We start from the raw sequence: 68,851 nt of genomic DNA on the forward strand, positions 1-68,851 counted from the left end.
TTTTATAAATATCTTCATATCAAAAGAAATTTTTCAATGAAAGAAATATGATACCAGTTTAGTTTGAAATCACTATACAACATCTGATAGTTACAGTGTGGTAGTGGTTTACAAAATTTAAGTTTGGCTTGTTTGTATACCAAGAGAAATTAGCTAAGTATCATACCAAGTTTTGTTTAAACTTTGTTAGTTAAATATTCCATAAAAAATAGTTTCAAAATTAGCAGCTTTAGCAAGTAAGTTTTTATACAATTAGCTTATTTCTACGTTTATCAAGTTTACAGAATCATACTGTTTCAAACTGTTAAATTTAAAAATTAACTTATGACTATTCTACTACCTACAAAGTTTTTATTATTATTTTAAATAGTTGATAAAGGGCCGCGTTTTATTTTTAATAAAATATCTTGAGCTTTAAACTACCCTATTTAATCTGATTCTATCCTATTGAAAGTGTCATGTTAAAAATTCTGGAAACCTACTATTGTTTTGTGAGCAAAAAATCTGACTTTGTCAAACAATTAGCAAGATAGTGAACGCCATTCTAAAAATACTGTTTACATTTAAAACTAGTCACAAATAAGATTTAAAGTTAACCTTTATTTTATATAGAAAAGCAAGTATGAATTTAACAATAATTTAAAGATAAATCAAAAATTTAAACAAGCTCTACACTAAGTAAATTGAGCAATGTATTATAGTCAATATAGATAATTAAATATCTTTTTCTAATAAGTTTATAACAGTTTAATGTCATTGGATAGGGTTTTGTCAATGTAAACAGAAAAGGGTGTAGATAACTAGCTTAATGTCTATTTTCAACATTGATAACCAAGCTACCACTTACTCTAAACTCTTTTTAAAAGGTTCAAAGCAACTTTTGAAATATAAGTAATACAAGTTTAAGAGTTTTATAGGTCATTATAATTTTTTTTAAATTCTGTTGAAAACACCCCGTTCAGAATTTACAATGATTTGAAGAAACTTTAACCACAGTGGAATTCAATTTTCTGAAAACTACTCCACTCAAAACTGATTGTAACCAAAAAATTCAACCTTTATATGGTAGTAATCACAAAAATACATTCTGCACATTTAAGACGATTTCAAAAAGTCTTATGGTGGTACTAAAAATCAAAAACTAGAATTTCAAGAAAACTTACAAAAAGTGATAAAAATTACATAAAATCAAGAATTGCCTCTATAAAATTTCTTCAAATCGTCTTAAATTGTGTACAATGTGTTAGTGTGATTATTGCCAAATATGTAAAACAATTCTAGCGGTTTTTAGAAGATGTTTTGTATATCATGAAGTCAATGAAGATACATCTGTTCCTATTTTTATATTTTAGCTAGAGACTCTAATTTTTCTGAAATTCTTCATCAATATTATGAAGGCTAGGATTAGTTATATAGACTCTATATCTTAAATTAAGAAACTATATTCAGTAAAAAAAAATCTCTCAAAATTCGAATATTGCGTTTAACTGGAAAAACGGAATGAAGTTTCTTCAAAAATTAATATTTCTAAATCTTAACAAATATTTAATTAGTGTAAGGTGGTATAAATTGAATTTCTTAAATAAATAGAACACAAATTAGAAAATTTGTATTTATAGTAATATTTAAATTTCCAGGATATTGACAATAAAAATTTGCAGTCCATGCTTTTGTATCAGAAAATTATTTCAAAAATTAATATTTAATAAAATTATTTTATTTAATAAATATTGGCTTGTAGTTTATAGTTAAAGCTTTCATAGACGAACCATTGTAAAAAAGGTGTCGGATCCTCTATGGCTTTCATAAATTAAATTTTAATTGTAAAAGTTAAATATATTTATAAAAATAATTAAAATAAAATATTCTAAGAAAATTTTTAAAGGTTTATTAAGTAAATAGATTTTTTGAAATTAACAATTTGGAATAGATTTTGCTCCTTTTATAAGGTATGTGTTAAACTCTGCAACTTAAAATCTTAAAAAAAATTTCAGAAATTAAGTAAGCTAAAAACTGTTGAAAAAATGGGTATTTTATTAATAATACAAACAAAAATTATTATTTTATGTCGTGTTTAGTATAAATGTGTTTTAATAAAACTAAAACAATTTTTGTTATTCAATCTCAAACTACTTTTATCCATACAAAATTTGCCTTTTTCTTAATTTGCTTTTTTTTGGCTAAGGAAGTTTATTAATAGTTCAATAACAAATTATTGAGTAAATATAGGATTATAGAATAGTTCTTTAATTAATAAATTATATTATGTTTTGTAAAAAGTTGTTCAGCTTACACAGAATTGATTAAAAAACGCTAAATCAAGTTTAGAATAACTTCTTCAAAACATTTTTTTATGTGACTTTTACTTAAGATGATTTGACACTTTAATTTATTTAAGTTTCTGAAGTTTATTTATCTTTCAAAGTTAAAAAGCACACACAAGGTAGAAATAATTCAATAATGCATACTAGCCCATCTAAATATTTTTCAAAATTTATATTAGTTAATCAAAGAACTATATCCTTTTAGAGTTTCCTAGTAATTACAAGTTATTGTTGTAAAATTCAAGAAAAAATAATGTAAAACTACAAAATAGCTATTTCAAAAGTTAATGGTTTCAAAACTCTAGCTTTACTTTTTAGCTTATTCTTTTACAAAAATAATTGTTCTACACTGAAATAGTTTACAAATAAGTTGAAGCTAATTAAAAATTTCATAAAATTTACAAAAATGTTATGCAAAATAAATAATTTAGAAAAATAGTCTTTTTTTGTTTTGATTATGTTTAAAACATTCATTTAATTACATCCTTATACCATACTAAGCATAATAGAACGTCTGTTTTGAAATGAATTCAAACACGTTTGTTTTAATATTTTATTGTTACTTTGATAGCATCTGTTAAACAAGGTTTAAATAAACCAAAATTTTTCGATGATTAACTTGTTATAGATCATACTATCTAACTTACTTTTTGCCTTAAGCTTTAAAATGTTTTATGATTTGTTATGAACTATTTATAAATCGATTATGAAATTAAAAGACTTGATGCTTTACAAAACCTTTGTTTTGATCATAAACACCAAATTTAAATGTAAGAAGAAATATAGTTATTTAAAATAATTTTTTTAACACATTACTAAATACTGACTAACTTTATTGACCAAAAAAGCATATAAATAATTTGGCTTTAATAAATTACTTATGGAGTAAAACGATGTCTAGTATCAAGCTATTTGTGTCACTTTTGTAGCGTATTTATATCTGATTCAATGTGAAATACTTACATGAAATATTTGTTGTAAATATATAAAAAAATATAAGAAAGTTATAGACATAATAATTTTTTCGTTTGATATGTTGGTATACTCCTTATAGTATCTAAAAAGTAAATTTATAAATATTTATTGAGATCTGTTTGTGGTTTGAAGTTTAAATTAGTTTATACAGATAATTTTATTTTTTTACTAAAAAATATTTTTGTTTACATTAAGCACAAACAGTTACTCATAAAACTTATTTTGTTTCCGTAGTTTAAGATTGTATTTGCATTTTTTTATTGACAATAAGGTAGATCAAAATTTAGTTTTATTTCGTTGATAATCAACTTATTCAATTTTTCTATAGTTATGTAGAGAAAGTATTTAGAGAAAGTAACACAAAGTATATTTTTAGGTAGCCTTAATAAAATCTTCCAGTTTACTTACTAAAAAAGAAGTAAGGTTTAGAATATATTTTTTTATTAACTAGATATCTAAATTTATGAAATTAGTTTTATAAACATTGTAACTTATTTTTAGTGATGAGTGTCAATAAAAGTCAAGACACAACTTTTTAACAAATGATTTCATATCGTTTTTAGATTTCCCAAGAATGTTTAAATTAAGTAAGTCTAAATATTTCTATTCTTTTTTAAGCATACAAAACTAAACATGAAAAAGACCCACCCTCAACTAAAAAACCAATTTTCTAAGCTACAACAATCAATGAATATACGTATGGCAAGACTATCAAAAGAAAAAGGACCAAAAGAAAACGAAGTAAGTATTTTTCTATTGTAAAATTTACTTATCGAACTATTATTTTTTTAGTATTTTTAATACTCTAGCAAGCATTATATTGTTTTAATATTTTTTTAGGTCAGATAAATAGTGTGCTAAAAATTAATTTGAGTTTTAAAACATATTAATAAAGTTAAGTATAAAATGATTTAAAACATTATTTAATACTTTTAATTTTTTTCAAGATGTATTTTAACATTTATATTTGTTATACAAATAAAAACAACAATTTGCAATGAATATGCTGAAAATAAAAATTTTATTAATTTTTTTTCTGGTTTTTCAAGTTAAATAATTTCAATTGTCATGCACGTGAAACATTTCAATAAAACGCAATTAAGATAACGAAATATAAGCAACACAATTGGTATTACAGTGTTAGCACTATATTTTAGCAAAAAAAGCTAGGATTTTTGGGAGTTCCGGACGCCTTAGAATTAACAGCTCAAGAAACTGACGACCAAGTTTCAAAGTGTAACGAATACAACTGCTTGTATGCTGCTGGTAATCACTCACTTCAGTCTAAACTGCGGTTCGTTTAAATAGTGATTTTGATACTTCATAATACAATACTGTATCAAAAGTATTTAGTCTAAAACAGTTTAATGCTATTTTAGGTATATAAGTTAAATGAAAAAATAGAATTTTCTTAATTAAACCAACTTTTGACTTACTGTTCTTTAAAAAACTTGGTCACTATACAAATTTTTTCTTAAACTTTTATTCTAAACTTTAACTTTTTTTGACATCAAAATTCTAAAAGCACAGTACATGGTTGCCATCAATCAACCTGGTAGATCACTAAAATTTTCAATTGATTTTTTTATAAAAAATACTAGTACTCCCTCTTAGTGGATATCTATTACAATTTTTTATGGTTAAATAAACATGATTTTTTTTAGCTGAGATTTAAGCCGCAAACATAGTAAAAGTAGCTTTAGTAGCTTAGTTATTTAATTTGATACTTTTTATATTTATTGTGGTATAAACGGGAAACATTCAAAATCCATCCAGTCAAATTCGAGAACCGCTTACCAATCGAGGGTAAGGGTTAGGGGTAACAGTGATAGTGAAAAATAAATAAAAAATAAATTTTAAAATGCCAAAAATATATAAAATAAATAAATAATAAAAAAAAAAAATTGGGTTGATTTTGAATGTTGGTTGATTTTTATAGTATACCGGTATAAACAGGTAAAAAAAAAATTATGAATGTTATTTTTTTTAAATGTTTTGAAAACACTTATTTAATTTGAATTAAATTTAAATAAGTTTAAAGTAGTTTAAGTTAAGTTATATTTTATCAAAATTTTAATTTTAATAATGGTAGGGGTATAATAAGGGGTAGCTGTCAAAATTGCACGAGGGCACAAAATTGCACGAAGATACTTGTGCACGAAGACACTTTTGTACAAGCAGACAATTTTGCCAAGTTGAGTTTTTTTAATAATTTGTTTATTATTTTTTTTTTATTTAAATTTAGTTTTTTTTTTTTTACTATCACTGTTACCCTTAACCCTTACTCTCGTTCGGTAACTTTTTTATTAATTTATCTTTTAGATTTTTTTCCTTTTTTTTTATACATATTTTTTCTGTTTTCTTTACTTTTGTGCAAAAATCACTCTCGGTGCAAAATTGACCTTTGATGCAAAATTGTTTTCGTGCAATTTTGACCCGTTCCCACAATAAAATACCTAAGACCCACAATTTCAATAAAACTAGATTTACTTCGAACAATTCTCATTAGTAGAGTACAAAGTTAACAACAGATAATATTTTACAAACTTATATAGTAACCAAGTATTCATAAAGTAATCAAAATATTAATAAAAGACAAATGCAATTAGTAACAATTAAAATCATTTAAGTTTACTAATGTTATAATTAATCTCCAATAAAACTATACATCAATATAATGAAAACAAAATTAATAAAGTAAAATGTGTCATCGTGCACATAAAATTTATTCCCCAGAGTTGCTACTAAGTGAAATCAAACAGATCAAGTTACTATTAAACAAAAATGGGTACCCACAAGAGTTACTTAACAAAACAATTCATTTACATTTGAAAAATTTGGATAAAATAAAGGCAGTAGGACCTGAAAAATGAGTAGTTACTTTTAAACTTCCATTCATTAATAAAAGCTCAGAAATGTTAAAAAGGAAAGTTAGACAATTTATAAGAAATACATATTATGCAGCAAACCCTAGAATCGTCTTCACCTCTAAACCACTATTAACACCAGGTGGTAAAGATCCAATATCAAACTTAAATAAAAGTATGTTAATTTACCAATACAGCTGCTGTCGTAAAGCAAGCTATATTGGCTTAACAACAAGAATGCTAAGGAAAAGGATAAAAGAGCATGTCCCAACGAGTGTAGAGAATTTTTATTTTTCAGATAAGAAAGATGATATACCGGCCAAGGATTTAAATCTAAACGTTCATCTATTGCAGAACATTTGGTTAATAATTCCACATGTGTGATTTAAAATTTTTAAAACTTGTAGTAATGTTTTCGATTTGATTAAATTAGAAGCTATTTTTATTTGCTAAGGAAACCTGTTTTATGTAAGCAAAAAGATTTTGGCTATGCTGTTTATTTATTTTCGTAATACTTTATAATTGTAATCTTCATTATATTGATGTATATTCTTACTGTAGATTGATTATAACGTAAGTAAACTTAAATGATTTTAATTGTTACTAATTGCATTTGTCTTTTATTAATCTCTCGATTACTTGATGATTACTTGGTAACTATATAAGTTTGTAAAATCTTATCTCTTGTTAGCTTTGTACTCCACTGATGAGAATTGCTCGAAATATATCTAGTTTTATTGAAATTTTGTGTTTTGTGTATCTTATTGTAAAATATATGGTCACTTATGTTCCAATATTTGAAAAAGAAGTATGGCAAAAATGTTATCAAGCTTTTTAAAAAGCTGATGTGCTTACAATGTAAAGGTATTAAGAAAAAAATTGCTCTCAGAGTTCTTAAAACAGTGTATGATTAAAATGGTGGATTTTGTTTAGAATAAATAACTTAAAATTAAAGTTATCTACTAAAGTAGAAAAAATATTTTTGAAATCTGAAGTTCTGAAAATTGGAATAAACTGTAAACATCTTGAATTAGCAATTTTAAATTACTCAAAGTAAATTAAGACAGTTATGTCTCCAGAAGGTTTTGATAAATTTGATATTTATATGAAAGAAGTTGTAATTAAACAAAATAGTAAAATAAAGAAGGACAATAGTAAGAAATTGACCAATTTGATATTGCTAAAATATAATGTTTTTAATTATTCTGAACGACAGTTGACGGAACAAGATAGCTTTGAATTAAATCTTGGCATTAATTTTTCGCTCCCTCCAAAACTTGTAGATAAGGAATTGTTTTTTTTAGAATCTTAGTGTTTTTACAAACAACTGTGTATGTTGAAACTTAGATATGTTGATGAGGAAACTGCTGCGAAAGTGAGTTTATCATCCTCGGCATATAATTATAGTAAATCAAAACCTGAAATAAATAGTTTGTTTGATTTCTCTGAAATAATAAAAGTAGTTAAAGTGTTGAAAAATAAAAATAGTTTGATAATTTCTAAACTGGACAAGGGAAACGGGTGTGTATTAATGAACAAATCTGACTATTTGGAAAAATTTAATTTTATTATTGGTAATTCAACAAAATTTAAACTTTTAGGCTCAGCAAAAGAGTTGGACAATATTGATAAAGTTAAAAGTGAAATTATTAAGTTTCTAAAACAATTCAAATTTTTAAATTTTATTAACAAAACAATGTTTCACTCGTTTGAACTAAATCATCAGTTAAATAAAATCTTAATCAAAAAGTAATTTGTATTTGAATAAGATTTTATTCAGCTGATAATCTTGGATGATTTAGTTTTAACGAGTAAAACTTTTTTTTGATTTAAAAATTTTGTATTGATAATTCTCCTTATCATCAAATCGTTAACTTTTATTGTGATCTGTAAAGTAAAATGTACACAAGTTTCTGAAGCACTTATTATTCAAGAATGAAATTAGTGAATCTGTAATTAATTTAACTAAACCGGTTGGATCAGTTACCCCACGTTTGTGTGGTTTACCAAAAATTCATAAAGAAAACATTCTTTTAATGCCCAGTTTATCCATGGTAAATTCAGCACAGCATAAATTGGCGAAGTATATAAACCTGAGTCTTGAAACACTTTTCAGCATATTTTTTAAGGGACTCCTCTACCTTCGTTGACAAAATTAGAGATATGGAAGCAAATAATACGTTTATTGCAATGTTTGACGTTTAAAGTATTTTTACTAATGTATCTCCGGAAGGGGTCATTGAAATTTGCATTGATACATTGTATAAGGTAAGTAAACCTACAATAAACAGAATGAATTTTAAAAACTTTTGAAACTTGTAATTTCTGGCGTTTTTATTACTCAATTTATTCACAACAAAACGGGATAGCCATGGAATCTTCCTTGGGACTAACATTGGCTAACATATTTATGGGTTATATTGAGTTAAAAGTTATTCCTGTTTTAAAAATAAGTTATTGTACCTCAGGTATGTTGATGATTGTTTTGTGTTGGTCAGATGCGAGAAAATTATGGATTATTTTTTTAATAATTTAAATAATGCTCATAATTCTATCAGTTTCACGATGGAAAAAGAAAATAATAATGAACTTGCTTATTTAGATGTACAAAAGCGAGAAGAAAATATATTTTTGACATCGGTGTATAGAAAGAAAACCTTTACAGGTTGTTATTTGAATTTTCAATTCAACTGTAGTTTTAAGAGAAAAATGAATCTAATCAGAACTCTGTGTCATCGTGCACATAAAATTTATTTTCTACTTGAAATTGTGTGTCTTGTATATCTTATTGTATAATTACTGATAACTTATGTTCTAATATTTAAATACTATGTTTTTTTTTGTATACTTGATGTTAATTATTGGTACTACAGAAAAAGCTATAACAAATTGTTAGCTTTATAATTTTTACCAGTTTTGAGATTTAAAGAATTTTTTAAAAGTAGCTTTTTATAGAAAAATAGAAAAATAACTTTAATTTGAATTTAATCAAATTAAAAGAAACGAGTATAAGTACATCTTCAAAGTTCTCAAAATTACAGGAAATGTTTCTTGCATGGTTATTGAAAACATATCGCAGCAGAAGTAAAATAAATAAAATTAAGTATTTTATGACATTTTTTTCGGTACCATTCTAAGGTTTTTTTAAATAAGATAAATAAATCCCAATGATAAAACTTTATTCCGACTAACGGCGTTTCACTGCTCTCAAATAAATTTAAGAACAGATCTACGGAGTCTATAAAATGTTAACACACATTAGAAAAAAAGCAGAAAAAAGCATGTATAATTATGTATAGTGTTTATCTAGGTAGTAACTATAAATGGACTTTATGGTTTAAAAACAAAGTTTGGGATAAAAGCGTAAAATTATAAAATTGTCTACAAAAAAAACAAATTTAATAAAAGTAGGCACCAACCTCAAAAAGCTCTAAGAATAGGCAAATTTTAAAAATGAAAATTAAATTGAGTTGTGCAGAAATGTTACGTCATAATAATTTTAACAAATTATTCAATAATTTATACAGCTTGAAAACATGAAGTATTAAACTTGCAAGAATATATAAGTTTTGTGAAATAAATTAGTACATAAATAGACAGAGTTATTTAAAGTAGAATCGTCGGTTATGGGGACAGATGTTCGATAAATCTTGCCGCTTATTCAGAAGTAGGTCTTTATCTTCTGCTGCAATTACTGCTCTTTCTGTATTGCAAGTTGGGCAAATTCTACTTACTCCGTTGGATGTATGTTTTATCTTTGAAACAATACTCCACTCCATGTTTGGCCTTTTACCGTACCTGTGAAAAAAGCTCCAGACATAATCCGATAAACGCGTGCTTTGTTTTTTATTTATATTTTTAAAAGTATGTTTATGATTAGCATATCTATCCTTGAAACTACCTGCTGTACTTCCGATATAAATTTTATCTGGGCCCTTACTTTCAACTTTAACTTTATAAATTACATTTTTAATTAAGCAATTACCTTTTAATGGGCAGTTATCTTTGTTTAATTTACGGCAATTACATGTTTTAGGCATATTACTTAACTTATTACTATTAGGGTTAGCTGGTTTTGAATATTTATTTATAGTTTTATTGTTATGCATTTTGCTTATACTTTTAGCGCTATTATCACTTACTTGTTCTAAGTTTTCTTTTATCATTTTAGAAATACTTCTAGTTATACGTTGATTATTATAATCTACATTATTGTTAGTATTATTGATATCGATATTATCATTATCATTAATATTAAAGTTATCATTATAGCTTATATCTTTAATGTTTAAAGTTTTAATATGTTTTACATTATTCTTACCATAATTAAAATTTTTACTATTAGGATTATTATTATTATTACTGTTATTAAAATTATTATTATTATTATTATTACTGTTAATAATCAACGTATAACTAGAAGTATTTCTAAAATGATAAAAGAAAACTTAGAACAAGTAAGTGATAATAGCGCTAAAAGTATAAGCAAAATGCATAACAATAAAACTATAAATAAATATTCAAAACCAGCTAACCCTAATAGTAATAAGTTAAGTAATATGCCTAAAACATGTAATTGCCGTAAATTAAACAAAGATAACTGCCCATTAAAAGGTAATTGCTTAATTAAAAATGTAATTTATAAAGTTAAAGTTGAAAGTAAGGGCCCAGATAAAATTTATATCGGAAGTACAGCAGGTAGTTTCAAGGATAGATATGCTAATCATAAACATACTTTTAAAAATATAAATAAAAAACAAAGCACGCGTTTATCGGATTATGTCTGGAGCTTTTTTCACAGGTACGGTAAAAGGCCAAACATGGAGTGGAGTATTGTTTCAAAGATAAAACATACATCCAACGGAGTAAGTAGAATTTGCCCAACTTGCAATACAGAAAGAGCAGTAATTGCAGCAGAAGATAAAGACCTACTTCTGAATAAGCGGCAAGATTTATCGAACATCTGTCCCCATAACCGACGATTCTACTTTAAATAACTCTGTCTATTTATGTACTAATTTATTTCACAAAACTTATATATTCTTGCAAGTTTAATACTTCATGTTTTCAAGCTGTATAAATTATTGAATAATTTGTTAAAATTATTATGACGTAACATTTCTGCACAACTCAATTTAATTTTCATTTTTAAAATTTGCCTATTCTTAGAGCTTTTTGAGGTTGGTGCCTACTTTTATTAAATTTGTTTTTTTTGTAGACAATTTTATAATTTTACGCTTTTATCCCAAACTTTGTTTTTAAACCATAAAGTCCATTTATAGTTACTACCTAGATAAACACTATACATAATTATACATGCTTTTTTCTGCTTTTTTTCTAATGTGTGTTAACATTTTATAGACTCCGTAGATCTGTTCTTAAATTTATTTGAGAGCAGTGAAACGCCGTTAGTCGGAATAAAGTTTTAGCACAAGAACATCTGTGATATACATTCCGATAAGCTTAGCTTATCAGGATCTCCAGGATTTAACGCCTTATAACGTTACATCTTATAAATCCCAATGATGTATTTTATTTATTAAATATACATTAGACTGGGAAACTTTAAAGTTAGTTTTACTAAAATTGTAAAAGAAAAAAATAGTTAATGAAATAGTATTTTTTGTTTGCTCCTTCCATAAGAAATTCATTAAACTCTCTAGCTTTGATCTAGTAATACAAAACTCATGAAAAGTGTTATCAATAAGATCGATTTGAAACAATTAAGTTGACTTATTAATACTCTTCTTAGCTATAAGATTAAAAGCTGAGTTACGGCAAAGCAAACTCCTGTAATTTTGACTATATTAGATGATGTAAATAATGACATTTTTTGTTTTCATACTTTTTTTAGTCAAATAAATACAAAGTTTTGAAAAGTATCTTGCATTATTGCAGTGAATTAAAAGATGAAACCGGCCGTCTCAGAAAATACGTTGCTGAAAAAGAGTATGAAGTTCAAAAACTGACGAATAGAACAAAAAGGTTGCAAGATGAAAGAGTTCTTCTTGCAGGTTCATTATTTAAGTTATTATTTTAAGATTGATGAAAATGAAGTTGTATGTAAACTTATTCGATATATAGTACAGGTTTTTAAAAGATGGCTGGGTTTTTATTCTTTATATTTATATTTTGTTTTAGACAAAAAATAGTACGAAATACATCTAAGAAAAATTTTGTTACAGTTTTTTATGGATTGTAATATCTTTTAAACTCTTTTCAAATAAAGTTTTTTTTAAGTATATTGATCTACTTAGTTGTATTTATAAAAAGCAATATATAAGTTTCCAAAAGTTTTATTTATTAAACCATGTTTTTTACAAGTGGATCTGATTTTATAGAGTTTTTTCTAAGCTTCAAGATGCTTTTTATCGTTTTAAAAAATTCGAATTATTTTTTTGAGATATGACCAGTCAAAGTCGGGCCGCATAATAGGTTCCCAATGGGAAGGGAAAACTAAAACAGCGAAAAAGACTATTTCATTTAGAATCTATCTCCTCCTACATTTTTCAAGCAATCTTCTTCAAAATTTTACAGTCTAATCTTTATACAATAACAAAAAAACGTTACTTTGGAATTAAAAAAAAATTGTAAAAGTTTTTTTTTTGAAAAAAAAAACATTTTTTCTTTTAATTTTTGTGGTAAAATTTTCATTTTTTTAAATTACTAAAATTCCAAAGTAACATTTTTCCTTTTATTATAAGAAACGTTTCCTAAAAATTTGAAGAAGATTGCTTGAATAATGAAAGAGGAGATAGATTTTTAGTGAATTTTAAAATTTCCGAGAAAATTGACCATGAAAAATTTGCGGTCCATACGTTTATATTGGAAATTTTTTACAAAAAATTAAATATCTCAAAAGTTAAATGATTTTGAATTCTATAAAAACTGGCTTGTAGTTTGTACTTAAAGCTTTAATATAAAAGCCAAAGTTAATTTTTAAATGTCGGGCCCCTCCTATGGCCTTAATTAAACAATTGCTAAATTTATTTATTCTAACTAATTTGTTGAAACTACTTTGATTTTCAAAATTTTTCATTGTAAATCTATTATTTCTACTTTAGAAAATATTAAATATTAGTTGAAAAAAATTTAAAATTTAAACAAATGGAAAAATTTTTGTTACTAAGCTGTTTTAAATTAGCGTTAAAAACATACTTAAACTTTTAAAAGTTTTAGTTTTTAACTAAAATTATAAAAACTTTAAGTTTTACTAATTTTTTTATTGTACAAGTTTTATATTACATGAAAACTCAAAAGTTTTTTTACAGACTTTTATTTTCAAAGTATATCAAACTTTCTGGAGTTGTGTGTCTAAATTATGAACTCTATTACATGAATTGTAAAAAAAAATCATTTCATTTCTTATCAAAAAATTTAGGACCAGATTCAGCAGCAACAGCTCCGACAAAAATTGTTGAACTTTCCAAGAAAAACAGAGAAATTGTGGCTCAGGTCGAAATTGAAAAGTCAAAATGCATGAGATTGCAGCAAAAAATAATCGAGTTAGAAAATATGGTTTGATTAAATGCATTTACTGTTATTAATGTGAATTTTCAACAGTAAAAACTGATAACTTTTTAAAGGTACATCGACTGAAAAATCCACCAACAAAACTCTCTCCCTCAAAAGGTTTATTGTTGTTTGTTTTCTAGGATAAATGTATAAATTTAGATGGTAGTGTAAGCTTTAGTACTCATACGCCGCAATATTTAACATAAATCCTTAATTCTCTTCAGGGTTGCCACTTTACCTGGAATCCTGGAAAAACCTGGAATTTGATAATTTAGGCAAAAATAACCTGGAAAAACCTGGAACTTAAGAATTTTTGAAAAAAACCTGTAATTTTGAACAAAAAACCTGGAATTTTAAAGAATTTTTACATGTTCAGTAGTAAAATTTTGGTTTGACTCAAAAAATTTATTATATAAATAAAAAAATTAAGTCATTACCAAAAAAATTTTTATTAAAAAACACATTTTAAGTAGCTTTACAGTATCTTTTTAATTTTTTTATATTGTTTAACACTATTTCTTACCTTAAATTTAACTTTAAACTAAAAATAAACCCAAAAATGTGTACTTTTAAAAACCTGGAAGAAATTTGAAAAGTCTGGAAAAAAAATTGAAAAAACGAGTGGCAACCCTGTCTCTTTTATAAGTATTTTTTAGCTCAATGATCTCATTTAGTCATTTCAAATAAGTGTGAAAATTATTTATATATTAATTACTGTGTGTTTTATGCTAATTTAAAATGCACAGTAATTGCTAAGAATCGCTACTAGAAAATCAAGTAATAAAAAAGACTTGTTTGTCTTCTTATATCAAATTTAAGAGTAACTTTTTGTTTAATACTTTTATTATGAATATCTGTTATAACAAAGTTAGAAATTTAATAGGGTTATTTTGAGCCCATTTTACGACTCAACTGTTTTATAGGTTTTAGAAATAGCTGTCAGATAAGTATGACGTGAAAAAAGCTATAATCATTATCATAGGGGTTTTATACTCAGTTTCAGACTTTATTTTGAGGTACATTTATCATTAACACGTCTTAAAACAAAAATTTTTTTTTTTACAAGACGATCAGTAGTTTTATTTACACACAAAATCAAATTACAGATATGAAATCATTAATTGTTTCGGTCTGTTAGGTTTTTATAAATAAAAAAATATTTGTTACTTTATTCGTTATGTGTAAATATCTATGAAAAGTTATTTGAAAAGTATTGTTAAAACTTTAGCTATACCACAAAAATTAAAATTTATTAGATACAATAGTTTTTTTTCATATTTCACTGTGCCATACTTAGTTAATTAAATGTGCGTTGTTTTAAGATGAAACAAATTATTGCCTCAAAGATTTAATACTTTTAAAGCAATCGATATGGAGTCAAAATTTGAACTTTAATTTAACAAATACAATACTCCTTTTTTAGAATTACTCTAATTTAATAAACCAGACGTAAGAAAAGCAATTTTTATCTACAACCATCAATTTAAATTAACCGATTTATGATGTTGCTTTTACCATTTTATTTCAGAAAAAGAAGAATCGGCCTCAGAACAACTGCAAGTAGTAAACATGAAGTTGATAGATTGCAGAAACCAAATGCAGTCATTGAAGCAGGAACTTAAAATTGCCCACAAGGTTTACTAGCAAGTTTACAGTGAGAAAACAGCTTTCAATATACGTATGATTAACTTTATTGATTAAATGCAGGTTATTTGCCAAGAAATAGGGGAAGAAAATGTTAATCTTGCCAATTTGTTAAAAGATTCTCAAGGTTTTAGAGGAAGATCATTTCAAATAAAAGCTTTGCAGACCAAAATAAGGTAAAGTTTTAAGGGAAAATATAGTACAGTACTTCCTCACTTATCCGGCTATGTTCGGCAAGCATTTTTTGTAAATAAGGCCAGATAAGCCTTTGACCGGATAAATACAAAATATTGTTTATTTAATAATCTACCTCATTAATATTATGCAATAATATAATGCATTTTATAAAACGTACACACAATTATCTGTTAATTTAATTTATTTCAACTTTCTTCAACAAACCGAAGAGTTTAAATAAACAGAAACTAATCGAAATAAAACTTTTTATAGTTCAAAATTAGTTTAATGGAGACAAATTACACCGTGAACAATATAAATAATATCGGAACTCTTTCTAAATCAGGGTGGAGGTTTGTTTGACAAATTTTCTTGTTTCTTAGCATAAAAATCACGAAATCGACTAAATCGTGAAAAACTTTCTGGTGTATTTTCTTTTTTTTTTGTTTCATCCGGCAGGTTGTGTACCAATGCTAAGGTACGCCCTGGCAACATTCGTATATATATCCCAGTTTCATCGCTGTTAAAGATTGGATGTTCCGAGTAGCCCTCAGTTCGATATCCTTATATTTGTGTAGCGCGGAAATTATAAATTATAACATCAAGTATAATTTTTTGCTTGCTTACTTATTGAAATCAAATTAGACATGTATTGTAGTGAAGAACTGGTTTTAGCTAAACTAAGTGAATAAGTACTGTATAAGTAAAATTAATTTGAGCCGTTTGATGTTTTAAAAAACTTGAAAGCTAAATAACGTAATAACAGAGATTTAGAACGCAAATTGAAAGGAAATGCAGAAAATGAATTAAAAGATAAAAATATTAATCGGATAAAGCAACAAGAAAAGAATAGAAAGCAAAGTATAGATGTATGTTTAAATGCTTTAATTTCACAAAAATAATTCACGTCTTTTTATCAAAAAAAAGTTATAGCTTCAGTATATTTTTTTTTATTAAAAGTTTTTATTTGTATACACTTTTAGTATACTTGAATGCACAACTTATAAATTTAAAGTTTTTTACAACCCTATTTAGTTATCATAGCTATGTACAAAATTTACTAACCGTGATTGAATGAAGATATATTTAATTTACATTTACAAAATATTTTTACTTATTTATGTCTACATAATTTTAATTATAAATAACATTAATTTCTTGAAAAAATATTTAAATGTTGACTACTACTTCCAATATTTAAAGTAATTACATAAACTGGTTTAAGTACTGTTTTGTTTATACTTTTCCTTACAACTTTTTTTATAGCCAGTTTTTTATAATGCTACAAACAGAAAGGTTAGATTAATGTAACAAAGTATAATTACGTAGTAAAAAATCGACTTAATGTCAAAAACATTTTTTCTGTTATTTAGATTTTCTGTTTTTAATGATAATACTTATGACATGAAGTTTTAGTACAAACGACTGAAAATTTAAAAATGTAAAGCTCTCTCAGGGTTGCCAAAAACCTGAAATCCTGGAATTTCAATCAAAAAACCAATAAAAAGCCTGGTAATTTAAACTAATTTTACATGGAAAGTAACGAAAAATCTATCATAAAGATTAAAAAAAACTATCACAGATTTTTTTATTAAATTACAATTTTAAAGAAGCTTTACAGTATATTTTCAATGTTGTTATACTGTTTAAAACGGTGTTTTTTTTACCTTAAGTATAATTTTATATTAAAAATAGACTGAAAAACTTGCTTTTTAAAAGCCTGGAAGAAATTTACAAAAACCTTTGGCAACTCTGTTGTCTAATAAATTTTATGTGCTGTTAAATTTAAAAATATTAAAGGTCATCAAGCAGGAGTTAAATAAAACTCAGGAAAGTCTAAGTGATACAAATAAGAAGTTAGAAGGTACCAAGAGTAGAAACAAGGTTCTATCACAAGAAATCAAATCTCTCAAGTCACAGGTTAGTAAAAGTGTATTTTCAAATTTATCAATTTATAAATTAATTAATTTATTTTACAGTTATTTACTTCACTACCGAAAAAAAGGCTATATCCGATAAGTGTGCTTTTGTAGAACAATAGTTTATGTATTTAGTTTTCAATCACTGACTTGACTAAACTTAAGTTAGTAGTTTTTTTTTTTTTGCAGGAATGTACAATATAAAACGTATTGTTAGTTTATACGTTTTATTAACGATGCAAGTTATTATAAATTTATTATTTGAATTTAACTAAGTTGTTAAGTGTTTTTATTTTTAGAAAACAATATATACAGAGATCTTTACTTCTAAAGGACAATTAATATAGTTTTTTAATTATTTATATAATAACTATTTTAATTTTGTCGTTTAATATCGAACTATCTTTATTTTGTACAGGTTTTTATTTTGTATATCAACACTTAACTATGATATTTGATAAGATAGCCATTTTTATATTTTATGGGATTCATTTGGTGTTTTGTAATTTTTTAAAATCAAGTTTTTATGAAATTTTAACACAGACATAAAAGTTTTAAACTTTGTTGTTGATAACAGATACAAATGCTACAAGACAAGGATCGCCATGACAACGAACTGATAGACACTTTGATGACCCAGCAAGAAAAGTTGCAAGTTATAATGCAAAATGTCGCTCAACAAAATAGCAAGTCTTCTATGAACGAACAAGAAGTTTATAATTTTATTTTTGAGCTATTTTGATAGGTTTGGGTCTTAGCTACTGTTTTTCGATTATTTTCTTGAAGCCTTAAATAAAAAATACTAATTATAAAAGAAGCTAATTATAAAAAATACGACACTTCTGTTGGCCGTACGTTGCCTACCTCAAGTGTAGATTAAACTAAATTGATGTTTTTTAATGTTTATTAATATTTAAGTTCAAAATACTTTTATTCTTCTACGATGCATAGACGAGCAAGAAAATGCATATGCAAGACCAGAAAGCCTTTAACGAAATTCAGCAGCTTAAAACACTGCTCGAAGAAAAAGAAGATAAAATTCGTGAATATGAAGAGTCGCAAAACAAAAGTATGACGTCATCAGTCAACATACGAGACAGCATTGAAGTGGCCAGCGATCGTCTTACATCGGCTAGGAAAGAGAAGGTATAAAGTTTTAAGTGACCACAGTTAATCATGGCTTATTTTAAACACAATCACTAGTGTCCGTGTAAAAAATCACTATTATGTATCATGTTTTCAAATGTACGTATTTACAAATTGTTATCTTTAAATTTTGTTCAAACAATAACTAATTTGGAATTCGAATTTAATAAGAAATCTATGTTTTTTTTCTTATCAGTTTTACACATCAAGAGCGTTTGAGTATTCTATTTTCACAAAGAACCATTTAGGATTAAGTTAAATTAAAAATACCTTGTTGTTTTACTTCGTCTGCTTAAAGATCACCCTTTTTTCTACAAAATGTAAACGATGTCATGGTCAACAATATCAGTTTAAACAACTTTTGTTATATGTATTTTAAAATAAACAAAAATATTCTTTATCAAATATAGAACTCTAATCAATCATTAACTGATTTACAATATAGGAGTCATAAAAATAGTGTTCTGTGCAGTTTGATTTTAAAGACACTTTTTTGCTTACTGAAGTGTAACTTACCCTTTTTGTACACTTAAGAAGATAATTAGTTTTTTGTAAGCCCTTGTTTTGCGTCTTAACAGTTTTTTTTGTTTTAGCCCAAAGAATATCGTAGCATTGGCACGAGTACAACTCGAAAACTCGAAAGGCCTAATTGTGAAATGATTGAACCAAAAAGTGAAGAGCTAGAGTACAGGTGTGAACAATTATCAGCAATGCTTAAAAGTGTACAAAGTGAAAGGGACAGCTTATTGAAAGTTAATAGCAACCTTTCACAAAGGTGTGTCTTTATGTCATTTACTATATTATATTTTAAAAAAGGTTCTGTTGTTAAAATAAAATTCATTTTTAGTAAAAAAGAATATTTTTATGCAGTTTTTATTTTTTTAATTTTTAAAAGGTAAGACTATGTATAGTTTCATTAAAGTTATGAGAAATTGTTATACTATTAAGATGTATCTTAAAAAACTACTCATTATTTAATTAAAGGGAGCAAAGTTTGAGTGAACAACTGTGCAGACTGACTACCTATCGTCAACAGCATCACCAGAAAGGTTTATTAAATAAACCAAAATTTACTTACATTATTAATTTTTTTCATCATCTATTACAACCGATCTGTTTTTAAACAATTTTTTCAAGATAGCTCAAGCCTGTAGTAAATTAAAATGTCAGAGCAGCAAAAGTTAAATTAAACTACTAGTACTGATATAAATAGAGCATTTATCTTTTTCGTTAGATTTAGCTTTTTCTCTCAGATTTTTAAACTCACGTTATGATAATTTTAAATACTAAGTATTTAAATTTCATTAAATATAGGTGATTCGTCAAACAAAAACGCAAAACTTGCTGAAATCGAAAATCAATTAGTTTTACAAGTGAGTATTATATTTCTACTCTACAATACATAAATAATTTAAAATAACGTAAAACTCGTATAGTTATCAAAAAGGTATGTTAAGTATTAGTCAACATTCTAGTTGACAATATAAATTTAGTTATTTATATTTATACTATGAATACACTTAGTTATTTATCCTTGTATTATGAATAAATTAAAGTTTGGTGTTTTGTACTTTCTGAAAGTTTTTAACATTTTTGTCCATAGGTTGATGAAAACAATGCATTGAAGGAAACACTTAATTCAGTGCAACAGTCACATCAACAAGATGTTAGCTTGTACAACGCGATGTTAGATGAAACGAAGCAAGTATTTCTTGACACCATTAACAATTTAGTCGCTAAAAAGTGATTTATTTTCGAATACAGTTAAAGTTTGGCCCAAATTTACTAGCTGCATTCGTAAATTTATTTCCAGATTAGTGGCGTAAATACTTACTTTTTTATTAAAAGAAAAAGTAACATCGGTAATAAATATTACTTACATGATACTGAATCATTACTGCTACGAAATGCAATTAATTTCGAAATTTTTCATTTTATTGATTTTCTTCCAAAAGCTGTGATAACTTGATATTTTAAAAACTGTGTTTTTATTTCTGCAATACCTGTTTAATTACAACAAATAAACTCGAACACTGTAAAGATTTACTTTCCAATTGAAAATCCTGTTAAAATTGCTGAGAATATATTATGGTTTTGAATTTTACTTAGAATAATACTTTATTATTATTTCATAAATATTTATGGAAGCTTAGACGCAATATATTTCATTTGATCAAAAATTTTAGTACTGCTTTATACAAAAACTATTTCACACTTTTAAGATAGATAGTTAAATAGAATATATTGGAGTTTGTTGAATTTAAATTTAAACAAATTAAACTAGTTTATATATTTTTTCTAATACGACTTAACATTAAAAATAGTAGCTATATTTCTTAAAAGTTCTTTATTTATAAAGTTTTCAAGGCTTACGTTAGATTACTTTTAGCCTAAGTGTGCTTTGAAATATTTTACTGAGCACAGTAGATGTTTATCGTTAATATCATTACGCTAGGTTCGTTTTTATATTACTTTCGAATTAGTTTTAAATTCAGAAGATACTAATCAAACAATGATAACAGTTGTTGTCAAATAACTTTATTTCAATAAACTATTTTATCTTAAGTTTACGCGATGTACGCAGTTTTTATTTTTTACGATACTGCATTATATCAGAACAGGAAATATTCTCATAGCTCTTTTCGAGTATAAAAATAATCTCCTGAATAAAAGAGGTTAATAGTAAATAAATTTTCAATGTGTATATAATGTCTACGAAAAGCAGGAGCTCTCATAAAAGAATAGGAGCAAACTGTGCAATGCAGTTCAACGGTCAATAAAACTAATTCATTGCAGTTTTGTAGTGCAAGTGTTTTTTCCCTGCCACTAATATGCTGTACACTATTTTTGTAAATAAAACCAAACATTAAGCAACTTTATACTTATGCATAAATATGCTTTTGACCTTCTTTAACAAGTTTATATAAGTTAATAAATTTACTAGATGATCTATTATTTAGGCTGTAAAAGGTTTTTGTAGTTACATTGTTGCACTATTAAAATTATTGATTAAGCTTTATTATTGCTGTTTATTGTGCAACGTTGGACTCAGACATTTAAACTTGAGTCGCTTAAACAGATGACACATAAAGAGTAAAAATGGAAAGCAAAAACTAAAAAGACATTTAAGTTATAAATATATAAAACTAAACCAGTTAAAATAATAACTCAACTAATAAATACTTAGCTAATAACATTTCAGTAGAAAAATATTATAAGATAATATTGTATTTATAAAAAGTAATACAAGAAAAAACACACACAACCTTTTAAGTTAAGAAATCAAAAGAATTTATGCAATGAATAAATTTTCATGATTGATAAAAAGTTTAAACATTTTAAGGGGAGGCAAAGGATAACTAACATTTTCAATAATTCGTAAACATTTTGGAAAAAATTAAGACCTTTTGGTTTTTTTTTTTTGGGGGAGGGGTAACTATAGAACTTAACTGTAAACTATTCTAGTTTAACAAAACGTTTTAAGTGTTGATCGAAAAGTCTCTACTCTCTCGCCCAAAACTACTTCATTGTAATGTATTAGATATTAGTCAAATCATGTTTGTAATTTATTTTTGTTCTCTCCTCTTTATACAAAGGAGTTTATATTTTTTTTTATACAATAATTAAAATATTTGTTAACGAATATCTTATGTGTACAATTTTATATTAGTTATTAAGTAAAAACCCATCTTATGCACTCTAGAGACTATAAGCTTAGTTTCATTAAACTTTATTTGTTTAATGAGTTAGAAATATTAAAATATTGAAGCAGCTTTGTATAATAGCAATTTTGTTTGTGTCTTTTTTTTGAAGAAGCAAACCAAAGTTGAGTGTTATACTCAATCTTAAAACAAACATTTAGCAATAATAATTTATTTATACTAGTAATTGTGCTAGATTTGAAGCTTTTTAATATTTGGTAGGAAAATAATAATGCAATTTTATATATATAATTAATGTCATCATTCTATTTTCAACAGACATACATTTATATATAGTCCTAAGTCTTTAAATACTGTAACTAAGGGTTATTTAATTATCTATTTAGAAGATCAATAAAACTTATTTTTAAAGAGAAGGTTATAATTCTAATGAAACTACTATTTAATAGTTTAACGCTTGGCATTAGTGTTTATAAGGGTACAATACCATTTTTTCGATCGCTCTACCTAGACTTTTACAGAGCAAGTTTTGATAACATTGGTAAATTTTTGTCAGAAATAAATTGAAAAGTTATATTTTAAAAACTTACAACAACTTTATGACGAGTTTATAGTTACGATAAACTAATCAATCAAACAATTTGTGCCTTCAACTAAACATCACAAAAATCAAAAATATATCATTTTAATATAAAAAAACTGTTGAGAGAAAAACTAAAACTCTATAAACAATGTGAACCAGATAAGCAGATGATAAAAAAATACTAAAATGTGTCAAATAAATATCAAAAAGTAGTTAAAAAGTTTAATATAGAACATGAAAAAAGTTTTAGCAAGAGCATAAATCTAAAATTATTTTACTGCTACTGTCTAAGCTTAAGTAAGCACCTTCTTTTTCTGTAAATTAAGTCAAAAACAATTAACCAATAGTATCTGATTTTGATAAAGTCTTTTTTTATAATGAGTCCTTTAATAAGGTATTTAATAAGAATGGCAAGACAAAAATTTAAAACTTATCGATGAAAACTGTATAAAAATGCAATTTTTTTTATAGGTAATGATGTAATTATTAAATCTGTTAGCCGTTTGAAAGATAAAAGAATAAGAACACCCGATAATATTTCTTTGTATTTTATTAAACGTACTGTTTATTCTTTCTTTTTTTCCCATATCACTAGTCTTTTATAGTTCTCTGGCTATATCTTTAGTGTCAAAACAATGGAAAATTTCATACGTAACACCAGTACACAAAAAAGGTAGCAAAAATAACCCGTCAAATTACAAACCAATTTTTTTGACAAGTAGCTTTTTAAGAATCTTTGAGCATATAATTTCTATGAAAATACTTGATCATCATTTTTTAAAATAACCTTATTTCAGCTAAAAAAATTGGTTTTCTTCCTAACCGAACATCCTGTTTTCAATTATTAGATTGCTTACACTTATGATTGGTGTCTTTTTTAAGCAATAAGTCTACTAAAATAATTTATACAGATATCCAAAAAATTTTTGACTCTGTTTCTCGTTTTAAATTATTCGAAATAGTACCGCAATGCAAAAAAAAATTAGAAACTTCCTAAATACCAACTTAGGAAAAGTGTACTTTAAGGTAAATCTGAGCTGAAAAATGGTTTTTTAAAATTTTTAATTTTTTTTTATGCCCTTATCCCAAAGCCTTCTTAAACAAACATATTAAAAATTATTCAAAAAAGTTTAAACATTCAAAATTAGAAATAAAATGATTGAAAGCTTTGTTTTTATACCTACCTACATAGCTTTTTTCAGTCAAGACTAACCTTTTATTTTTTTAGCTACAATTTAGTATTTATTATGAATTAAAAAAAAATTGCATTTAAAGGTTTAAATGGATGACTTTTGGCAATTTTAGCTTGAGTTTGACGTTTAATAATTTATTTTGTTATTAGTCAATTAATAAAACATAACTACTTGACTTTTAACAAAAACCGTATCTAAAAATAAACATTTAAGATGCATGCTTTTGCGTAAAGTATATGCAGCAAACTCTACTAAAAATTCGTTTAGCATAAAATACCAGTAATTTTGAAGCAACTTTTTAATCTATTACAACAAATATGTTATGCATTTTATTTTAATGTACATATTTATTATGTTTTTTGACGCTTTCTACTCAAAAATTTAACCTAAAGGATGGCTTAGGTACTTTTTTTGAACTATTTGTTGTAAGTTTTATGATGAAATTCCCCTAGCAAGATACAAACACAAATTAATTGAACTTCAATTCAACTTGAATCAATAGTTAAGTAGAGCTTAAACATAAAATTAACTTTTAAGGACAGACTTGTATCCTTTAAAATTTCATAAGTTTTAATTTAAAAAGAGCTTTCTTTCTTGATTAAGATATGTTTTGCTTTAAAACCTATCAATTAAATGTATAGTTTTGTTTTTTTAATTGCCGTTAATTATGTCAAACTCATTTTTAATAGTTGTTTTACTCACTTTCATTGAGACTGATTGTTGCTAGTGTGCTTAGTAGTATAGTTTCATCTTCAACGACAGTATGATTAAATGAGTGGGCGTGTTAAGTCAGTTTTACTTAAGTTTACTTGTTCTATCAATAGTATTTACTTTTATATAGCTGAAAGCACATATAAAATAATTTATTAAGTTAATTAAAAAATAATTGCTTTTATAGTTTTAAGCTTTTTTGAAATGTTTTTTTTTTTTAACTTTTCATGGTTGCTCTTGTAGAAAGTGCAATAAGAATATGTGAATGATCCTAAAATCTACTTTTAAGGGAAGAGAATAGTGTGATATCCTTGGTAGACTATGTTCCCTGGTCAATATTGGCAGAAGTGCCCTTAAATCCTGGACAAGACGTTAAAAGGTATCAGTGGTGTGCGACTCAATAACCGAAAGGTCCTTTGTGCACCAGGGATCAGATATTTTGAGTGCTTTTTTTGTTGCTCAATACAACTATGGCTTACCATTTTTAAAACTAAGTTTTTTTTTTCTTTGATAACAAAAAAATATATTTGGTTATGCTAAATATTTGGTTTTTTGTTACTAAAAAAGTTAAATATACCAAAGATCTGTTTACAAAGTACATGCAATGTAGCTTGATGACATAAAAATCTTTTTCCTCACTATATTTGTGATTGTTCATATTTTTTCTCTATATTTCTTTTTTGTAAACAAGACAAACTTAATATATAGACACAGTTAACATTGTTTTTTTTTTACCAGCATTAAATATGTTAATAATCTAGTAAATATATACACAGTTTTGAGTTGCTATGTCATAAAATATTTATTCCTTATTTTAAATTTACTTGCAAAAAATGTTTAAGTTTTAAAACTTTTCTTTGATTAAGTTTATAAGACAATGAGAGTAAAGCTCTTTAAAACATTTCAACTTTTAATGTGCCATGAAATTTGTTTATTCCTTAAAGTTAGAATTATTTATTGTTTTATCTATTCTTTATTGTAAGTAATTCAAATAAGTTTTTATTAATAACTACTTTTTATAGATCACATCAAATTTAAGTCCAGAAAGTTAAGTATCTCAAAAGATATTAAGCAACTTAAGTTTTTACAACCAATTAAGAGAAAGACCTTAGAATAAAAAAAAAGTACAAATTTTTTTTAAACAGTTAAAAATAATTATGATTGTTAAACAACAATAACAAATGTATGTAAAATAACAAACAACCAAAAACAATTATTCTTAGATTCAAATACAGCTTCCGTGCTTTTATTAAACAGGTATTTAAAAATTTAAGTAACAGTTTTATTATTAGTACCAATACAAAGCAAAATAAACAATTATTATAACAGGCTATATCTAATGAAACTTAATAAGGCTGGTCTAAATTAATTAAACACAAAAAATTGAAAAAAAATTGTCATTAAGCCTTAAACAAAAATTAGTTTCATACTTTTTAAAAAGCAGCAAATAAGTTATATACTTACAAAAATAAAAATAAGACTTCCAATAGTTTTTTCTTATTTTTACTCTTCAAAATACTTAAGTTAAACAATTAATATTGTTTGTTGTGTTCTTAAACTTTGTTGCATATGATTGTGTTTACTTGAAACATAAAGGTTTATGTAAAAGTTAGAAATCTGCAAGTTTAAAATAATTGCAAGTTAGGATTAAAAAAATTAAAATGTTGCATTGTATATTGTATTATAATATTACTACAATAATTAAACATATTGATTATTTTCAACTAAGTTTCAGATTTTTATTTTAAGATGAACTTCTTGCTTTTATCTAATGCATCAGACAAGCATAAAATAGACCCTAATTGTAAAATGGGTTATGGAACTGCAGGTATATATTTTTATTAACATTAGGCGAATTATTTTAATTTATATCATCTTAATAAACAAGTATAGTGTTTAGCTTGGAAGCTGAAACTTATTAAACAGTTTAAAATAGTTTTAAAAATATAAATTAGCTGTATTACATTATATAATGATTTATATATACTATTTTATTGATATTTTTTTTGTTGTATAAAACTTTAACATTTTATACTAACGTCTACTTAAGATTGTTAAATCTAATAAAATTAGTATATTATTCCTCAAAACCTAACTAATACTAGTTTTAAATATTTTTGTTTAAAGTATAGTAAATGTTAGTTGTAATCTTTCTACTATAATGCTGTTTATTTTTGTCTATTATAACTGAATAAAATAAGTTTTAAAAATTGTTTGCATTGTAAGAAAAACAGGATAAAATAAATTAGGTGTTCTTATATTTGTCTAAAAGTAGAAATAAAAGTCCTATTTAACATATATTAGTTTTTATTGCATTTACGATTCTATATCTACATTTAATACTTGTATATCTAAAAAAAGCTTGGTCAGTGTATCTTATAATTTACTACATAATTTTTTAAAACTATATTTAAAGACAGGTTTATGTAAAAACTAGTTTTATTAAAAAGTTTTTTGATTAAGGCAATTTTGTTTATTAGGATTCAGAGGTAAAGCGGAAGTTATGGACCATATATTTTTCAGAATGGGTTTGCTGGCTACCCTTAGATCTAAATCAACAAAAAAAGCTATAGCTGTTATGGTCACTGCATCTCACAACCCTGAAGTTAGTTTTGTTTGTTAGGGTTCTTAAAGAGCTTTCCTTTGTATTTTGGAAGTTAATGTATTTTTCTAGCTTAAAATATCTAGGTAGTGTTGTTGATATAAGGAACAAAGTTCTGATATTTACTAAAGTTATAGTATAGTTTGTGTCTCCTTTTAGGAACCTAAACTATTAAAATTTGATTGTTCATACCAAAAAGTTTATTAAAAAGAAAAACTCTAAACCTACCATTAGACTTAAATTAACATCAAGGTGTACCAAAACTATCATGTTTTGATTATTAAAATTTGTTTCCTATACATAAATATTGGGAACCGCTCAGTTCCAACCTGCGCACAATTCCCCCAATCATATTCCACCTGGATCAATTCCAACCCAAATCAATTCTTACCCAATCAATTTCACACGTCACTTTTACACAGCATCACTTTTGCACAGAGAGTTATTTTTGCATAATGTCAGTTTTGCATAGGTGTCACTTTTCCATGAGTTATCTATTTTTTATGACTGCACTTTGCACAAAGCATTCTGTTTGCATGGCATCAATGTTTTACCAGCGCCATATTTTGCGCCAATTGTCTTTTTTGCACGGCTGACTTTTTGGAAAAGTTTGATAAAACTTAGTTGACAAAATGCATTTAAACACATTAATGTATAATTATATGCTGTTAAAGCAACAACTTTTTCAAAAGAGAGTCTGATAACATTATAACTGCTGACAGTAAAAGAAATATATATTTATTTTATTTAACTTGGAATTTAATCTACAAATTTTATACCATATTTTTAACTTATCTTAGGTTTCAATTTTTAAGACACTACTTGCTAAAATAGTTCAAAAAAGAATATAATTAAGTTTAAATATTTATAGCCTATCTGTTTTAATGTTTTTTTTTATATGTTCAAGTATGAATAATTTAAAAGTTACATCAACTTTCTTGAAAAACAAAAAAAAAAAAAAACTAAAAGACACACTAGCTAAAACAATAATCAGTACATACATTTTACAACAAATAACTTTTAAGTTGTACGATAGATTGAGCTTGTAAGACATAACGTTATTATAATAAATATGTATAACAGTATTTACACACGAATCTTGGTAAAAGTTATGTAACAAAATAGTAATTTATTTAATTTATTGCTTAAAACTGCACTTACACACAAAATGGGACAAACAGTTATAAACTACAATAGTTTAAACTATTATTTATACTAAACTTTACTTTCAGGTTAAAATGTTAACATACACTAATAGTTTTAGATTAAGTCTGAAAAAGTTGTCAAGTGCATTAACATACAAGTTTAAGCAAATTTTGAAGCTGTAATGACAAGTTAATATTTTTTAAATAAAGAGTTCTATAACTACTATAATAAACTAGCTAAAAATAAGGGTTACATGACAATTCAAATTCCAATAATTCAAATTAAAAAAATAATAGTAAAAAGACTATATCTCAAAAACTAATATAATTTTGAAAAAAAAAAAACTTATGTAAACCTTATCAATATCTACATACCACTTTTTCTTTTTTGCAAAATGTTAAATATTTTTTAAGATTTTTTAAAATTACTAAAAATAACTATGTTTTTCACTTTATTTAAACCATATATCAAAAAATATTTAGTGTTTTGCAAAAAGAAAAAATGGCTTGTAGATATTAACAGGGGATGGGTGTCACTTTTGCATAAGGTGACACTTTTGCACAAGGTGACATTTTTGCACAATATGACACTTTTACACAATGTGACACTTTTGCACAAGGGTCAATTTTACATAAGTGGACAATTTTGCACGGCAACACTTTTGCACAAGCGTCACTTTAGCTTGACAGGACACTTTTGCACAGGTTGAAATTTAAAAAAAACAATATTTTATTAACTTAATTTTTTTATTATAATTTATTAATTTTTTTTCCTGTTTTAATTTGGTCAAAAATTTTTATTAGGTATTTTTTTTTTTTTCTTTCACTTTTACCCCTAACCCTTACCCTCCGTCGGTAACTTTTTTTTTCATTTTTTGTTTTTTATGAGTTTATTTTATTTCTTTCTAGTTGCTTTTTTTGTTACTTTTTTTTTTTGGCTACCACTGTTACCACTAACCCTTACACTCGTTCTGTAACTTTTTTTTTCAGTTTTTGTTTTTATACGTTTATTTAATTTTTTTCTAGTTGTTTTTTTTGTTGTTTTTTCTTTTTCTTTTTTCTATCACTGTTACCACTAACCCCTACCTTTTGTTAGTAACATTTTTTTCAATACTTAATCTTTCATACTTTTTTCTTACATTTTTTTTTTGTTTTTATTTTATATATTTTTTTACTCTTGTGCTAAATTTAACGTTTTGTGCAAAATTGATGGCATGCAAAAATGTCCACTTGTTCAAAAAATACCCTTCTTGCAAAAGTGTTTCCTTGTGCTAAAGTGACACTTGTGAAAATGAGTTGCCGTGCTAAAGTGTCCCCTCTTGCAAAATTGACCCGTTCCCATTGATAGGACCTACATTTGTATTATTAATATTTGATAAATATACAGTACTTTTTTAGTTGTGGCCCTTTCAATTTTTCATAAGAGTTTGAATTGGCCAAATTTGAATAGTCATGCACCCAAAAATAAATAAATTATCAAACTGTTGTTTTATTTCACCAAAAAAATAGTTTTCAATAAAAAATAATTTAAAAGGCTCCTGACATTTGTACAAATAAACTTAAAAGAATATAATTTAACATCATTGTCAAAAACCAAGTTTTGTAACATGCTAGTTTTTGCTCATTTATGTATTTTATGTTGTATTGTTGACCTTGAACCAAGTTAAAATCATCTTTAGATTGATTTCTATTTTAGAATTTAAAATTAACATATTGTGATTTGTTATTTTTTTAAATATTTTATCTAAAAATAAGTTCCAATTAGCAATAGAAAATTTTTAAATATTAGTTTTAGTTTGAGTTTATTTTAAATTTGATATACTTTATACTAGATAAATTAAAGTTTTTCTATAATAGAAATTATAATACAGTTTTAGGTTTATTTGATTGTTTTGAGGTATATGAAATTTAAACTTGACTTAAACAAAATTTAAACTATGTTAAATATAATTATGTAATTATAAAGTTTTAAACTGTGCAAAAATGTCATCTGTGCAAAAGTGACGATTTGTTCAAAAAAGATGTCATGCAAAAGTTGATAATTGCCCAAAAGTGACGCTTTGTGCAAAAATGGAACCTAAAAAAAATGACGCAATGCAAAAAAAAAAGATCCTTGCAAAAGGGACAAACAATTTTGGTAGAAATTGATCGGGTAGGAATCGATCGTGTAGGATACAATCCGGATGGGAATTGATTGCGTTAGATATAATCCGTAGGAATTTGTTTTGGGTGGGAATTTATTGGTTGAAAATTCATTGACCGCAAGTGGGAAATGTTATAGTACCATAAATATTGTACTAAAAAAGTTTAAAGTTTTTGTTAAAAAAATTACCTTTGAATACTCACTTTCAAAATGAGCAAAAAAGTTTAACTTGTATTGATTAATAAGGTAGTTTCACAAATTATATTTTAAATATTCGAAATTTTATTTGACCACAAAAGTAACTTAATTACATAAACTTTGTTATAATTAGTATTTCGATTATTTAATGTCTTAATATCTATTTCTGAATATATTTTAAATATGTTTTATGTTTTTGGGTTAACTAAAAATTTTTAATATTAACTTCTAAATTAAAAAAATAAAATTAAATCTTTAAATTGGTATGAAAAACTTGATTTGGTTTTTATGATAAAAGTTGTTTGTTTTAGTTTGAGATGTCCATCACATAGTTTGTTTGAATTTTATAGCAACACAAAATTTCTAAACATACTCGGTTGTAGAAAGCTTCCCATGCTTATGATAAAAACATACTAAATATTTTTAAAGAATTGTTTTCCGAGTGTTAAGATGAAAATCAAATACTTGATTTACCTTTAGTAGCTCATATACCCCTATTAAAATGTATTTAAATATTAATAATATTATATATTATAGTTATTATTAGTATTATTAGATTAATGTAAACTGGAGAAGATTAATTCTAATAAAATAAAAAAACAACGACTATGGTATCTTAATTTCAACGTAGCAGCAATATTTTTTGAATATATTTTTCTATTTTAAGATACAATTTTTGGTATCATGTTTTTAATTAAGTTTTATATGTTCACCTTTAAAAAAATATTCTGATAACTTTGTCAAAAAACAAGTACTTTGATGCTTAATAAATATTTTTTTATACTTAAAAAGAAGCTACTGAATAGATATATTATTTACAAAATAAGTTGATGGTACTTTTTTGCAGAATTTTTTTTATATAAAATCTAAGGTATCTAAAGTATTTTTGATATCTATATAGTTAAAATAAATATTAAAGATACAATAGTCAGAGAGTAAAATTAAAAAAGTATCAGTTACTACTGTTTACTGAAACAAAATCTTGTCTGAATATTTAAATAATTTTATTAGCCAAGTAAGCACCTAATGTGTATAAAATAAATGATTAAGTCTTTTTTACAAAAAAATAATAATATTAAAACTGAAACTAATTAGAAATATTTCATCAGTGTGACAATGGAGTGAAACTGGTTGATCCTGATGGTGAAATGTTGTGTGGGAGTTGGGAGAAACATGCTTCAGTCATTGGCAACTGCACCAATGAGGAACTGCAACGTGAACTTGAGAAATTGATAGAGTTGGAAAGTGTAGACGTCTGCCAACATGCTGTTGTGCTAATTGGCAAAGATACTAGGTTGTTATTGTTTTTATTAGTTTTAATTGGAGAAACTCTGGATCAGTTCATCCTATCCTATTTTTTGTTTCATTAATTTTAAGTATAGAGCTCTAAATGACAATTTTGTTCATACTGTTCCAGCTTAATTCGTCCTTTATACAAGAATTGATTTAAAAGTTCTATCTTAAAAAGACTCTTTTTTTTATATACTAAATTAAAAAGTGAAATAATATTACCTTACGTCATTAAGCAAAGAACTGAAAATATCATAGATTCATTATTTGCTAAATAAAATATTTTAAATGGATTTTATTTTGACATAGACCGAGCAGTGAGAGTTTGTCAAGTTCAGTTCGTGACGGAGTTGAATGTTTGCAAGGAGAAGTAATTGACTACGGGTTGCTCACAACACCCCAGCTTCACTTCATTGTTGCTTCTTACAACAGTGGCAACACTAAAGTGACAGAAGAAGATTATTACAACCATTTTGCAGGAGCTTTCGTGTCACTTGTTAAAAACGTTTGTGGTTCTAATGTTAAAAAAATGATTGACTAGTTCTATATTGTTTTAAATCTTATTTATTTTTTTAGATTGAAACATTATGGTTTATTGACAATTAAAGAAATTTCAATTATATAATTTGTGATGTTGACAACCTTTTGTTAAGTATTTAAATAAAAGTTTATTATAAATTTTTCAAGCATTAATTGTTTTGTATTTATATTAGAATTGTTTTTGTATATATTCAAAAATAGGAGTCTAATGATGCTAATTTAAAAAGTTACGTTTCTTATACTTTAAACAATGTTTATTTTGAAGATCCTTTATATATTTTGTTTATCTAACTAAGTAATGATATATTAAAATATTTTCATGGTTATCTCAAAATATTGAGATTTTTTATGATTTAAAATATACAAAAATTATAAGTTATTATTACACATAAGTATCTAACTTATGTTGCATGTTAAATTTAAGAAAAAAAATAATTTACTTTTTAAACAGAATATGTTTTGGTACTACCGACACACTTTAACTTATATCACTTTACTTTATAAACAATATTGTGTTTGATTAACAAACTTTCAACACAGGAGTCGATTTCTTCCCCTGTGCTCGTCGATTGCGCCCACGGAGTTGGCGCACCGAAACTTCGCAAGTTGTCCGACAAACTGTCAGCGAAACTGATCGACATCATAGTGCACAACGAAGGTAGCGGCAGCGGGAAGCTGAACGAAAAGTGCGGTGCTGATTACGTTAAAGTTCAACAAAAAGCCCCGTTTGGTGAGTTACTTAATGTTATTAAATTGTTGTTTGAAACTGTTCAGGATTTTAAATATTTTGCAGTTAATAAACATAGAGTTAATGTCTTAGTTAATTAGAAAAAAATATGAATTGATAATCTGCATATTATTATTTTTGATCAAAATTCTAATTTTTATCGAATAGGGACTTCCTATTCTGTTTGAAAGCTTACCTAAGTGTGTAAACAACGGTATAAACATGAATATAAAAAGTAAATATAAAAACAGGATTGAAAATGACGCCTTATGCCAGATACGGGTCATTCGATGGTGACGCAGATAGACTTGTCTATTACACGCTTGATAACGACTGCTCATTTATACTGCTTGACGGTGACAAAATTGCTGCTCTGTTTGCATCGTACATCAAACAACTGCTCAATGAAGTTTGTAGCTTGTTTTTCCAGTTTATAACAATTTGGATTTTTTTAAAATTAATTATTATAATTTCTTGAACCTAGTTATAAGTAATAATTATTTTTAATTTCAATTGAATAAAAATACATTAAAAGTTATTTTGAATCATGTAAGTAAATGTTAGTTAATCTACAAGTATAGTGGTTTTTCGGCGGCAATTGTTTACCATAAAAACAACAACTAACAAAAACAGTCGGGAATCAGCTTGCATTTGGGAGTGGTGCAAACGGCGTACGCTAACGGCACGTCAACGAGGTACATATCAGATGAGCTGGGTGTTGAAGTGGCGTGCGCCAAGACCGGTGTCAAGCATCTGCACAAAATAGCCCACACCAAGTTCGACATCGGCGTGTACTTTGAAGCTAATGGACATGGCACCGTTGGTTCCTTGTTTACTTATTTTCATTTGCTACTCGAAAGCATGTTACATCACTGAGTTTTCTATAAATAAAAAACATGTTTATTACTAGATAAATCAAAAGGTCAGCACTTTTTTTTTATTTGTATTGTTTAGTTATAAGATTGCATTTTCTGTTGCTTTTAACTACTTAGCAAACTTTCTACGTTTTTATTAATATAAAGGATGTTACAAGTGCAAAGTCTAATGTAATTATGTTGCTTAAATGTTTAAATAGCAAGTTAGTCAGCTGTTTTGTACAGCTGTATCGTAAGTGTTTTAGTTGTTTGAACAGTAGTTGACTACTTATGTTTATTTAAGTAAACAGATTTTTATAACCTTATTTTCAATTAAATTGTTCTCTTTAAACGATAAAAAATATTTATCAAGTGATTAATAATTTCAAATCAATAAAAAACTTTTTACAAATATAATAATTTTTATCGTTTAATCTATTATAATAGCTTAAACGATATAAATATTTTATAAGAAAAATAAGAGTTTAGATCTTATTTCTAACTTTTGATATATTTTTAAACCAACCTTGAAATTTAGATATAACCAAGCTAAAAAACCTAGAAAATGCATAACTATCAGCCTTCTTTCATAATTCGTTTAATGATGCTAAATTTTCAAAAGTTTTTAAACAACTTATTTTGATTTGATTAATAGTACTCATGTGAACTTAAGGTGACAGCGAAACAGGAAGCATTGGACAAGATACACCAACATGCTACAAGCAGCAAAGATGGGTGCGAGGCAGCTAAGCAATTAGAAAACCTTCTTCAGTTAATCAATCCTGTTTGTTTTATTTATTTTTATGAGAATAGATTATTTAGTTTTGTAGAATTTTAATATTTTGGTAAGTGTAATGATTTATGTTCCGTCAAGTATATTTTTGCTATGACTCGTTTGCAAAGTTTACAATGATAAGCAATGAGTAAAAAAAATGTTTGAAGAAAAATGTTTTTGGTTTCTGAAAGATAAATTTAGTATATTTTTGTAAACAGACAGTAGGAGACGCGATGTCTGATTTGTTAGCAGTTGAAGCAATACTGCATCTTAAAAAGTGGAACCTGAAAAACTGGAGCAAGATTTACACTGAGTTGCCTAACAGACAACTCAAAGTCAAGGTCAGTAGTATCATACGGGTTTTTACATTTGAGTTTCTTACTGAATTCAGTTTGTCTAAAAAATATCATTTAAATGTGTTTGTATAAAGTACTTTAATTTCAATACAACTAGTAATTGGTCACCATGACAACAGGTAGCGGACAGATCGGTTGTGGAAACTACTGACGCGGAACGGCGTGTTTCAAATCCGCCCCTTCTCCAGTCAGCTATCGACAAGTTGGTTGGTGAATTCCCGCAATCGAGATCGTTTGTGAGGCCGTCGGGAACCGAAGATGTGGTGAGAGTTTACGCTGAATCCAATTCACAAGTTGGTTCAATATTATTAAATATTTTTATATGTGTCAGTATGTAAAGAAGTAAAATAATATAGTTCAATTTATTAATTTGATACATAGTAACTTTAATTTTTAAAAACAAGTAAATTTTAACATTTTTCCACATGGTTATGTTTAAGTCTGTTGTAGCAACTGCAATATATTTACTTTTCAGTAAATTGTTTTTGTATTTTCAGCAAAATGCAGACAGACTGGCAAAGTTAGTCGGAAATCTCGTGTATGACCACTGCAACGGAAGAGGAGAAAAGTTTTCAGTGTGATTTGTTCGACTTTTTGTTTTTCAAATGCTTATTTTAGACCAAAACACATTAGCTGTGAATAATATTTCGCATTACTTATCGTTTTCCGAGCAAAATATTAGCGAAGTTTTCAAAATATAATTTCCGTTGGCTTATTAGAATGCAAATGTTGGTAAATCATTTCCTGTATTTTTTCTTCTGCTGTAAAAAACTGATACAAAATAGTTCAATTCAAATTATTTCTTAAATGTTTTGATTTAAATTTTTCTACGTGTGCAACTTTTATAAATTTGAGCTACATATAACCTTCAACTGCAGTTCCTAACCTTGAAATATTTAATTTAAAAAAAAGTTTCTATTTAAGTTAATTTATTTATATAGCTTTATAATAGAAGTATTCGCCTTGTTTTATAATATCTGCCATTAAAAAAAGGTGTTAGGTTTTTAACTAGTTTTAAACTTACTCAATGCCTGTAAATTCAAAGAGTTCTGTATTCACTATTATCTTATACTAGTTATTAAAGCTCTACTGTTAGTGCGTTTTGTTCTCTAAAAGTTATGTAATTAGATGTTTTGAAACTTTAGGCAGTTTTCAATTATGTAATTTGTTAAAACTTTAATTCATTTGTTTTTCATTTAAAAGAACATATAAGTAAATTACTGCAGTGCACGCTTTTAGATTTTTATGTACTTTTAACCACTTTTATCTCAAATAAATGCATTTTATTCAAGTTTGTAGATTTATCATAAATTAACTATCTTATTTTTTATAGATTTTTAATAAGTATTATGATTGTACTTTGTATTAAGTTTAGAATTTTTTAACATAAAACACAATGTTTGCAAGAAAAACAATTAAAGTAGACAATATTACTTTTTAATTTTATTTCTTAGAAGTTTTAGAATTTTATAGTTCCTTATTAAAGTTGTTTTAAAGTTTAATAAACAGTAAGAATTTTATGTAGTGTAATTGTAGTATTTAGTATAAAAACATTAAGCTTTAGCTTATTTTAGTTTATATTTTTTTACTTGTTTTGTTTCAGATATATACATTGTTATTAAATTCACTTAATTCAACAAGGAATTATTCTTCATATAAATATCTTATTATGGTTGTGGTAAAGTGTTCAACTCAAGAATGCAGCTACCAAACGCTAGATGAATTATGTTAGTTAGTTTGCAGGCTTCTGGACCTGCATAAAATTGAGCATGAAAAGAATTCTGGTTCATCAAAAAGTGTATCAATCCTAAATAACCTATTCGGCCGAGAGTGGACCATAGAATCAGCCAAGAAACATGGCTTGCTTTCATTCGCAGGTGGGAGGCATTCAAAATTGGTTCAAACATAAGCAGCCAAAATGCAAGCATACAACTGTTTCAATGTGCGCATGACAAACTTGGTGATCTCATGTTGGCAAATTATCCTAGGTTGATGGCAAAGTTAGACGATTATGTAGCTAAGTTGATGGAGTTAGTAGATGTCATTAAAGTTGCAGTTGGTGTTAAAAGAACAGAACTAGTAAGCTTGCATCAAGACCACGGTTAACTTTTTGAACATTTGCAACCCGTGTTCACAGTAAGGCAGAAACTTGTAATTTCACTACAGTTAGTGAGTGTGAATGTGGAAAGAAAATTTTGCAAGTTGTATAGAAGAAGAAATTAAAGACGTGATGCTTGCAGGTGTAGGTGACGAAGATATTCGAAGAAAAGTTCTAATCACTGAAGATATGTTGTCCAGGTCATCGTTTGAGATAATTTCCTTTATTGAAAGCAAGGAAATGGGTAGACATGCAACAGAGAACTCTCGGAATGTATCAGCGGTATCTTCGTTTCAACAATAGAAAAATAAATCTTTTAATGTAGGGGATAAGTCCCAATATGTATCTTGCTAGCGCTGTAAAAAGTTTTTTTATCCATTTAAAATGAAAGGAACTCAGAATGTAAAACCTTTCAGTAATTCTTTTTCTTGTTGATGCAGTCAGTCAAAGAAGGTTAATGCTGTTCATACCCATGATGATAGTTCCTGTTTTATGCAACAGAATACAGAAGTAATGTCATTACCTGCTAATAAATGAATTATGTTGAACAACAATATTTTTGACAAGAGAAATTTGCGTAGAGCCAAGACATTCGACCATCCACAAGTATCAATTAAAATCACTAAATACGGCACAAATAAGTTTGGCATGGTTAGTGCGTTAGCTGATACTGGTGCACAATCAAATCTTTGGAGATAAAAAAACTTTCAAGATGTTGGTTTTGGTAAGAATAACCTACTTCCTGTATCAATCACAATTTGGGCTAATAACAAAATTCCAAAAAATAGTTTAGGCCTGTCAGAGCTAGTGTTAGTGGAATGTCTCCAAAGCAAAGGCTGAGGTAGTCAGCTGCAATAGTATTATTTATATCAGTGACCGTGTTTTTTCTCTTGTATGAAACAATTGTAGAACTTCTAATCATAAATAGAGATTTTCCCACTATTGGTTCTCAGCTGCCTCATCAGCATTCTAAAGTTGTTGCATGATAAAGAAATGTCATCAAACAACGGCACACGCGTTTTCTTTGGTGGGCTTTCCCAAGAGCAAAATACATTGACGTGGAGCGCTTCTTCAAGGGATTCTGCAATATTCGTGATATCAATCTTAAGCAGGGGTACGGGTTTGTGGAATTTGACGATGCCAGAGGCGCCGACGACGCAGTCTATGAGACGAACAACCAGTCACTATGTGGTGGGAGAATCACCGTTGAGCATATCAAGGGAACTCCCAGGTCAAGAAACTCTTACAATGATGGGGGAGATGGCAGATACGGGGGCCGCGAAGGCGGTTATGGCGGCGGAAGAAGAGACTACGGCCGTGATGACCGCGGCAGCTTCAATGACAGAATTAGGTCCAAATACGGTCCGGTTTCAAGAACCAAGTACAGGTTAATTGTTGAGAATGTGTCGTCCAGCACACGCTGGAAGGACTTAAAAGATTTGTTCCGCCCGTTGTTGAAGTGGCGTACGCTGAAGCCCACCAGGGCGTCATGGGAGAAGGGATCTTGGAGTTCCACTTTCAACAAGATTTGAACAAGGCAATGGACGAGCTTGATGGAACTAAACACAAAGCTAGGAAGTTGCGATCTTTATTCGTTGGCAGTAGGTGTCTACTGCAGAACCAGAGCGGCACCCATCCACGTAAATGAGATAGGAGTAAAGTTGTTATGGAGGTGCCTCCAAATGATCGATTTCAGGTAAGAATTTATTGCTCACGGAGATTGACGCGAAAGAATAGAAGGTTTTTGAGGTTGTACAACCCAATCTCAACGAGTATTGGTACAAAGGCATCCCATGGTTGGCGTCGAGATCAACCTAGCTCACATGAGGATAATGTTAGTCATCAATCTCTTGATTCGCCTTCAATGTTATCAGATGGTTTGAATGATAGAACATAACTGACGTGACAAATTAAGCTGATGGGGATCATAATAATGTTGAGAAAGAGCACACTACTGCTCCTATGGTTCCCATAGAAAAGAAAGTACCACTTGCTCTGCGTAGGTTAAAATACTTCAATGAATCCAGGTCCAAATTGGTGGTATTAACAAAGCCAGAAGGGATTCACGTAAGATTCGATATGTCTAATTGTGTAGAATTTAGTTGTAATGTTTTTTTTTTGTAATACAGTTGAATTATTTATTTGTTTTAATTGAAAAAGTCCCTTTTTTTAAAGCGTTTTCTTTGGTTAAAGTCGATTGAATTTTATTAGTATATCCAATTTATTTAAATTTTTGAAAATGCATTTTGTTACTTATCTAGATTCCCTTATTTTAGCTTTGTTTTACCTTAAGTTTATTTTTCCTTAAATGAGCTGAAGGGGGTGTATAATTATTAAGCTTTAGCTCATTTTAGTTTATATGTTTATACTTGTTTGTTTCAGATATTTACGTTGTTATTAAATTCGCTTAATTTATCAAGGAGTTATTCTTTAGTTAGTCATAGATAAGTAATAAATTAGTTAGTATAGTACGATCACAATATTAAATTTTTAGTCAATATTAAAAAAATAAATAGCTTTTCAATACAAGGTGGCCATTAAAAATAAGGTGGCAAAGTGATGGATTTCTATGCTTTTTTTAAACTTGTTTGTTTAGATATAATTTCATGCTTAATTTTAAATTGCCAGACACTAATGTGCAACGTTGAGCTATGACTTTAAAAGCTCAACTACTTAACAGAAAACACAAGAAGATAAAAATTGGTAAAAATTTTTAATAACAAATAGTTAAAATATTTTATTAGTATGAAGAAGGGAAATTAAAAAACTGAAAAACAAAAGAAATCACAAAGTGTTTGTTTTTATAACATTTAAAATATAATGAAAACTTAACATTGAAAACAGGCAATAGCATACTGATAAAAAATATATTTTACAAAAATACTATTAAAACAGATAATAAGTTTAGTCCAAACAAACTGTAGGTAATTTATTTCACAAGATCAATTTTGAATTTTATTTGCTTTTTGTTTATTCTTAGTAGTTTTTCGTGACAAAAGTATATCAATAAAAAATTTATGACTACCATTTAAATTTAAGAAAGAGTTATTAAATTCAATACTCCAGAAACTTCATACAAAGTCTTAAATATGATGTTTTGCAACGGTTGAATATTAAACGTATAAATTTTCGTTGTATCGTTGCAATTTTCTTTTTTTTTCAAAGATATGAGTACCTAAGTATAATTTTAAACGCCAGCTTACGACGAATATATGATATGAATAATTTTGTCAAGGTGATAATTGAAGTCTTTTGTTCAACTTGGTAGGCTGATACTGGTTCAATTTGGTACATTTAGTTGATTTGTTGCTTCTTTTTATTTTTTTTGTTATATGTATTTCTAAGTCGAAAATTAGTGTTAAGGGTAATTTAGTGTTATTAATTAATAGATCAGTAGGATTGGGTACACTTTTGTTGATATTGAGAAATTGACATTTTTTATGATTAAATGTTAGTTTTTTTATTTTAAGTCAATGGTAAACATTTTTTAAGGCTAAATTTAAAACATCACTTGACTTCCTAAATACTTTGGCATCATCTGCTAATCGGTTAATGTCCCTGTGATTGTTATATACAAAAAATATTATATTGTTTTATGGTGTGAAACCAAATAAACTACTTTAGGTAAATATCATGATAAAAATGCAAAAAATAAAATTAAGTATTAGATTACCTCAAATATACTAAAAAAAACCGGAACTTTAAAGTTAAATTTTTGTATTAATATTTGTTACAAGCAACTGTTGGTTTTATTTAAACTCTAAAGATTCCAAACAACATTTTAAGTGTTCGAAACTGTTTGAAGACAGTTGTTTAATATATTTAATATGAAGCTAATTAAACGTTTATAATTTTGCTTGTAATACAGTTAGCACAAAACAGTAATTATAAGTGTGAAATGTATTCATTTTTTTGAAGTTTTATATTTATCTATTCTGTTTTAAAGTATACAAACAATATTAGTATCACTTGTTTAGGTTTGCTTCTAATTTATCTTATACACTTTTTAGTTTACTTATTTTCAAAGTGACTTATTATGTTAGTATAGATATATTTATATTACAACATTTTTCTTGTGACTGTATCTTGAAAATTCTTCCTAACATTAGTGTTATAAACAATTTAAACCAGTAGCTTTCAATTTTTCCGAAAACTGTACACAAAGCTACAGAAAAAATAATTCCACACATACTAGACTTGAAAAAACTATTTAAAAATACATTTTTGTTTCATATTTTGAGTGTCATAATATACAAATTAACTTTTATGAAATCTTAAATTACGTTAAAGTTATACTTTTCGAACAGAAAAAGACAAAGCAAGTATTTAATCACCTTATTAATTCTCTGTGCAAGTACGCACAGTAAAATTATTAATGTGATGATGTACTATTGTGTTGTACCACATCTGCATTTTGCAAACTCCATAGAACTGAGTTATTAGTTTAATATAGAGAAACGACTTATTTTTTACTAAATTTAGCACTTTACAAAGTTGTGTTAGAATAATAATACAAATAAAAAACATACGAGTTCTAAGAAAAATAATATATGTTTTTCAATCTATTTCATAAGTTTTAAAATTTAAAATTTGTTTATAAAAAGTTTTAGTACTTGGTCTACAAAAACAAGTAGATTAACAGATTCAATTTCTTTCAAATAACCAATTGACTAAAACTTGAATATCTATACTAATTTTAGCCTATTTTTGTTATTGGTTTTTAAAACCGTCTTACCAGCCCTTTTGTAAACTGTATACATTAAAACACTAAAAACTAAACACATTCCCACTAAGTTATTTAACATATGACTTTCGGTCACAAAACTCACTGCCATTTTGTTCTATTGTATTTAATTGTGTAGAACAGGGTAAGTGTCAGAAAAGCACAGTGTCACTTTAGCACGGAGTAACATTTTTGCACAGCATAGTTTTAAATATTTAAAATGTTCATTTCAATAACGTTTAATTATAAACAAGTAAATGTGAAAATCAGTTCTAGCACTTTTAAAAGTATCATCTTAAAAAATTATTAACAAAGTTTTCACTAAGAGTATTTTAAATTGAGCTGTTTCTAAAAGTTTACAAACAACAAAAATAACAAAAAAGCTGAACAGGTAGAAAAAAGTGTTGAACTAAGTTTATTTACTCTTGTAGTTGTCTATATATGATTTTTATACATATATATGCATAAAAAAAGTTGCGAGATGCGTGCATGTAGAAATAAGAGGAACTCAAAATCTTTATGTATTATGATGTTCAAAGCTATATGTACTTTAAAAATACAATGAGTAAGTTTTTAGCCTTTGTTTATCTCATCTTTTATTTCAAATTTACGCTTAAAGTTTAACCTTGTTTAATTAGTTTAAGCCTTTAAAAAAGTTTTAAGAATCCTCTAGAGCTTGAATGTATTGCTAGCATTATAAAAATATTTTTTGTGAAAAACTTTAAAGTAAAATTTCAAAACATTTTCATTTTAAAATTGTGTAGTAAAATAAGTTAATAAAGTTTGTAAACTTACTTTTGTTTCGGTTTTAATTAAAGCTTAAACTTGTAACTCGTTTAAAGCTTGTTAACTTTTAGTTTACATGTTTCATAGTTCATTTTTAGATTTTCAAACATAACAGTCAAATGTTATTTAGGACTCAAAAAAAATTCAGTGTTAAAATGTCACTACGTTCTAAAATATCACTCCATGCTAAAGTGACGCCGTGCTTTTCTGACCCGTTCCCGTAGAACAAGAGCTTGAATCTTCTATAAGTTATAACCCAAAATTTACTACAAAAACCTTTTCGCGATCCATCACTGTTTTTTTTTTGTTTTAGTGACCTAATCAATTTTAATCAGTTTTTTAAAATCTCATTAAAAATAAAGTTTGTCATACTTATTTTTTTGAACAAAATAAAAAAAAACTACGCTCAAATCAAAAGTATGGCTAAATGCCCTTATATATAAAATAGGAAGATATTTCAGTTTTTGAGCTAAAATTTATTTATTTACTTTAAATATCTAAAGCCAACAAAAAATTTAAAAAAAAAAATTAAAAAAACTCTGATTTAATAAAAAAAAAGGTAAAAAAAAGTAAAAAATAAACAAAAATAATTTGACTTTTTAATTGTATCAGCTTAACATACAAAGTATATGGCATTGGTAGAAAAAACTTTGTTTTAGAATAATGAACTCGAGCGTATTAATTGAGTTCTATAAAAAATTACACAAAATTGTAAACTTTAAATATATGTACTTCTCAGAAAGTATTTATTTTTTATTCATTCGTGCTGATATGTTGTTATAAATGCAATTAAATATCTAAATCTTAACAATAACGAAATAACTCAAGTAAACCGACAAAGTAAAAAATATTTAAACGGTATGCTAGATTAATTCAAAATAACAATTATATAAAAATAAGCCAAGATACTACCATACCAACTTTTTAATCTATCAAAAACTTTAGTCAATGAACTAACTACTTAATGTTTACAAAAAAAAATCTATCAAGAATTTGGTAAAGTTACTAGCACGAAAAAAATTTCAACTTTGTAAATGAAACTTTTACTAAAAGTCTTCATAAAAAAAGATAGTAATTGCTATAGCCTAAACTAAACTATACCATTAAAACCATCGATATATTCAGTAAAAAACATTCTTAGACATAAAGTAATTACTAATTTACCTATAGATCATATGTAGATAACATCCTCATCACAACTTACTTGTTATTATTTCAATAGTTCTTTTTTATTTTAGTGAATTACAAATAAACACCACTGTTCACACGGAGTTTGCACGACAATTTAAATTATTACAATTCTGAGTTATTGTGAACTACTACTTTTAAATATATGCACTTATATATTTTTATTGCTATCATAATCTTCATTATTCTCACCTTCAGGTAAAGCTTCTTGTTATTTTTTCGTTTAAGTTTTATTTTAGATATAGCTCAAACACATTTCCCTACTTACTAAAGTATGGTCATTTCTAGCAAGTTTAATTAAGTTTTTTATTTTTATTCACCTAAATTAATGTTATTAACTTATTATCATTATTAATTAGATATTATGATTAATATTTTTATACTTTTTAGTATATTTAAAAGATAAACCTCTCAAAAGTTTAATAAGAATTTGTATTGACGAAGTTTTAATTCGGACTTAATCATTTATTCACAATTATGTGAAGAGTCCAGTTGTATGTTTTTAAAAAATAAAACTTTTTTTGATGGTATTGCTATTGTACACATTATTTTTTAGCTAAATGTAAATGCAAAATACTTTCGAAAATAGCTAAGATAAAAAACAAACCAGTTTTTTTTTTTTTTTTTCATTTTTGATAACTCAGTGTTTTTTTTTTTTTTAATATAAACTGTATTTTAAGCACATTATTTTGCACAAATGTACTTTTATACTGGTATCAATTAAACTTTAAGTATTGGTGAGTTTAATTTAATAAAGACCATTGACATTAGTCAAGAACCAGACTTTCAAAGGTATCCAAGAGGTTTGCGACTCGATAACCAAAATGTTCTTCGTGTAGCAGGTCCTAGGACCAAATATTTTGAGCGTCCTTTTTTGTTTCTCAGATAACTATAATAAGGATAGTTTTATCGATCGAATTTAAGTAATAGTAATTAGTAACATTTATTAATAGTAGCTAATATAAGTTTGTTTTCAAATATCAATTTGTAGTATTTCATTAATAAACTAATAATTAGTAACTTTCTCTAAGTTGTACAACACATCAAAATGAAAAATTTAATTGGTGTTTTTTCTTCTCAGTATTTCCAAATCTATTTGTTACAAATAAAAGTAAAACATGTTCCATGCTAACTGTGGTCAACTTCTTTATTCGACAGTTTAAATTTATCAGTAGTGTTTTTTTTTTGCTGGAAAGACTTATTAAAAAAACAGTATGTGTTTCTTTAAAACCTAAGAATGCGTCTTAAAGCGGCGATTTCTACTTCGGTGATTAATACATTCCGTGTGTTTTAGAATTTTAGATTGCTACTTATTTGCTTTTGACGCTATTTGCGTCGAAAGTGATTTCAGCAACTTCGAAAAAAAATGTTTATTCTATATAACATATTTAAACTAAAATAAATACAAGTATATGTATATATTAATAAAACACTAAGTTTTCAAATACTATTGTTTTTTTTTTCTCTTAAACATAGTATATGCATATATATATATATACATATACTTGATTAAATTAAATTATAGAGTTAGAATTTATCCCTGGGTAAGTACCAACCCAGTTGATGTCAAGTATTTTAGCTTCAAAACTTTCATATAAATTGCATAAGTAAAATGCAAAGTCTGCACTCTGCAATTAGGTATTATTGAGTATCAACAATAAACCATCTTTAAACCTGACAAAAGTATTCTAAACTTCACTCTTTCTTGAATAATTTATTGTTCAATAGTTATTACTTTTATGAACTTTGTTTTAGACCACTTCAAAATAAATATTATGCAAACAGTTTTTATATTAACACTATAACTAAAGAATCATTGTTAGGTGGGCCTATTGGTTTTGATTTTTACTTTAAGCTTAAAGTAGTTGTTATTTTATATGGCACAGTATATTTTAAAAGTTTTTCTAGTTTTATATAAAAAACTGATTACTAGTATATTAAAAATAGAAAACTAATGTAAGCATAAGTGCAATCAAAAATGAGCTTCTACCAAATAGATACAAGTTTTCTTCCCTTGAAAGTGATATACTTTTTTTTTTATGCATGTAAGTTTAATATAGATATAATATAGAAGTAGTGATAATATTATAGAAATTTTATGTTGTTCATAGAACAAATTTAGTTTATAATCTTTTTAAATACAAAAATAAATTGTTTATGTTTACAATAGTTGATGCCAGTATATTGTTGCATGAGTCTGTTACATACGAGCTACTTATAAAAAACAGTATTTCAAAAAAAAAAAGAAATTGTTTTATTACATCTAAATAAAATAAGTATATGAATTAAAATTGTAAACACCTGTGGTTATAGAAATTAAATGAACATATAAATGTTTAGCTTTAGAATAAAAAAAATATTAATATTAATAAAAGGAAACTTGTATTTACATATTGGCATTGTTTTTAACCCCATTATGTTCAAATTGTTATTAAATATATTTCTTTAAAGATCTAGTTGAACTTAAGTTTTGAGAAAATTTTAGTTTAATAAAAATATATCTTACTTTGTTACTGTTATCAGTTAAATGTATTTCTTTATTCATACAGTATTTTTATTTTGTATACTTTCAACTTTTTACTAAAAAGTAAAAAATTGAAGTACATTATATAGTTATATGTTAAGTTTCTGTTTTATAAATACACACAGTTTACTTGAGCTTAAGTTTCTGATACAAGGTTTATACAATTTTAGACTGTAATACTCCTAAGCTTTATCTTTATTTTTAATTTTTTAAGAATTATTTTCAATTTATATCATACATAATATTTTGTAAAAGTTTTAGTATATTTTATTTACAACATTTTTATTACATGAATTATTTTTCAGCTGCATCATGTCTGATGTCTTACAAATCACTGTTTCAAAAATCCCTAGGAATGACTCCTGCTCAGAATGGAGTATTGCAGTCACTTGAAAGATTTTTAATAATGATTTTCCCTCCTTTAATTGGAGCCTTAGCAGATATGAAATCAAAACATAAATTTCTTCTTAATGCCTGTTTAATTTTGTTTTCTACTGTAACTTTTCCTGGATATTTTACTCCAGGTATTCAAAGTGAATCATCTGTGACATTATGCAAAACAAACAGATCTTTAATTGAAACTGTCTTTTTGTGCAACTCAACAAGTCAAAATAAGTTTCAATGCTCTAACAATGAGTTTTTATACACTGAGTGTAGTAGCTCATCATATATTGATGGTAATTCTACTTTCAAGTCTTCAGTCTCAGAGTCATGCAACCAAACAGTAGAATGTACAAGTAGCTTAAATGAAACTAGCTTTTTCGGAACAACATTTGTGCTACTAGCCTTGTTCACCACAGTTTATGCAGTTGTCAGTGCTCCAATAGGACCAATGCTTGATGCAACAACGTTTCAAATCCTAGCTTTAGAAAAGAGGCAAAACTATGGCAGGCAAAGGCTGTTTGGCTCAATCGGGTTTGGTGCTGGTGCCTTGGCTACAGGTTATGTGACAGATTACTACACAAATTTAATTGGCAGTGAAACAACTGACTACTTGTTTGTGTTTGTTTTGACAACAGCACTGGGCATTGTTGCTTCAGGAATAAGCTTAAAGCTTAATGTGCCAGCTCACCACATGCAGTCAATAGTGCCTGGGCTTAAACTTATTTTCACTAACAAAAAGATTGCTCTATTCGTTTGGATAGTTTTAGTGCAAGGTACTGTGCAATCTATTAAATACACTTATTTGTTCTGGTATGCAGGAGAGTTGAGAGGCAGTAGCAATACTGTTTTTGGACTGGCTGTTGTATCTGACTGTTTGAGTGAAGTTCCTATGTTTTTTCTTTCTAGTTGGTTTTTAAAGAAGATGGGCCATAAGCTTTGCTTGACAGTTGGACTTCTCTTTGCCTCTGTTAGTTTTTAATATTTTTCCTAACATTGTTTGAAATTTTTAATCATGAATTTATTTTAGATAAACCTTTAATAAAGTTAATTTCATTTGACTAAGACTTATGTTTGTTCAAGTTTTTTTTAATTCTTAAATGAAATAAATCTTTATTTATAACTTTTTTTTTTTTAATAAACAATTTTTGAATCTTTTTTGTATTATTTTAAACTATATTGAAGCTTAGGACACTTCTGTACGCGTACCTTACTGATGCATGGCAAATGGTATTGCTGGAAGCTATTAATGGGGTTGCATTTGCTTTGCCTATGGCTGCCATGTGCTCTTATGTGTACAAGCTTTCTCCAGATGGAATGACCACAACATTTATGTCTCTTGTACAAGGACTTTATTGGGGCCTTTGTTAGTTTTTACAATGAAATAGTTTATAGTAACAATTCTTTTAAACATTTTATTTATTGGTTTTTTTCTAAACTTAAAATTAGCTCTAAGGTTAATAATTTTTACTTATAAAAAAAGATGCTGATCTTATATTGTTTGTCTATATATTTATGTTTAGTTATTTAAACTTACATTTTAATTTAAATAGTTTTAATTTTTAATCTTAGTTTTAATAAAAAAATTGCAGCAAATGTGATAGGAAGTTTTTTTGGTGGTTTTCTTTACGAAAAATTTGGAGCACTTTCTACATTTAAATACACAGCAGCATTGGGATTATTTGGTGCTGTTTCTTTCTACTCTTTGAGTGTGTGTTGTGCTAAAAACAATCCTACTTCTGAAAATAAAAAGGACGAACTTGGTATGCACTGTTTTTTAGTATAGTAAGCTATTAAAACCTTTGTAACTTCAAAGATATTTTGTAATATTGTTGTATTGTTCATTTGGGTACTTTTTATAAGAAATTTTCTGTAGTTAGTTAAATAACTCCTACGTTATATCAAAAATGAGATAAATATGTAATTTTTGAGTTAAAGATTAGGTCTTATTTTTTTCCATATACAAATAAATTTTACAGTTGTACTAAAAAATTAGCTGTTAATACATAGCATTTTTTTAAGCTAATGTACTAATTAGAGTGATTTTTTAATTAACTATAGTGTTTGAAAAACTTTTTCATCTTAAGTTATAAATTATTTAATTCTATATCTGTTATGATCATCTAAATTTCAACATAGTATGAAACTGAATGTTTCTAAGGGTTAGAGCATTATAAGAAAATTGTAATAAACTGTTTAATTTTAATTTCAAAGTGTTTCATAGTTAAAATAGATAATATATCGAATATTATACTTAAATTTGAAAGATGTTTTTAGTATTTATATAACTTGAATAAAATTAATAAAACTTGTTTCTTATGAGTAAATTTGTTATTTTAATTACAGTGAATCTATGCAAATAAACAAAATTTTTATAGATTCATTTTAGTAAAAGCCGTTTTAATATATTTTTATCTTTATTTCTAGCAGATAAATGAAACATTTTTAACACATAATAAGTTTTGATAAGTACATTAAAAATATAAATTAATAAACAAAAAAAATTATGATCATAAACAATATGATAACACTTTTTTCAAGTAATTAAAAATTTTAATAATGTTTTTTAAACATTAGACTTCTACAAAAACTAAACTAATATTTTAATTGTATAAAAACTGTTACACATTTATACTGTAATTAATTTAAAAATGGTTTAATTTATTAGAATTTTTCAAAAACAACTTTTTAAAATATGAGTATTTTTATATAAAGAATCTTATACATTATAAGAAATATAAATATTTATTTAGTAAGAAATTTAGTTTCGAAATTTATTAAATAATGTTTACTACTACTTACCACTAAGTGTTTTTGCAAGCTTGTACATATTATAAACCTTGCATAAGTAGAATAGTTATACAATGTGTTTGTTTGGCCACCAAAACTACCCTCCTTTAAGAGTTTTAAAATAATTAAACACTTTAAGTTAGTTTTTACATATTTAAGTGTTAATTTCGAAGCATTCATGGCGTTACAACTTGAACTTTGAAAGTACATAGTACGCATGGTTGCTTCTTAAATGAACTTTGTTCTCTTACCAAGTTTATTTTCGTATATCTTAAATTTCATTTATGTTTAAAACTAAAGCAATTTCATATTTACTATGTTTAGATAAAATTAAACTTGTTAAATTTGTTGTTTTGGCATGGTTTTTTTTTTGTGTGTTTATGTATTAAACAAATAGTTCCGAGTAAAGTGTTCAGTTTTTATTTTTTTGCTATTTGCATCAAGTTGTATAAATACAGTTCTTTGTGAATTCAATGATGTATAATTTTGATTATGTTTGTAATAGTTATTTTTTGTAAAACTTTTGGTCTTTTACAATTAAAACATCGAATAGTATTCTCGTAGTTTTATAACAAAGTTGTTCAGCTAATTCGAAATAAAGATAAATCTTTTTATCATCATTTTTTTAATTTATGTATGAAATAAACAGAACTAAACGAAAGCAAACAAGAAATGCTGAAAAAAGAAGATCGACTTGAAGTTGTTGACGAAAACAAGTGATAAGTTTACGGGAATGCCGCCTGATCAAATATTGTTTGAAACAATGAGTTGGTTGTGAGAATTAGATTAACTGCAAGCAAATGGGTTTTAAAATTGAGTTTTTTTATTTGTTATCTTCAATATTTGCATTCAAACTTACGCTACCAAGAAAAAGTAAAAATTCTGTTTATTTATTCTGAAAAAATAACTCTGATTTAATTTATAAAACTTTGTAATAAAAACATTTGAATCCATGTATTTTAATAAATTTAAAGTTATCAGTTAATTACATGTAAAATAGTTCAGTATAATAATAGAGTTGTTTAAACATTAATTTTTAAGTTTGTAAGATATTTCTTAGAAATTTTTGCTTCAAAATTCCAGTTACGAAAAAAATTCTTTAAATAATTTTCAGTATTAAATGATATCGTTTTTAATAATAAAAACTATTAAATGTTTTTAATTTTTGTAAACCGACGTAAGTTTTTATAATATAAAAATTATTAAAACTGTATAACGTGGAAAATATTTTTAATAGTTGTGCTAGTAAAATTTTTCTGTCAAATTTCAAAACATGTCTGTGCCACATTTTTATTTTTTATTTTTAATACTTTGCTGTGTTTTAGTTTAACTTTTACATGACTTTCTGTTTTGCCAATTAATCAACCCTACTATTACGTTGCATTTTTTTTGGTTGATTGAAAAAATATTGCAACATATCTCTGAAAAGTGTAGTATTTCATACTTTTCTGCAAAATACTTTAAATCCTGACTATTTTGATTATGTAATGTTATTTTGTTTGTAAGTTTTTTTTTTAATATGATGTCTGAGTAAACTAATCCACAACTACATTTGTTTTTATTCTTGTTGTTAGACTTTTAATATGATTTCAAAACAAAAGCTTTGTAGTCTTATTAATGACTTTTTTAAGGAAGGGTAACTAATTATTAGTATTTAATTTTCAACTCCATAATGATCCAGTATATAAAAATGTGTAATGATTTTTTTTTACTTTTATGTTTACTCAGTTTTAAAACTAATTAAGTGCATCTTACCATTAACCTAATGCTGATTTTTGGTTTAGATAAACCAGTGTTTAAAGCCAGATTACAGAAAATCCATAAAAGGGAAAATTTTTAGACTGGCTAGCAAAAAATTATTTTAAAAGGTAGAATTCTAGCGGAAAATCAACAAGAGTATACGAGGATTATTAAACTAATAGCAACCAAATTTATGAAACTTTAGCAACAACTAATGAAGCAAGCCTAAAACAGAAAAAACAATAGCTTTGTTAAGTATAAATGTTTTTATTAATATATTTTGATAACTAACAAAAATTATAACAGTCTTCATTAAAATAATTAAGAATTATAAAAAATTGTGAATGATTTGTAGCATAGAGTATGTAGCTAAAATTATTTTATTTTAGTTTCAATAATTATGTTAAACTATAGAAAATAATAATAGAAAAACTTTATTGAGCATGATACAAAAAAATCAACGCTCAAAAGACCTAGTGTATAGAAAGACCTTTCGGTCATCGAGCTACATTATAAAACAAACAAAACACAATATGACAATAAACCCAGAATAGTTTAACATGAAATAAGTCAATTGTATTCAAGTAGTAGAATAAATTTTGTTTATAATAATCTATTGGCTGACTTTATATTGTATATAACTTTAAATATATACCTATACCTCTAGATTTAATTATAAAAATATAAACCACGTAAACAAAAAGAAAATTATATTTTCATGTCATATATTAGTAGTAATTAATTTAATAGTTTAAAAATTGTTAAGAAAATTTTATCAAAGACTTTGTAAATGTACGTACCTAAATAGAAGAAATATTTTATAAATAGGTGTAATTCTAGAATAAGTGCAAATATAGTTAAAATATAACAGTACTTGCTACATCCTAGACTAGATAAGTGTCATCAGATTCCAATTAACATGCTTAGCAGGGGCTATCCTTAAAAATAGTAAATATCAGTATAATCCTGATACATATTAAAATAGTATCCACATTGTAGCCTATCTAAACTTTATTAATTCAAAAGTTCTTTAAAATAAAAAATCTCCAAGATTGACCTGATACATTTCTAGATGAAGCTGAAGTCATTAGTCATGTCAGTTTACTACTCGAAAACGAGAAATTTGTACCCATGTGTACCATACATGGGAAATAAAAATTTTATTTCATAAACTCTTAGTTGTCCTGGACAAGACGTTAAACTGTATCCAAGTAGTGTACAACCCGATAACCAGAAGGTTTTTTCGTGCACTAATTTCTAAGGACCACATGTTTTTGGATTCTTTTATTTTCGTTCAATAAACTGTTGTTTTACTTATCTTACATTTCAAATAAGACTTTAAATTATTCAAAGTCAAGTTTACACTTATACATAATTATACAAAACTCATATTTAAACAGACTTTAACATTTAATTACCATTTTGTTATTTATTTTTTTTTACACTTTCATTGTGTATTTTGTACTGAATACATCTAAGAGCTTTATTAATAAGTAAACTTTGACTTCATTAAATTTAGTTTTATTAACTCTACTTAGCACAACAAACCGTATCAAATGTGCCTTATGAAAAGTGAGTTAATAATTACGTACATATATTTTCTATTTAAAAAGTATTTCTTTGTTTTAAAACAACATTTATTTTTAATAACTTAGTTTTAATATTTCTAAACGTTTGATTATTTAAGATTGTTATCCAATATAATACGCAAATATTTACAACTTTTTTACCAATCTTAAAAAAGAATGCATCTAGTTCTGTCAATATTTAACTTAAATTTGTTTACAAGAGGTAAGTGTGAAACTAATTTAAGTTTTTAATTAAGGCTGGCTCTGTCTTAAACATATGTGTTTTGTTTAAAAGTTTTGTATAGTAATGTGTCATCTGCAAAGTTAGAACCTTTAAAAAAGTGTTATTTTGTTAATTATTAATATGTATGAAAGTCAATAATTATCCTAAGATTTAGCCTTGTGGCACACCAAAATAGTTTTTTTAAGCTGTTGTTTGAGTAAACTTTGATTTTCGACACATAATATTTTGATTAGAATAATAGGTCATCATATAGTAAAAAATTTTAAACTCAACTTGTTTCAAATAAGGTTTTTTGTGTTTTTTTTTTTGTTGATTGTATTAAAACGAGCGTACCAGATGTCTTGCCTAGTGGACAATGTTTTAAACGTTGCACGGCAAAGACAATGCTGACGTCACTGATCATTGCCAGCAAATGGTTGCTTTATGTGAAAGCGTCATAAACCGTTTGTAGTATGACGACTACAAGTTTTTCGGTTGTGACTGACTGATGAGTCCTAATAAGGACGAAACCGGTCTCAGTCTACCGAAACTAGTGGTCTTATGATCGAATTGGCATGATCAACCCTTTTGTTAAATTTGAGCTTGTCTCACGGCAAACGAAAGTCCGGACTTCTGTTCTGCAGACTTTCGCCGATGTTTTTTTTTTGTTCAAGTTGTTTAACTAAAATTTTTGAATGAAGATAATTTTTACAGTTGTTGCAACATTTGTTAATAAAGTTTTAATTATACAACTTTGAGCTTTTTTATCTCGATTATATATAATTTTTTTAGAAATTACTTTTAGTAGCTTACAGTAGGTTGTAAAATATAGAAAACAATTAATCTTTGAAAATACTAAAAATATTTAATACAAAATTACAAAGTGAAAATAAAATTGTAATTTGTAAACGGTTATTTTTCGGTAATTATTGTTGTTTAAATAAATTAACTCCTATAATTTCTTAGTCAGATTTTGATACTCTGTATTTTATTTTTGAGTTGCTAGTATTATTTATAATTTGAAAAAAAATAATTGAGGGTCATTCTATAAAAATCCATTATTAAGTCATTAGCTAATTTAACACTTTATCTATCCCTTTACACAATACGATAACTTAACACAAGACTAAATAAATGTATCGGTTAGTAATGTCTATTGACTTCCTTTTTTAAAGGAAATTTTAGCTACTTATTTCCAAAAAGTTATAAAAGATTTAAAACTAGTCAATTATACTAAAATTATTTTGAATTAGTTTAGAATTTTATAAAATAGTTCAAAATTTACTAAAACTCTATTTTTATGATGTGTTGTTGTATTATGTCTGGTTAAAAATAAAGTCTTAAAAAGTTTATACGCAATACTTTTTCACTTAATCATTAAACATATCTTTTTAAACATATACATTTCTTCAAGTTTTAGTAAACTAAATTTATTCATACAGACATTGTCAATATTTTTAAGTTTTTTTTTCACACGTTAAAATTTTTCTTTTGATTTTACTAAAGTTTATTGCAATATAGTGAATTTTATTTTGGTAATATTTTTATCTAATCATCTGTTTGTTTTAAACATTTTCCATAAAAAAATTAACTTTTCAAGAACATACTTAAATTGTTTATTCATTCACAAATTTGATAACACAAACAAAAAGAGTTATCACTTTAATGCATATATATAAAAAAAATAAAAAGTGATAAGTTATTTTGAAATGTTCAAAATGTTGAATAAGTATTACTTCTTTACTGCGTATACATAAAAAAAAACTATTATTTAAAATTAAACAATAATAAAAGTTGAGCTTTAAACAACTTGAATATGAGTTTATTTATTATTAAAAAAGTTAGTAGGCTGATTTTGAAACTGAAAGGTATTTTTTCCCTTTATTTTCTCAAGTTCACTTCTCTGATCTTTCAGATGTATTGGTTCATCCTGTTTTTAGGAGCTTAAGTTTAATCTTTTTACCAAACTAACTCTAAAAAACTTTAATGATTTTAGCAAGATTAATTCTAATTAAAAAATAACAGCATTAATTGATACTATTTCTGCGAAAAGTGATAGCTAGCTTGACTTAGATAACAATATTTAAGCAATAAATTTTTGACCATTCTAGATTTTTTCTTAATAAACTTTTCACTAATACAGATCAGTATGAAAAGTTAAAATGTAGAACAAAACATGACATATTAAATAACTTAAATTCTACAGAGATAGCATTCTAAACATAGTTTTATTTTTGAAATAAAAGTTTTTAAGTGAACCGAAGCTTAGCATAATTATATTATGTAAGTACTATTTGTTATTGGTTTTTTATCTATCGTTCTGGACAAGACATTAAGCTGTATCCATGGTGTATGACTTAATAACAAATACAAAAGGTCCTTAGACCAAGCTTTTGAGCACTTCTATTGTCGTTTAATAATATATATTCTAGTATTCGTTTTTTTTTTTTTAATTTATAGGTATTAGGTTAATCAAAGTAGGTTGTAACATAATAATCTAAGCAACAAAATGAAAAAAGGCTGTAGCTACAAACCAATAAAATGATTGATTAAATTAAGATTAATTTGAATTTTTTCTATTTAATGTTTAAATATAGATTTAAAAAACTAAATATTAAAATTTATCATATAATCTAACAAAATTTATTGAATCCAGAATTAAATCTTTAAGGTTATGGTTAAGTCGACTGTATAAAGTCAAATATAATTGTTTATAGATGTATACTTTTATTTTATGCATTAAATTACAAATTCCATACGTTTTACTTTGTTAAATATTTATCAACTTTTATTACTAAACCGAGAAAAAAAAAACCAAACTTGCAAAAACTAATACAGATGAAATTAATTAATTGTTTATATAAAAAGTTTATACTATAAACGAAAATAAACTAGTCTCAGTTTTAAATATATAGCAAAGATTTTTTATGTTAAACATTTGTAATTTGATTTAAAATAATTCCAAAAATTAAGTTTTTAGTATTTTTGTAATCATTTAAAAATCATTAAAAGTTTGTTATTTTAGATAAATTGAAGTATCATCGCTTTTTGAAACAAAAAAAATAAGTTTTGAAAACTTTCAAACGCTCAATAAAACTTAAATAGTATTTTGAAGTGAAGTTGTTTTTAAAATTTTTATAGTATTTAAAACTGTTTTTATTGACTTATGTAGTCTACTTAAGCGTTTAATATAGAATTCGTATGAAAACTTATACTAAAATAACTGTACAAAATGAGTTATACTTAAAATTTACAGCTTAAAGTAATCACAATTTTTAGCAAGGAGCTTATTATTTTAAACCTAAAAACTGGGTGATTCAGTCAATGAGTTTAAGATTTAGATAATTAACAAACTGAACATAAACTATCTTAAAATACTTATAATTGTTTTGAATGTTTGTTTATAAAAAATATATTTACAACTACCACCTGTTTAATCAATATATAAATTTTATATAGATGAATTCATAGGACAACTATTAAAATATTTCATAGTTTAAAGTTTTTTTTGACGGATCGTACTACGTATGTAATGTTTCGAATAATTTATGCATTCATTTAATATTTTCTAACTTAGGCAGTATTAAAATTATTATCTTAAGGTTAAAACTATTAGATTAACATATCTTTAAAACAAAATGTAATAACTAAACTTTCAGCTTTTAATATTCAAAATTATAAAACTAAAATTAGTTTTATCTGAAAACTATAAAAAAAAACATATTATGTTTTAAGGCCTCTTTTGACTATTAAACATTTTTTAAAGATATAACAAGTTACTTATACCTTAAAATTTTTTCAGTATTTTAAAATTGCCAATAAAATAAATTAGTAAAGCTAGTTTAATAAAAACTAAACTGTTTAATACTCTTAAACATAACAACTATAAACTGATATCACCTTGTCAGCTATTTGTATTTTTCATTAATTCTAAATAGTTTTAATTCTTTTACTTAATCAAACTCACATAATTTTCAAAACTTTCATTGCTTGTCATAGAGTAGGGAGGGGGTTGTAATTGAATGTTTATACCTTTAAAAAGCTTATGATTTAGCAAATGTTTTTTAATATGATATTCTTAATTGTTTTACTTTTTTAAGTTTTAATTTTAGTTATTTCTTATAGGCACCTAAAACTTTCAGCCTAAAAGTTATTAGTTTTTTCACGACATTTAAAAAGCAAGGAAATTTAAATTAACTTACTCATAAAAACCGTAGTGTTGTAGATTTATTTAACGTGTATCATTAAGCAGTGAAAAAACAGTTACAATGCTACATATTTATCTACCTGAATCAAACCGTGTTTGCAACAAATCAAGGTGCATTATAACTTTTTTGTAAACATGAACTTGTGTTTTTGTATTTTTGAGACATCTTAGGAACACATAAAACCCCTTCTTATTAGAATCTGGAAAAAAAAGTAATAAGAATTTTGAAACCAATACTGAAATGTATTTAATATATTCATAAAAATTTATCTAAAACTTATGTACAATTTTTTTAGATAGATTTTATTTTCAATCATATTGTTCTACTAGAATAAGTGTCTTTTCTTAGTAGTACACTTACTTAAATAATAAAAAAATATAAAAAAATTGTAAGTTTTAGTTTACAATTTTTAAACCTTTTTAACACTATAAACTAAAAAGCGAATAACTTAAAAGCATGTTGATGAGAATGTCAACTTTTCTGCTAGTGACAACCTCAGCTCTTATGAGGTCACAATCGCAAGCATCAATTACACTTTTAGATTGAAGAAAAGGAAGAAGTTTCAAAGGGGATACATGATGACACAAGTAAGGTCTCAGTTCTTGCAATACCTGAAAAATGTTCTTAAACTGTTGGATAAAATCAATATTGTTCATTGAACAAAAAAAAAAGCGCTCAAATATTTGGTCCTAGGACCTGGTGTACGAAAAAAAAATTCGGTACAGTTTCGGTACAATATCTCTATTTATTGAACAATAACCTATTATTTACTTTCAGTTCAGGTAAAAAATAAGCTTTTATGACTAAAAAGTGCTTTAGGACATTTTTATATTATGATAATCATCATAGAAAATGGCTATAGAGGATACACAACTGTATTTTTTATTAAAGTTTATAATGCTGATTTTTTTATTTCACAGACAGTCTTTTTTTCTCATCTAGACCAAAAATTATTTTTTGTATAATTGCAAAAAAAAATGATATCAATATTAAAAATCTGTAAGAAAAATCAACAAAATAATAAGATTTAAAGTTTAATAACTGATTAGATTTGTAAATACATTTTGAATTTTTTAAACTTTGTTTTTATTGTTTTTACTTGTTAGATGCACAGTTTTTAGTATTCAGACTTTATTTGATTTATTTTGAAAAGTTAAACGAAGTCACTTTAGCGGTATTTATTTATTTTTTTGATTAAAACTTTAAATACTAGCTCTATAACTTTCTGAGTTTATTTTACTATTTTTAGAACTAGATTACTTGTCAAGAATCATTTATTCAAACTATTTACATAAATAAAAAATGCGTTCGTTCTTAGAAAGTTTTTAATAGTTTTTTTGATTAAAAATTAAAAAAAATATGCAAATAGTTACTCTTACATACTACAAATTTTATACAACTAGTTTTTTTAATAAACTTAAATTTAATTAGAAAATTATTTACTTACTAAAAGATTTCAATACTTTTTTTATTTTACTGAAAATAAGTATACACCTGCTTGTTAACTATTAGTAAGCTTTGCAATAATTAAGAACTTTATTAAACTTTTCAACAATATTTAAAAAATTAGCTTAAAAACTGATTTCAAATTGTGTAAATATAGTTTTTATTTACTATAATAAATAATCAAAATATTTGTTATAATTAAATACGTTGTTTAATTATTAAATTAACTTTAATTAAATTTATTTAATTTTTAAATTTTTAAATTAACTTTATTTAACATAAAAAAAATTTTATTTAATGACGTCAAATATATAAAAAGGTATAAAAGATTAACTACCCGAGTTCTTTTATTTTTGAACAGCAAAGTTATATTTTTTAGTTTAGTAATGAACAAGAATTAATAGTTTAAAAAATCTATTGATACTTACAAATAAAGTTCCTTAAGAGTTTTAAAGATTTGTTGTACAAAAACTGCCTTAATAAGCATCTTTTATAAGAAACTTTACAAAAATATATTACTATTAGTACTAAAAAGAATCAACTAAGTATAATGAAAAATTGATCTTTAAAACTATATCTTACCTCAAATTCTATAATCATTAAGAATGAAATGAATTATACAAAATCAAAAATTATAAATAAGCTACTTTTATTACACTTCGTTAGAGATAAAGCGAGTCTTTTTCTAAAGTAGCCATAAGAAAATCAATGCATCGTTAATCATTAATTACTTTTTCTACATGTTATTTTAAGGGATTAAGGTAAGTAAAAATCAATACTGCCATATGTATTATTACAGCAGTCAGTACTTAATAGGTGTTTTATGTAACACTTTACCTACAACTCGATAACCAAAAGGTTTCTTTGTATTCCAAGTCCTTATACCAAACTTTTTAAACGCTTTTTTATCGTTTAATAAATTGTAATATTATTAAATGAGTTTATGGACTTCGATTTTATTCTTAACTTTAATACGCGTAGAACTTATTAAAAACAGTTAAAAGGCTTAATGACTGACTTGTTGTGTAGAGTATTTATACATTAATCATTTTTATTTTAGTAGTAATGTTAATATTTTAATAGTAAGAGTTAAGAACATTTTTGCAGGAAGCTTCTAACTTTTTTAAAGGCAATGTTATTGAGATATGTCATCAATCTGAATTTTTATTGTCGTTAGCCAAGCGTTATATATGCATTTAAAAAAAAAACATATAATTCTTTACTTTACCACGGTTATGTAAAATTTTCTAAGAACTTGTTTCATTTTAGCTGCAGTTTTTTTAAAACATCATCTAAATCTGCTCTTAGTTCTTAAAAAGAATACTGTTTTTTAACTGGGAGACAAAAACGTTGCAGCATTTAGTGTAGTATTCGCCAAGTATTCGAAGTATTTTTAAAAAGATATATTATCATATAAAAGTTAAGTATATACCAAAAAAAAAAGTACCTTCTTGTTCTAGAAGGTCTGAAGTTTCAGAAAACAGTTTTTGTTTTTAAGTATATAAGTTTTAAATTACCTTAAATTATGTCACAATAGTAGTTTTTTTTTTTCTATATTTGATATCCTAAAAAAATTTTGTTTCGGAGAATTCTCCTATAAAGAGTCAAAGTTGGTCTTTAAAAGAGGTATTGGCGTTTTTCTTAAGGTCTGTAGTTTTGCAATTCAGTCTTTGATTTTTAATTTTTGACGTATTTTTTTTCAAAAATGACGTCACAAAGAAAAAAAAACAATTGCTATAATCAAAAAGTTTCGGAGAATTCTCATATATAGAGACAAAAATGGTCTTTAAAAATGGTATAGGCGTCTTTTCTAAGGTATGTAGTTTTGCAATTCAGTCTTTGATTTTTTATTTTTGACGTATTTTGTTCAAAAATGACGTCACAAAAAAAAGTTATTTTTCGTCGTTAAAAAAATGGTTTCGGAGAGTTCCCCTATAAAAAGTCAAAAATGGTCTTTAAAAATGGTATTTGCGTCTTCCCCAAGGTCTGTAGTTTTGCGATTCAGTCTTTGATTTTTAATTTTTGACGTATTTTGTTTGAAAATGACGTCACAAAAAGTCATTTTTCGTCATAAAAATCAGTTTGGGAGAGTTCTCATATAAAAAGTCAAAGTTAATCTTTAAAAGAGGTATTGGTGTCTTTCTTAAGGTCTGTAGTTTTGCAATTCAGTCTTTGATTTTTAATTTTTGACGTTTTTTTTTTTCAAAAATGAAGTCACAAAAAAATTCATTTTTTGCCTTAAAAAACTTGCTTCGGAGAATACTCTTATAAATAGGCAATGTTGTTAATTTAAAATAGTATGGGGCATTTGCATCTATTCAAAAATTTTATTTTGAATTTTTTTTGACTTTCAATTTTTTAAAATTAATTCATGTAAAAGTAATCGTTTTTAAGACATTTCTTAAAAGTATTTCCTAATAATGAAGATAAAGTAATAAAAAAACTTGAGAATCTTTCTCAAGTTTTGTAGTTTTGCAAATCAGTTTCTGATTGTTTTAAAAACGTTTCAAAAATGACGTCACAAAAAAAAGTCATTTTTTGCTTTCAAAAACTTGTTTCGAAGATTTCTCCTATAAATATAAAAATTAATTATTCACAATAGAATAGGCTCCTTCTTCAAGATTTTTATTTTTGAAATTTAACTTTTGTTTATCGATTCTATTAAAATTATTTCCTAAGTGTATTTCCTCATAATGAATATTAAGTGATAAGAAAAGATTAAGAGTCTTTATCAAGTTTTGTAATTTTGCAATTCAATTTTTGATTGTTTAAAGACGTTTTAGATTTAAAAAACTTAAATTTATTTCTTAAAAAAGTATTTCCGTCCTATTTTAGCTCTTTAGTTTTTCAAACTAATTTTAAAGTTTTAAATTAGTTTGTTCAACCTAAATTGATTATAAATATAATTTTTAAGCCAATCTAATATAAAATGACTTATAAAGTTTTTTAAGTTGAATAATTTTTAAGGCTTAAATAACAATTTCCAAAAAGATTGTTAAAGTTTTAATTCTTTATATAATTTTTAACAATATTAATTTACTCTATTCAATAAAATAAAGTTTAATTACAAAAATTAAAAAAAATAAGTAGAAACGGCACATACAAAAAACATAAAACTAGTTATAAAAACAAGTTAATAAAATATGTATTTATCAAAGTTAAAATAGTTTTAAAAACATTAGTACAATAAGTAGTAAAATTAAAAATTAATTTTAAAATAAAAGTATAGTTAATAGAGTAACTGACTAATTTAATCAATTCAGATTATAGTTAACTAAAACAAGTTACTTGGTTTTTGTAAATAGCTATTAACTGATAGCCGTTTGAAAAGATAATTATAGTTTGTAAAACAAACTAGATAAATTTTGGTGTAATTTGTATTAAAACTTTCAGTAATCAAATTGTTTTATAAACAAATTTTTGATTATCATGTTTCTTTTATGCAACATTAAAATAAGAAGTATAGTTTTCATTTTTTTGTTGTTCTTTAAAAACGATAAAAATAAAAACTATAATGTCAGAAGAGTTTTTACTAACGACGCTATACTTATATGTAAATTTTTTATAATTTTTTTTGAAAATTTATTTATAAATAACTTGTCTAATTAATCAGCGATAAGTTATAAAAGCTTTTTTAAATGTTATATCACTATAACTGTCTTATACTATCAAAACTTTTAAATTTCTGCTTTGAATACAAAACATATTTTTTAAAGTCCATAGTTTTACGGTTCTTGGTTGCCACAGCAAAACAAACTCTAACTAAACTTTGTGTAAACATTTTTTGTAAACAATCTAACCTTTCTTTATTAAATTGAATTTATAAGTTTTTTAAATTCTAAAAGTATATTTTTAGCAACATTGTGCTTTTTATGTAATAATAATATATGTTAAAAATTTTTAGATCCATTTAAGAACTAAATAAAATGCCAAAAAAAAATATTTCACCATTGAGTCAACTTTGTGATGAGGAGCTATTTATTAAAACAGCTATTGACTGTTCTCTACTATATCACATAGAAAATTGTAGTGTTAGAACAGCTGCAGAAGTGTTCTTAAAAACAATAATTAAAGGAAAAAGATCCAAAGAATTTATGAGAAGATTTATTGAAAGATTTTTATGTGTTTGGAAGAAGAATGGAAAAGATTTTGAAAAGAAGATCAAGCAAAGAGGGCAGAATGAAAACACCACAAAAGTAAGTTCTTAAAAAGTGTATTAAATATCAATAAATGCAGCTTCTAATATGTTATATTTTAACATTATTTATTATTTAAGAATATTTATGGTAAAATATTGTCATTTGTTATTAATTTATTTAAAGGTGTGTGATTCAAAAACATTTCCATCTGCTGAAATTTTAAATTTTTGAATTACAGTTGATTTTTGTGTATAAGTTTAGATATTTTTTTGCTGAAGATTGCTTTTTGTTGTCGCTATCAACGAAAATAACGCTTATACAATTTTATTGGCCTGGTTTATAACGCAACGTGCGCTCTAACTAGTATAGTAGAAATCCCCAAGATAACGCTTAAATTATAATTGACTTAAATGAACTAATATGGATTACTTACCATTTACTAAATGTTTAATAAATCAGTTACTTAATTTAAACTGAGTTCGAATTTGTGATCATGAATATATTTACAATGAATTTGCGAAACGAAAAGATGATAAAAAACTGCACAACATTACACTAGAATAACAGAAACTAAACACTACATGTTTAAACCAAACTCAAAAAACATTCTAAAATCGAAATCACTTCAACAAGATTGAAACCATTAAAACTTAAGTGCAGCAAAAAGCTGCACTGAGTTCAGACCGCTCAATGAAGTAGAAACTAGAAAAACTGAACTGTACTCAACTGACTATTAATCGAGACTATCGACTTTATATCGCTTGCGAAAAAAAAAAGAAGAAAGTAAAAAAGAGACAATTACCACTAGAGTGGCACATAGAGTGGCACATAACTAGAGTTAAAAATGTGAACAGGTTTGCCTTGTTTTAGTTATAAAAAAATAAATTACAGTTGATTTTGTGTATAAGTGTAGTTATTTTTTTAAAGAAGATTGTTTTTCATTATTTAAAATGTAAACTAGGGTGCCTTGTTTTTTAAATAGTGTGATAGTTTTTTTACATTGATATATATATATACAACAGATGTTCTTGTGCTAAAACTTTATTTCAACTAACGGCGTTTCACTGCTCTCAAATAAATTTAAGAACAGATCTACGGAGTATCATAGCTTATCAGGATCTCCAGGATTTAACGCCTTATAACGTTACATCTTATATATATATAGATAACTTTAGATAGAGTTTTTGTGTTATAATTAATATTATTAATTTTGACACTAAAACATTTTTTAAATGTGAAGAAAGTGTCAGCTATTTTGTTTTGGAATTCTTTACTTTTTGTTGCATTATAGTAGAGTGTTGATTTTTTTTAATTAACTGCTATTAAAGTTATGCTTTTTTATTTGTTTGTATATGTTTAAATGTATTAAGAAGAACTTTATTTTTTATATTATTAGGTCGTTGAAATTTATTTTATTTTTGAACAAAGAAGTAGATTTTGGGTGTTTTTTTATGGTCATGTTTATAAAAGATCAAACATATCAAAAAATTCTACTGTAGTAGTTAATTTTTACAGAGTTTTATGTTAAAGGGGTGAAAGTCTCAATCAAAAATTTCTTCTTGTGTTATTTTTTCAATTTTTGATGTTATTTGTTACTTCTGAAAACAAATTAAGTGTCTTAAAATAAAAGTTACTGTCTAGAGCAGTTTTTTATCAATTGCTTTAAAAGTTTCTTTACATTTTAATTCAACTTTATATCTACAAAAAATTATTACTGATGTTTATTTTTCTCTTTATTTTTACTAAACTATAGCTACTTAAATTTTGTTTATTTTAAAATTCATTGATTTTTAAATGCTAAACCTTGATTGATTTTAATAATTAAGTAAAACAAACCAATTTCCAACTAACTTATAGTTAATAAAATGCTTTTAAAAGCTTAGTTTTTTAATTAATTATAAAGCCGGATGGTAGTAAACTATTTGTAACATGTATTTTGATTTTTTTTTATCTCTGAAAAAAAGTACTTAAAAACAAAAAGAATTTATACTTACTATATGAACAACAATATTGTGTAGTAAATTGATAACTTTATAGGTTTCAGAAACATTTATTTATTTTAACTTGCTTAGACGAAGACGCCAATACCTCTTTTAAAGACCAGCTTTGACTCTTTATATGAGAACTCTCCGAAACAAGTTTTTTAGAGCTATAAATTATATTTTTTTGTTACGTCATTTTTGAAAAAAAATACGTCAAAAAATAAAAATCAAAGACCGAATTGCAAAACTACAGACCTTAGGGAAGACGTCCATACCATTTTTAAAGATTAACTTTGACTCTTTATATGAGAATTCTCCGAAACTATTTTTTATGACGAAAAATGACTTTTTTTTGTGACGTCATTTTTGAACAAAATACGTCAAAAATTAAAAATCAAAGACTGAATTGCAAATCTACAGACCTTAGAGAAGACGCCAATACCTCTTTTAAAGACCAACATTGACTCTTTATATGAGAACTCTCCGAAACTATTTTTTTATGATGAAAAATGACTTTTTTTTTGTGACGTCATTTTTGAACAAAATACGTCAAAAATTTAAAATTAAAGACTGAATTGCAAAGCTACAGACCTTAAGGAAGACGCCAATATCTCTTTTAAAGACCAACTTTGACTCTTTATATGAGAATTCTCCGAAACTATTTTTTATGACAATTTTTTTTTTGTGACGTCTTTTTTGAAAAAAAATACGTCAAAATTAAAAATCAAAGACTGAATTGCAAAACTACAGACCTTAGGGAAGACACCCATACCATTTTTTTAGACCAACTTTAACTCTTTATATGAGAATTCTCCGAAACAAAATTACATCGAATACTTGGCGAATACTACACTAAATGCTGCAACGTGAGACAAAACAACTGAAAATATATAAATAAAATAGTATACCCGAGTATACTTTAAACTAATACTTATTTTTTGTTTTAGTGAATTAAACTAAAACACCAAAGTACTTCAATTACAAGTTACAAATACAAAAAAATGAAGTTTAATAATTTAGCTTTTTTTTTACAACTTAATTTCTACAAACTATCAATTTGTTTTTCAAGTCACAATGTTATTTTTTATTTCCAAAATAAAAATATACTAGGTTATTGTGCTTTTAACTTTAGAAAACCAATATTCTTAATCATTGGATTATTACACAATTACACAAGCATAGTTGTGATTTAGATCTAAAACTAAAACAAAATAAAAACTGTATATAGTTTGTTGGTTAAATACTTAACTTTATTTAAGTTTATTTTTACTTTTTAACTGTACTTAATATAATTTAAGTCCATAGTTGTTTTGTAATGCAAGTTTTTACTTTGTGATGATGTAAACATTAGTTTTAGTTATTCTTCAGTTTCTTATTTTTAATTTAATTTAGGTGATAAAAGCTTTCACTGAGTTGAGAAGTTTTTCTGAAGCACCAATTATGAATTTATTATCTAATCTTGCGTCTTTAGAACATGTATCATTTATGTAATCTTAAACTCTAATTATTAACTTTTATTTAAAAATATTCGTCTAGTATTTTATTCAATACTTTGTGTTATCATTCTTTATAACTTTTAGTAAAATTTGCTTGTTATGATCAAGAATTTCCCGCAAGAAGTGTCTTAGATGTTTTAAAACTAATTTTAAAATTTTATATTTTATTATGTTCTTTAACTATATAATTTTGAGGGACGGGTCAAGTATGCGCGAATTGTCATTTTTGCAGGAGAGTAAAAACGTTTATATAAAAAAAATTATAAATAAGTAAATAAAAATAAATAAAAAACTTAATGAAAACACAAAAAAAACCTACCGTGGGTAAGGCTTAGGGGTAGCAGTGATAGTCAAAATATAAAATATAAGTAAAATTATTAATAAAAAAAACAAGAAAAATATAAAGTAATAAAAATAAATTAATAAAAATATATTTTAAGAAAAAAAGTTTTTGACCGAGGGTCAGGGTTAGGGGTAACAGTGATTGTAAAAATGAAAATTAAAATCAAAAAAAAAATCAAAATTTTTTTTTTTAATAAATAAATAAATACAAAACATTTAAATCCGCGCAAAAGTGACCCTTCGTGCATAATTGACACCTGCCTATAATTTTGTCTTAATAAACTACACGATAAAAATGATAAATACATACTTTTTTTTATTTAATAATCTATATAAATTATCGTATTTACAAAAACATGTTCAAATTATACTTTCAAGAAATACAGAAACAAAAGTATTTAATTCTGTGTCTTCTGAATATAAAACACTGTAAATTGTTTTGCATATATCTTGCATACTTATGCAACTAAAGTTTATTTAATGCGTTAAGTAAAAACAGATTTGACTTGAACTTTAAAAATAGTTTACTCAACTCAACTTTATGTACATAAATTTATTTTTAGTGTACAGTTATTCGTCATTAAAAAAACATTCAAAAATATCTTATAAAGCAAATAAAAACAGAAAAAAAAATTTATTAATAACAAAACTTAAAAACATTGTTTATTATTGAATTTTAGTTTAACACACATTTTTGTCAATTACCCGTTTTCTATCACCAAGACAATAAAAAATAACTTTTGCTTGTTTGTCGTAAATATATATTACAATATTATGCACATTTTTAAGTCTTTTTTCAATATAAATGCAAACTTCAGATTTTTTACCGAACATACTAATAGACCAGGGTTTTTAAAAGTTGGCAATATCGGAGGGAATGAGAGGCAATAAGTGATATAGAGGTGATTTTTTTTTCTGCTAAGTTAGCAACTATGAAAATGAATTCGGTAAACTTTGTTATAGACTATTAAACGTTAGTAAAGTATTAATCAAATTGATAGATGTTTTGTTGTTTGGACCCTTCCAAACTTTTAGTTACATTATTTTTATTTTGGTTACCAGGCTAACTTGTTAATACATATTAAACCTGCAGTTTATTTTAGAAACAATTAATAGTTTTTGAAAATTTAACCTTTCAATAACAAAAAAAAATGATTAGGGTTTACTTATTGTTGAGTATTTTATTAATTGTAAAATTATAAGTCAAATATGTGCAAATATTTATAAATTTTAATAATTTTCACTAACTAGTTTAGAATTGTTAATATAGTTATTTCTAACTCCTTATCAACTAAACAATGTCTGAATTCGTTATTCATTTCAAAGGGGTGGGGGTCAAATATGCACGAAGACACTTTTCACAGGTTGAATTTTATTTTTTCAATTTTTTTTTAAATTGTTACTACCACTGTTTCCCCTAACCCTCGGTCGGTAACTTTTTATTTTTTTTTTACTTTTCCTGTTTATTCATAAAAAAATTTATTAGTTATTTTTTCATCATTATTTCTACTATCCTGTTACCCTTAACCCTTACCCTCGGTCGGTAACTTTTTTTTTTCTTTTTTATGTTTTACATTACTTTTTACTCTCGTGCAAATATGACCCTTCGTGCAAATATGACCCTCCGTGCAAAAGTGTCTTAGTGCATATTTGACCCGTTCCCATTTCAAAGTGATATAAAAGCTATTTAAATCAAAATTTTGTTAAATTTTTTATACATTATGTGTATAAATACAGACTAAAATAAGAAATATATAGTGTTCTCATTTAGACGGGTTTTATAAAAACTTAAATTGAAAAGTTAAACTGCTATTCTATATTAAAAAAAACTTGCTTAAGTTGTTTAAACTAAGCTGTAACACTTAAACAAT

At 25.6% G+C, this 68,851-nt stretch overlaps 3 protein-coding genes and 1 pseudogene across 3 annotated transcripts; all 4 read left to right on the plus strand.

The window, feature by feature from the left end:
• The first annotated feature begins 3,795 nt into the window (after nucleotides 1-3,795).
• LOC145833944 (coiled-coil domain-containing protein 13-like) lies at nucleotides 3,796-20,566 on the plus strand. Its single transcript, XM_082941222.1, has 15 exons — nucleotides 3,796-4,040; nucleotides 4,457-4,593; nucleotides 12,065-12,180; nucleotides 13,548-13,684; nucleotides 13,753-13,798; nucleotides 15,210-15,316; nucleotides 15,389-15,501; nucleotides 16,269-16,371; nucleotides 17,303-17,422; nucleotides 17,999-18,133; nucleotides 18,373-18,567; nucleotides 19,161-19,342; nucleotides 19,552-19,616; nucleotides 19,882-19,940; nucleotides 20,171-20,566. Exons 1-15 carry the CDS (start codon nucleotides 3,933-3,935, stop codon nucleotides 20,312-20,314), a joined length of 1,767 nt encoding a protein of 588 aa, XP_082797348.1. The 5' UTR covers nucleotides 3,796-3,932; the 3' UTR covers nucleotides 20,315-20,566.
• Nucleotides 20,567-26,447: 5,881 nt separating this feature from the next.
• On the plus strand, nucleotides 26,448-36,620 carry LOC145835152 (phosphoacetylglucosamine mutase-like). The gene is made up of 11 exons (XM_082942704.1): nucleotides 26,448-26,544; nucleotides 27,197-27,321; nucleotides 31,914-32,098; nucleotides 32,404-32,599; nucleotides 33,175-33,364; nucleotides 33,613-33,770; nucleotides 33,995-34,180; nucleotides 34,889-34,999; nucleotides 35,209-35,331; nucleotides 35,466-35,639; nucleotides 35,844-36,620. Exons 1-11 carry the CDS (start codon nucleotides 26,466-26,468, stop codon nucleotides 35,925-35,927), a joined length of 1,611 nt encoding a protein of 536 aa, XP_082798830.1. The 5' UTR covers nucleotides 26,448-26,465; the 3' UTR covers nucleotides 35,928-36,620.
• A 1,817-nt stretch (nucleotides 36,621-38,437) lies between these two features.
• LOC145833347 (serine/arginine-rich splicing factor 4 pseudogene) lies at nucleotides 38,438-39,092 on the plus strand (annotated as a pseudogene).
• A 6,994-nt stretch (nucleotides 39,093-46,086) lies between these two features.
• Nucleotides 46,087-51,302, plus strand: LOC145833861 (major facilitator superfamily domain-containing protein 6-A-like). Its single transcript, XM_082941091.1, has 5 exons — nucleotides 46,087-46,186; nucleotides 46,971-48,016; nucleotides 48,232-48,412; nucleotides 48,639-48,809; nucleotides 50,486-51,302. Exons 1-5 carry the CDS (start codon nucleotides 46,120-46,122, stop codon nucleotides 50,554-50,556), a joined length of 1,536 nt encoding a protein of 511 aa, XP_082797217.1. The 5' UTR covers nucleotides 46,087-46,119; the 3' UTR covers nucleotides 50,557-51,302.
• Nucleotides 51,303-68,851: the final 17,549 nt, after the last annotated feature.

This window comes from Thalia democratica, chromosome 4 (assembly GCF_965202585.1).
Source record: "Thalia democratica chromosome 4, ktThaDemo2.hap1.1, whole genome shotgun sequence".
Lineage (NCBI taxonomy): Eukaryota > Metazoa > Chordata > Thaliacea > Salpida > Salpidae > Thalia > Thalia democratica.

What these genes read in the sequence shown, in the direction of transcription:
- LOC145833944 (XM_082941222.1), top strand. Translation starts at nt 3,933, where the DNA reads ATGAAAAAGACCCACCCTCAACTAAAAAACCAATTTTCTAAGCTACAA. An exon ending in TCAAATCTCTCAAGTCACAG is followed by an intron (nt 17,423 to 17,998) that starts GTTAGTAAAAGT and finishes TGTTGATAACAG; the next exon opens with ATACAAATGCTACAAGACAA. An exon ending in CTTCTATGAACGAACAAGAA is followed by an intron (nt 18,134 to 18,372) that starts GTTTATAATTTT and finishes TACGATGCATAG; the next exon opens with ACGAGCAAGAAAATGCATAT.
- LOC145835152 (XM_082942704.1), top strand. Translation starts at nt 26,466, where the DNA reads ATGAACTTCTTGCTTTTATCTAATGCATCAGACAAGCATAAAATAGAC. An exon ending in TCAACAAAAAGCCCCGTTTG is followed by an intron (nt 33,365 to 33,612) that starts GTGAGTTACTTA and finishes ATATAAAAACAG; the next exon opens with GATTGAAAATGACGCCTTAT. An exon ending in AAGCTAATGGACATGGCACC is followed by an intron (nt 34,181 to 34,888) that starts GTTGGTTCCTTG and finishes TGTGAACTTAAG; the next exon opens with GTGACAGCGAAACAGGAAGC.
- LOC145833861 (XM_082941091.1), top strand. Translation starts at nt 46,120, where the DNA reads ATGAGCTTCTACCAAATAGATACAAGTTTTCTTCCCTTGAAAGTGATA. An exon ending in ATACTTTTTTTTTTATGCAT is followed by an intron (nt 46,187 to 46,970) that starts GTAAGTTTAATA and finishes ATTATTTTTCAG; the next exon opens with CTGCATCATGTCTGATGTCT. An exon ending in AAATAAAAAGGACGAACTTG is followed by an intron (nt 48,810 to 50,485) that starts GTATGCACTGTT and finishes TGAAATAAACAG; the next exon opens with AACTAAACGAAAGCAAACAA.